Below are 60,948 nucleotides of genomic sequence, written 5' to 3' on the forward strand. Positions count from 1 at the left end.
AAGGCCAAAGCCAAAATCAAGTACAACTTTAATTCCCAATTAAAACAATTACATCAACTGATACTGAACAAACATAACGATACAGTATTATCTGAATCACAGTATACGAGGAACACAACTGCTAACACAACACAACAACTATTACATTCAAAACACATAAAGCGGATCTGGCTATACAAATATCCTGGGGAACATATTAGGTTTAAAATAAAATCATTCGATGATATACGTCATCCCTACAGGTCTGTTGTTGTTATCCACTTGGCAATATTCCAAAATCCTGTTTCATATGATATTTGCTTGTTTTGCAGTTGAACATTCTTTGCAAAAACAACAATCCTTTATAATTATTTCTTCAGTCCCATTGTGTTTGATCTGTTGACGAATCGGCCAAAGTTTGAACCGCTTCAAGTTTAATGGAGTCCTCGGCTTGTATGAAGTGCACAAAAGTCAACATTTACAACAAAAGCCGCCAAAATGTATTGACTTGAGCTCGAAGTATATTGCCTTTGTTTTCGGAGTTGAAAGATTGTTCCGCGCAGGCGTATTAGCTACCCATGACGTCACCCTAGTGCTATATGTAAATTAAAGGGCTACTAGTGTTACACGTTTTGGGAACACGATTTGTATTTAGTGAAAAACGAAGACCAAATGCAGCCGATTTGCAGCCGGAATTCTCTCGTCCAGACACCATGCCGAAGTCTTTCCTGGTCAAAAGCTCGAAGGGGGTCCCTGAGCCGTTCGAAAAGAAGACCTACACGGGTAAGAAATGTCTCAAATACTTCGTTTTGTGGGGTAAAAATTTGGTAGTTTAGGGGGACGAACTTATGACCCGTGTCAGTGTGTGATGTATTGTGAACCACAACAGACACGTGTTGTCGTATCGTAATGTCTACAGAACAGGGTCATAAAATTCGCAATGTCTAACTGTTTACGAATCGATGTTGTTTTGCACTAGCACTAGTACTACTGTTTTCCAGCACTACTGTTTTCCAACAGTGTGTTCATTGTGTGTTGCTGTCTTCAAATGTGCTTAAATCTGAAATATGTTTTGTCCATGGATGAATAATTTCTTGGTCTTTCTTGTTCTATGATCTGATGATTTACATGAAATTAAAAAAGAAGTCGGTTTGTCATATTAACAACTGCAACATGTTCAATAGCTTTTTATATTAGTGCCGAGTGCCGTTTTATTTTTTAAGCCCTAAAGCATTTTGTCATTGAGCGATTCTAACAGGATTGTAAGCTTAATAATTGCTAATTCCCAAGCGAATTACGCACACATTTGCGGTGCACTAATCATTTAAATTCGTATAGATCTGTTTTGACAAACGTAGCCTGATTTCAAATTTCGTTGTCAGCAGTATTAACTTAAGTGGAATCTTTTTGGCTTAAATGTATCCATATCCCTACCCAACTTCTCTTCTTTGTCAATAGTATAAATGCTTCATTTTTATAAGTACTGAAAGTCCGTCTCCAAGTTAACTGGTAACTTTTTGGGTTAAATATTCCCAAAATATTGGGGTAAAACTATTCCAGATGTCACTGACTCAATTGGTCAGTTGATGCAAAGTTTTGGGGAAAATGAATTTCGGACTGAGAATTTTTTTTCCATTTTTGCTAGCAAAAACTTCTGACAAAATTTCACGACCCCTAAATTACTCAACCAGTGAACCACCAAGGCCGGTGGAACATTCTGTGCAAAATTTGAAATGTTTGGACTGCAGGCCTACAGTAAATTGTATGGTTTAGCTGTAATACTGTTCTAACATAAAAAAGAGAACAACCCATACAACATGTACAATGAGAACATTTCCCCACCTGGGGCTGTTTATTTGAAACCCTTGTTCAAATCCGATTGACCATGCACACTTAACAATCAAAAAAAGAAATACTTGCACCACTTCAACAGAAGTCAAAAGCCCGCATTATGCCACCATATCCTTCCCTCAAGCTGTTTATTTAGTCCTTTATTGTCTGGACCAAATTGAGCAGCTAACTGTTGGGTTTTCTAAAAGTGGATTACCCCCATTGAAATGAATAGGTAGCTGGGTGGTTTTTGTGGGGGAACAATGGGGGAGGCTGGTGCGATTTTACAGTTCATGGGATGCAACCATAAACATGATAAAGGGTGTTTGTAGGCCCTTTGTAGGAGAGTTGACTTGGGAGAAATGCTTTCAGATTTTTTATTGATTGTTTGCTTGTCAGGATCTTGTACCGTTTTTGTGTCTTGGTTTAGAGGGGCAGTTTTGGGCAAGAGAGTTTGTCAGTATTTTCTGAAATTAAGGTTAGCGACTACAGAGGCTTGACACTTTGACAGGAACATTTGGAACTTTCGAAAGTTTGGGAATTTATAAATTTTGGAAGGCTTGGATAAAAGAGATGTTAAGATTGGATTCTTGTATCTTCAGAGAGAATTGACCGATCATCAAGTTGCCGCTAAAAGAAGGTGAGTTTTTTGAAGATGCAAACAGTATATCGATGAAAGAAATTTTGCTTACATGTCCAAAAACACGAAACTGATCAGTATCTAAAAAAGTCATACTCATGACTGTTTCTCAGCTGAATTTGTGCTATTTTTCTAATGTTCAGTAACTTATACCGGTATGCTTAGAGCTCCGCCAATAAAAATGTACTACATTGATCACTTGTCAGTTTGGATTTTTACAATTTGTAATACATTCAGTACATGTAGTGGGTGAGCTCCGTGCTCAAGTACCCCCTCAACGGTAAGACAGGGAGAGTTGGGGGTGACCACTGGACGAAACATTCAAAGGCACTGTCGATGTCTGACGCTCACGAATTAGTGGTGCGTACCGGTACTTAGCGCTGTACGTATGCGGACCAATCAGGCACGTGGTGTGCCCCGTCCACTGGCCTCTTGAAAGTGGTTGCAAAGCGCCCTCTGTTGTTCCCACTTGAACTCTTGGGTGGAGAGAGGCAAGTAAGAGTGAAGTGGCCTGCCCAAGGACACACCAAAAGGCCAGCGGCAGGATTCGAACCACTGACCCTCAAATTGAGTTCCAAAAACCTAACCTCTAGTCCGTACTCCAGCCTCCCTTCAGAGTAATTAACAGTGGCTGATCCAAAGGGGTGGGGAGCTCCCTCCCCCCAGGCAGTGGCCAAATTTTTTTCAAAATAAGGCCAGTTTTCACTTGAAAGAGCCCCTCCCCCCTGCAGGGCCCAATTTCATAGAGCTGCTTAAGCACAAAATTTGCTTAAGCACGTAAAAACATTGCTTAGTAAAATCAGGTTACCGGCCAAAACTCCTGCAAGTACATTGCTTGTGACTGGTATTTAGCTGTTGTTTACTTAGCATGATAATTGAGTGGAGTTTTGGCCGGTAACATATTTTATTGAGCAAGACTTTTTTGTGCTTAAGCAAATTTTGTGCTTAAGCAGCTCTATGAAATTGGCCCCAGGTGTTAGCTCTCTGAATCTGCCCTTTTTTAATGAACACATAAATCTCATTTCAACATTATTGTCATTTGTCAAATACTTTTTTTCAGGTTAAAAAATACAGAGACTTAGGTCTGTGTGCTTGTATCAATTTTTCCAAACTTCCCTGCTTAGAAAGTCTCGTACAAAAGACTGAACAACCTTTTACTTTCCTCCAAAGTTGTTTCAATTGAATCCTTTTTTTGTTGGTGTTCTGGAAACACCTAAGAAAATAAAATCCCCCGAGCCGTCCCGGTCCCGCGTAATCAGCAAAGAAAAGTTGCCAGTGACAGGAAATTCAATTAGGCGGCATTTGATCAGTATTTCTTCCTGTTCCAGGACTGCCCAGGCTTCCTATCACCAGATACGTGACATCGAGACAGAGTTTTTCCCGCCAAAAAAAATGAATGTGGAAACAAAACAGAATCAGTGTTCGCAGCATCTATAGTCTGCTTGTAATGATTAACTTCGTTGGGTTTTGTGCAGTGTTAATGTTATTAGTATCCGGTCGGGCTGGTCACGTTTGTGCATTGAAAACGCCATTGTGGGCAGTTTTATATTTTTGAACATAAGTTTAGTGTTTCACGACTGAATTTATGTTTCCTGGGAATTTTTGGTTAAAAATTATACAAAGCAGTAAATTTTTGAAACATAAATAGTAAAGTGTATTTATAAGAGGTTCTATGTAACACTGCAGTTTTAGGATAAATCTGCTGTACCGGGTAGAGGTTCAAAAGGTTTTGGCCAAATTTTGTGCTGTCCCTAAACATTCAGATTTCTGCTAAAACAACCGTTGTCCGTTTGACTAATCGGCAGTACCGTTATCTCGCATCTTTGTGCATCACAAATTTAGGTTTCATTTTTTTCAGATAGATAAAAAAATAATTTGCCCAACAGGCACTGACTCCCGATGTCCTACAAAATCCACCAGGGGTTTTGTAGGATATTGGAGGATATAGGAAGGTAGAGCCCACTGTATTACTGTACATGGGACTTGATTCAACTTGAAACTTGGTAGGTACACAGAGTGTGCCATTGGGTTCCTGCACAGTGGAGGATTTTGGAAGATTCAAGAATATTTTGTGTAAAAGTGGGTGGGCAGTTAAGGTTAAAACATTACCCATTTCAGTTCTCCAAGCAGCACATATGCGCCTACTGCTCACAAGCATGCCCCCACCACCCCCCCCAACTTCCCATCCCACTACCGTACCCTCAGAAACATACTCCAACCCCACCCCAAATCCTTCCAACCAAGATTCCCAAATTGTAAGAGCAACGTCCGTCTGGAAATATGCATCAGACTTTTGTTTCACTTTCAATGCCATTGCTTCTTACCCATTATGAGGACATCCTCCCAATTTGTTACTGACATGTAATTGACCTTGTTGACAGACATTGTTATCTGGTCTGGGCAGACAACTTCTGGTATTTTGTTGTTGTTGTTTTTTTGCCGCCAAAATATTGGACGAAGAACAATGGATAAACCATATAAGACTAGCCTATTAAAGCTGGACCTCGAAGTCCTTGTTTAGGCATGGAGCTATAGTGTTTTATAGCTCAATGGTTTAGGGCATTTATAGGCCTACTCTCGACTTCCACAAAGAATTACTACAGTACCGTCGTCAGATAGCGCTTTCATCCTGTAAATTGCGCCCTCTGTTGATGGAATAGTTTGTAAGTGCGAAATTTTATAGTAACGCCTTGGACGGTTTTTGGACCAAGACTACCTTTTGACTTGTGATTTTAAATTCTGTGTAATAAACATTTCAGTATAAAATTTGAGTACAACTACAAAAGCAAATCTGCTTTATTCTCTCAGGTACTGGTAAAGGATACCGTATGAATGTGTCTAAACATACCTGTATTCCAGGATATTCTGGAGAAGAAAACAAACCAAATGGATTCTTTGTAAACCTTGACAAATTCACATACCAGTACACTGTCGGGATTTTGATTCACAAATTCATAGGCCTACACTTTTTGTTGATCGACAGAAAAATTCATAGAGGCATTTGTTGACACGGCACAAATTGAGGAGATGAAAGGAACACTGTTGTAATAGTGAAACGTAAAATTTGTTACGTCTTATTATCCACGCACACACTGTGGTCTGTTGGATTGGCTGTGGTTGTGTGGTATCCCCTAGCCCCCTTTGTTTACATACACTCTGTACACTATCAACTCTAACCCTTGAACTCTGACCCAGCTCCTCCGAGGTCAGCACAGTGTCTCACCTGACACAGTGCACAATTCCTGGCTGTTTAACCCCGTGATCAATATGTCAATCATCTCGAACGGCAAAACCCACTTGTGTGTGTGTGTACACAACCACTGTATGAAATTGATAAAAATCATCTCCGTTTTCCATGGTAGTCGGTGAGGATATGTAATCAGATAGATCATTTGGGCATGTGGGCCGTCGCTATTATAGACCCTAACACTGCAACGATGGCGCGTTATCGGCCGTTATCGCAGGCCCGTTCACACCAAGTCAGACTTTTTGCCACCTGTATTTGTCGCAGCGTGGATTGATGCCTTTTGTTTAGTTGGGGGGGGGGGGGGGGGGGCAAGAATCATTGTTTTCTTTTTGTTGGGGGGGGGGGAGATTTTGAAAATTTATATGGGTCTTTTATTACCCATTGAGTATTTTATTTACAAAAAAAAGTAGTTAGGAATTTGGTTGTGGGCTACAAACTTATTGCGTTGGCTGTAGGATTTTGTTTTAATTGGTGGTAAGATTTTAAAATCAAATCGTGTGATTCATGAAATATTAGCGTGAATATAAAAAAAACTCTTTGAGCCTTCTGACAGAAGTTTTACAAACAAAAAATCTCATTTTAATAGATTTCAATTTTTTTTTAAAGATTTCTATTAAATCCCCCCAAAAAATATGAGATAGTAAGGGAATAATATGTGCTTGGCTGTACGTTTAAAACCAACTAGAGCCTCGACGAGTAGAATGGCCCTTGCCAAATCGGCAACAAGGCCCCTTGCCGGTTTTACATACTTGTTTAATACCGGCCAAGCACATATTATTCCCATTCATAATTTCGTTCAAAAACTGAGAAACAAGTCAAGAATTCACAGTTTTCCAATGATTTTGTTCAACCATTTTACCTCATGTTTTGTGAACACCCGTTTGGCCATGTCTGTAGGTCTTGTTTAAATGACGTCATTTCCTACAGACCATCATTTTGAGCGTCAACTTGCATAACGCGGATCAGCTAGGGGATCAGCTGCATCGTATTTCGAACACATTTTGAGCAACAGTTGCTGTGTTCGGAACAGTTTCAGCACTGCGCAATGCGTGCTTGACTGCGTAAAATACGCAGTTGCAGCTCTCCTACAGAGATGGCCGTCATTGAGCGAGCCCTATATTATGTTCCTTGCGCGTGTAGTGCAAAAATTGTCCTTTTATGGAGATTGACGCGCGGTGCATGTTATCAGCAGTTTAAAACCACCCACGTTGTAGGCTCTCGACCAATAAGAATGGGTAAACTGTCTTGGGTATTTAAGAATATCATTTTCAATTTGATCATATGAGTGCACCGATTGTGCACCAAAAGTTTTTGAACTTAGAAAAAGTTTATATTGTCGGCAACCCTACCGTACATGTACATTAACAACAATGACTAATCTTCAACTATTAATCACATTGGCCTATCACCTGCAATTTGTGAGCACGATTACTTTCCCTTCCCATTTTACAAACCGATTTAAGATGCGCCTCAAAAGTGCAAGGGCAGGGTTAAGCGCACCGTTGCGGCCATCAATTCTCCAGTGTTTGAATACGTCGTCCCTTGCGTTACGGCAGAAAGAAGACAAGCCCTTGAAAAAAAGCTGGCTCGGTTTTTTGTGCGGTGGGCAGCGTTTGCCGTGAAGTGGTGGTACCAGATTCGAGGCAAACTGCCGGAAACGGTGCACATGCTCCACACATACAGTCACTGAATGGCAGGGTGCTCCACGGTGCTTTGTCCGGCCCTCGACCGTCCCCCCTTCTCCCCCTATTCTTGCTTTGCGCAACGGTCGTCGGGCGTGCGCTCATTACCCCGTGTCGCGGAGTAGGAGTATTACTTGCCCAGGACACGCAACATTTACGTTGAATCCCGAGATCAGATGTCTGCGTGATGTTTGCAACTTCCTATCATGTTTAAATTTGCTTCCTGGATTGACTTGGTAGGAAAAAAAAAAAATACGTACATGGTCGTTAACTGTGACCACAGACTTGCTTTTAACTTGTTCCGTAATGCAAATATAGCAGTTGATATTATTTATTTTACAAAAAAATTCTTTAAGTTGAGTGAAACTTTTTACTGTTTAAACTTTAAACTGAGATCTTGTTGACAATATGAAAATGTATTGAAGAGCTTGGCATCGATTGGAAATTTTGTTTCCAAATTTTGAATATTAAGGACTTCCTTTTGGAAATTTGCTGTTACTGTTAACACTAGTTTACCTCTGGGAGTATTGAAAGCACATTACAGATACTCTTTTTGTATCTAAGGTTTGGTGTCCGTTGTGAAATAGTCTTAACTTTCAACAAATTTAGATCTTCCCTGAAATTGTTGTGTTCAACTTCAGTGATGCTTTTTTTTTCCTTACCGCATCAGCCATTTCAAAATTTACTCACAAGATTAAGCACCTTGAAAAAAAAGCGTGTTCTTTCGCCCAAAATCCCCACCAGTTGCTAGGCAATTTGTCAGTGGCATTTAAAGCAGTGTAGAAGTTGCCGAACTGTTTAAACAAAACTTGTTCAACACTGGCAGAAAAAAAAAAAAAAATTACAACCTGTGAACCAAAAAGAAAAAAAATTGGAGTGGTATTTAGGCCTTAAACAGTCTTTTCTGAAGTGGAGGGTTCCTAACGTTCAATGAGGTGGATCGTAAGACTCGGGATACATCACGTTCGGTGGACGCAGCGTCGTTCAACGGTGTTCCGCTTGAGGTTCGTTGGAGGGTTTTCGGCCGTCGGCGATTGGGGTAGCTAGGTGGCTTTTCAGTGGCGTGCCGGTGAGGAACCAACGCACATCTCAAGTCGGAATCTGTGGAGAGGATTGGTCGGAGACGAATAAACAAGGTTGTCGGGGGAGTACGAGGGTCCCGGCGAGCGTTGTGGTAATGAGCCGAAGCCGAAATGCAGATGCAATTTCCTGGGGAGTGGTTTTGGAGACGCTCTGGAGTTATGCGTATTTGAGACAACAAGTGCAGGCCCACGGATTGCGCTTAACAAGGCTCTCAAATGAGATAAAGAGACCATGATATTTGGTGTTCTTGCAGTTATACACTGGGTACTAGCATCTTTGTGGCAAATAGGTTTTTTTTTAAGTTTATGGAAGTACCCTTTAGTGCGGAGCCAATTGCTGTGGATTTAAGCCATACTGTATCTGTGTTGGGTGGTGTTTTGTGTAAAATTTCACATTTCACATGGAATTTTTCTTAAGAACTAAGGTTTGGTTCCATCAAGTTTGGGGGAATTTAAGTCAATTAGATTTTAGGGTTAGACATTTAAGTTGTTCTTCCAATTATTTACCGACGGCAATGGTTTCATTGTATAAGTAACAGGACCTGGTGTGTCAATTCTGGCAGTATCTAGTGAGCAGAGGGTTTGGGGGGGGGGGGGGGGGTTATCGGGGATGTTGGGTGGGAGATGGGGTACACCCCCCCCCCCCTACCGGTTTTCTAATTTGCAGCACTTGCGGTGGCCTAGAAATTTGGGGGAAGTGTTATTGATGGGTCCACCCTTGGTGCCCCTAATAACATGCTGGTGCCCCTCCCCTTCCCCCAGGCCCCCACTGAAAATATCCTGGCTACCACTGACCCCTGAGATGTTGACTGCACTGTAGTGTCTCCCAAACTCAAGTAAACCCAGTCACTGAGGTTAATACGTGTGCCTAATATTAAGACTAGTCAAATCCTAGTCAAATTAAAGCAGTCTTGCATTGTTTGTCTAGCCTGTGACTAATTGCAAGGATTTCTACTCTCTTGATTTTAGATTGGAATGTGTGATAAGAACCCAGACCATTGAAAGGGAATTATGGTTAAAATATTAATTATACGGTATTAAAATAGCTTGAAAGCTCATTAGCATAATTGCAAATCCGTCCTGACAAGAATTTGTTGCCAGGTGGGTTGATGGAATTTCTGATAAAGTTTGTGATGTCATTTAAGTTCAGCGTGTTCTTTGACATTCCTGAAGTGATTTTTGATGGCTTTTAATACATAAAGGCACATCAAAAAAAGAAAATAAACCTTCAAACTGATATATTTGGAGACCGTACATGTGGTAAGACGTAAGACATGTGGAAATTGCGGTGCCTATTTCTGTCAGACGTGCGCAGTACACATGTGTTTGTTCATTGTAGCCCAATAAATTGTATGGACATGAACATTATGTATGCACCTCTGAACCGAACCGAAGTTCGGAGAAAAATAATCGTACCGCAACGGAACCGAACCGAATGGAACTTTGAGGATCAGTTGCAGCACTAACTGAATATATATATATACTGTGTCAAATTAATGAATGTACATTGGTGAAGAGCACAGTTTTTTTAATTGGTAACAAAGGTTTGATCCTGCGTCGCATAATCTACAGTTGCTTCCAACTTCAGAGCGAGAGAGCATGGAGACATTTCAAGACTCCGGGTGGGCGAAACACCAAGGACAGACGAAAGAAGACCACATGTACCAATCAACACAAACATGACAGGAAACAAAGACAGGACAAGTCTAGAGATGGACAGACAGTACAAAATGTTGCGTAAAGAAAAACAAGACTGTATAATGTAACAAACAAAATACAAATTGAAGAAAAATCAGAAATGGTAAGTGGAGAAGCTACTTAACATAATGGGAAATTAAAGTTCTCTTATAAAACAATATCCATGCAGTAGCAAGAGGAAACGTAAAAATTCTTTGTTTTTCTATGAATGATTCTTGCAGTTAACTTTTTATCAAACAGTGCCCCACCACAGATAGTGGTTTGCCACAAACCCCTCAAAAATCACACTACCGGGTACTAGTGGTTATAAAATGAACAAAGAGTTAAAGGGAATGTACATCATTGGCTTATGCTTTAATTTTCAGAAATGAACTATTTGAGGGGTTAGTATAATAGATCAAATTATTGTTACACTGACATGTTTGAAGTTTTGTTTTCGAAAATGCTGGAAAAACCAAGAAAAACAAAACTTTTCAAGTAGTCTGGTTCCCTGACTCCACTGAAGATGAAATGGATCAATTTACAGATGCCGGAAAATTGTACGCTAAGGGAACCAGTCTAGCTGACCTGCACCCATTCATGAACATAAAACCAATTAGCAAACAAAATTGGACTGAAAAAATGGTAAATTTGGAGCAGTAGTGAAAAATAGTTAGGTTTTTCCTACGGTGGTCGGCCGACCACCGTTGGAAATGTAAACAAAAATACAATTTTCTTGAAAATGACTTCACACCAGGTGCCATAATTTTACAGGATGCTTTAGACTGTCATTTACCAACATCCTGTAAGGTATTTCGTAAAAACTTGGTCATTTTATTTTTCGATGTTTGCAAATGTTGTATTTTCCCTTTAAACAAAAAAAAATCTACCGGTACATCTGCTGTGGTAGCGCTAATCCGCACCATGTTGCTTTGCATTTCTACTAATAGGGATGTTATCAAGATTTGGACACGCTGATCCCGCAGCTGCCACCATAAAGGTGTCAAGGCAAAAATATAAAGTAGCCGCATTATCAGCAAGGCAAACCTACCCGCTTGTTAATTACTGCGCGCCCCTGATAGTAATTTACTGCCCCTTCCATGTGGTAATCTCGGGTTTTATTGCAGCTTCCAGATTCTGCAGCGTTTGAGTTTACCCATTTACCCCCATTAGGGGTGTAATTTTGTCTAAGGTGGTTGTAAACCGTCCTGCTGTTTCCAGGCAGGCCTTTGTTGACTGGCTTGATAGCTAGATAATTTTAACAGTGCCAGATATAGCAGGGGTGATACCTTGCGCATAGTAGCCGGGCTAACAAGTGGCACAGTGAACTTTTAACATTAGACTCCCTAATTGCGCATTCGCTGATGAGATCTTGTCAAAATGCTAAGGAAACTCTTTAAACACACATTGACATATTTAATGATTATCAGTTCTGCTGTATCCAAAAAGATCCAACAACAAAATAATCTGTGCAATTTTGTTCATTGTTAAAGAGACTTTTTGAATTAAACAAGCTTGGAAAAATTAAACATACATTTAATTAACCTTTATCAAGCTGAATATTGCAAGATTTCACAGCAAAATTTTCTGTTGGATTTTGTCGATCCTAGCGAACGAAAGATCTTGTTACTGTTGGAGAGTTGTTAATGTATTCAGCAAATTTGTACCATTGTCAATTAAGCCTTTATCATTGGGTCAGTGAAATTTGAATTCATAAATATTCCTTGGTTTTCCTGTGTGAGAAAATTGCAAAAAATAGTAAAGAAATTTGAATTATTGAGTTTTTGTGGTGATGAACATTTTTTGAGTTGGCTGGTACAAGTACAACTTCCCGTGTTGGCAATTTTTAATCAAGGGACCTTAGAGTCAGAGGACATTAATGCTACTTAAAATCCAGGCTTTCCAATATTCCTACTTTTCCAAATTTTACCTTTTTTTACCGTGCTCCTACTTTCCAAATGTTTTTCTAGAAGTTCCTACATTTTCCTACCTTTTGTCCCACAACTCCGAAAAATGAAATCACATTGAATATTTTTCATAACACTGTCATAAATCACACAATGTACGGCTTGGGCGCAAGAGTACTGCAACTGTTCTTCCAAGAGCTTAGTTGAGGATGGAGCACAAGTGTTGTGAGTACAGAACACGCCAAAAGAGGCTGATGATGCTGTGGACATGGGTGAGCATCAACAGAAATTACTCCTGAAGGCCTGCAAAAGTCCCACTTTTATCCTGATTTTGTCCTACTTTGTCCTTTTTTTTCTCTTATTTTTTCTTGAAAAAGTTTGATCCTAATAATGTTCCCCTACTTTTTCACCCAGCAAGCTTATCATAAAATACCATTGCATGCACGTCTTCAACATCATGTTCCTCATTTTCTTTTTCTCTTTAATACCTTTTTTTGTCTGTTTGGTGTCAAAAACAAACAACTAATTCTTCAGAACCAATTCCATGACAAACAAACAGTACATCTTGTGTACACTGCCAGAATTGCCAATTACTTTGCAAAAGAGAAATGAATCATAAAACTGAGCCGGTAAATTGTAGTGCCACAATCAGACATGTAAAAAAGCTGTAGTTTTATTGTTGCTGTCACCAAGGTTTGTCTTTTTTTTCACCTTAGAATCTGCTTTTGCGAAGCAAGATCGTTTAGAATTAAAGCAGAGTGCACAAAAGAGTCTCCAGGAATTTGCGATATCGACGCAACACTGTGAGGCAATAACCTCGTGGATTCGTTTTTTTCCACAAACAGCTGTGAAAAGGGTGCTACCGTTTGTGGCTCCAATGTCCATTTTGCATCGGTCTGTTCAGAAGCCGCACCAAAGTGTCACCCATCACAATAGTACCTTAGCTATAGGGTCCTTCTTAAGTTGTACAACACATGCAACATGTCATTTGTTCTTCTTTGTTGAGCTGTGCAGTGATTTTGACAGCTTTTTTGGGGGGCAGTAAAATTGAAAGGAGTGCCTTTTGTGCCACATGTAACAGATACCCCTGCCTGTAAACCCTAACAATGACTTCTCACTTGAATGGGCTTCTCCTTTTCATGTTGAGTGTTTGATTAAGGTTCTTTCAGAAGAATTACAGGAGGGGGATATTCTCTGCGGCTTTTTTTTGGAAGGGGGTGAGGCTCTTCTTACTAAATGGGGTTTATGGCATGTTTGTGTTGGAATTTGGGGCACTAGTTTATTGATTTCTTTTTTGTGGGGAAAATGCTGACAAAAGCTTGCGGTTGTAAATACTCTGCTACCGAAGTTGACTTGGGGAAGTATCAAGAAAAAAAGAGGTTGATGACCTTTCAGTCATTGGGCTTTAAGGGGAAATAAGAATTTCTGGAAATTTGTGGGTGAAAAAGAAAACAGTCAAACCCCCCCCTCCCCCCCCCCCCCCAAAAGATTCCATACATTGTAGAAGGGGAAATACAATAGGGGGGGGGGACTTTCACTCTACAAACTTATAAGCAAACACAAAGTCCAACCCTCATCCAAAGTTTGTAACTTTGGACTCAAAAATGCTGTCGGAAACAGTTTGGAAAAGATGCAAAAACTCTGTTTTATTTAATGCAGTCTGGTTAAAGTGTGACGAGTGTAAAAATATCCCCCCTCTATTTTTTGGTTTATCCCTATTGGGTGTATTTAAAAAATAAACCAGTAGATATAAATTTTGATCAAATTATACTAACTGCCATGCCTTTGTGCTTCTTACTTTCCTGTTGCTGCAAGTACTGGCTGTATATCAATTCATATTCATAAAAAAACAGTTTATCTATTCCTATTGGTCGAGAGCCCGTCACGGGCCTTTGGCTCAGTCCAATATCTGTGTCCAGGCCCCTACTTGTTTAAAACAGTCAAGCACATACCGGTTTTTATTCCCTTATTATAGGCCTACTTTCTCAGCAAGCCTTAAAACAGGGGAATTTCAAACTAAGCTTTAAATTTTTTTTTTCATAATTGTTAAAAATAACACCTGTTTCTGAAGTTAACCACAAAGAAACAGACTCCATAGGGCGTTCGTGAAAATTATGCCAGCTGTCAATAAACCAATATTCTGGTCGGGAACCGGTGATTTGTAGCTTGCCGAGTACCGGGACTAATTTCTGGGAGGGAGCCCTGAATGGTGGGCTGTACCGAGTCATAAATCTTATTCTTTGTTCCAATTTTAGCTGCTTTCTTTCTGTCTTTCTGCCTTTTTTTTGTTTCAGAATGGAATGTCTTGGCGGATGTCGGAGGAAATTTATTCCTTTTCAATTTAGAATGAGAATATAAGCGTTCTGTTTCCATCCTTCCCGTGGATTTCGTTGCTGAAGCAGTCGTGACATTGGACAGATCTCTGTCAAAGTGTTTTATTTCAAACACTGCATCCAGATCCGAAAGTGGTAACTGTTAATAAAGAAGGTTTTTTATTCTTTTCTAGTTTTCTAGTTGGACTTTTTGTTCCTCGTTGATGTGTTGAAGATAGCGTCTTTGAACTCGGAACGCCTTGGTTCTTTGGAGTGTTTCACTTTCATGTGTTGTTTTTGAAACACTTGCGTTCCCTTTTAAACACTTCATGATAAGGGAGTCAGAATGTTCTTGTTCCTTTGGAGTGTTCCTATTTCTGTGTTCTTTTTGAAACACCTGTGTTCTTCTTCAAACACTTGTGTTTTTTTAAACACTTGTGTTCTTTTTGAAACACTTGTGTTCTTTTTGAAACACTTGTGTTCTTTTTGAAACACTTGTGTTCTTTTTGAAACACTTGTGTTCTTTTTGAAACACTTGTGTTCTTTTTGAAACACTTTATTCAGGAGTCGGAATGTTCTTGTTCCTTTGGAGTGTTCCTGTTTCAGCGTTCTTTTTAAAACACTTGTGTTCTTGTTTTTAAATACTTTATTTATTATAGACGGAATGTTCTTGTTTCTTTGGAGTGTTCCTATTTCTGTGTCCTGTTTGAGATATTTGTGCTCTTTTTGAAACACTTACATTCCTTTTTCAACAATTTTCATGATAAGGGAGTCAGAAGGTTCTTGCTCCTTTTGGAAATCGGAGTGTTCTGTTCCTTTCATCTGTTCTTTTTCGAATACTCCTGTTTGTTTTGGAACATTCTGTTCCTTTTGGAACATCGCTGTTCCTTTAGGAACACTCCTGTTCATTTCAGGACATCCCGTTTGGAAAACTACACATTTCCAGTTGATATATTGTCGCCAAGCAGTGTTGCTAGCCACTAGCAAATTTCCTTCAACAAGATACTGTTCAAAATATGAAATTTACAAGCATCTTCATTCTATATCCGTATACATGCATATACTGAGATTTTTGTTTTCCAACTTAAAATTGAACGCCAGAATAAAATAAATGAATGCTGAAGCGTAATCCAAACCCCCCCCCCCAAAAAAAAACTGACAGATATTAATCCTCACTGTCAAAAAAGGGTAAATTATCTCTCTCTTCCCCTCATCAAACTGTCATCACTCTCAGAGCTGATGGCAGCTACCACAGATTCTAAAAAAAAAATATCGTGGTGCAACTTTCGGAATCCAATATCTGCCAGTTTGGAATCTGGGCAGGCCTCACACGGCGCTGTAGGAGCCCCAGGAAAGCTTCCAAGTGATCAGAGGCGCTAATTGGTCCCCCTGTCACCCCCCCGGACACCCTTTGGGTCCCCTTTTGCCCCCTAGGGGTGCGCTTCAATTTATCAGGAGGGGCGCCTGGTTCATGGTTTTCTGAAATTTGAGGTGAGGGGTCATTATAAATGATACCCCATACTGGAAAATCTCTGTCTGTCATTAACAAAACTTGGGCAGTTCTTCTCTAAAGCTCGTTCGGTGATATGTTATTATTAAACATTGATTGGTTATCATTTCGTGAGAATTAAAACATAACAAGATTTTCTTTCATTTTCTGAGAAATGTGGATATCATCTTGGGATTGTTATCGCCAGAAAGGCTTAAATTTATATTTTTACATTTATATTTTTACATTTGTATGCATACACTTTTCCCTGGATTAGATGCAGTGGTGGAGCCTCCCCCCCCCCCCCCCCCCGCAGTGACCGTAATTTTCTCAAATAAGGCAACTTTTCACTTGTGAGAGCCCTTCCGCCGCCGCCCCCCACAGCCTCAGCCCCACCCCCCCACACAGCCTCAGCCCCCCCCCCCCCCCCCCCCCCCCCCCCCCCCCCCCCCCCCCCCGTAACCTCTCTGAGTCCACCCTTGAGATGAGTTCCTTGTCATAAACTTTCCTTGTAGGCCTATGCGATACAAATTTGGAAACACCATTTATAAAGAGTTTTGTAAAACTTGGAATTTCCTCTTTCTGCATGTTCTGGTAACTTCCTAGTTGCTTGCATGATTAAGAAAATGGAGAATAAAAGAAAGAAAAAGAAGCAAGTTACATAAAATAAATTCAAAACTTACGCCATCAGCCTTGGTCCAAAATGTTGGCCAACGGTATCAAATGAGGGGAATAATCGTCATAGCTATTTTTGGCAAGGTATACACCTCTAGAATTGGAAAATATGTGATAGCATTGCAGCGCTGGCAGCTTTTTGGGTGTTATCACCCTATTTTTTCAAAATGTCCATCAAAATGCTTGTTACCACTCTAGGGGCGGTATACCTTGCGCATGCTCACTATAATCATTTATGCCCTGATTTGATACTGACCAAACCCCCAGGCTGATGGCCTAACTGACAAAAAAATTACAGTTGTAAAAAACATGACATTATATGAAGAAACTGAACTAAGTGAAAATAATTTACCGTAAAATAAAATGGATTAAAATCATGATTTAAATAAAAGGAATCAAGTGATGAGTTCATAGTTTTACTTCATTACATTTTGCGCATCGAAGAGTGAGCTGCACTCTATCTGCACTGCATTTCTGATGTTAGTCACTTTAACAACGACCCGACCTTTTCCATCTTGAAGATGAAGTAATGTTACACCTTACCAGTGATAGATGGGATCTACCGAAGGAGCTTCCAACCCAAAGAAACTCTTTAAGAGAAATTATCCCCAGAAAAAAATAAAGGTGGAAAATGCCACCTCTGTTTGACACCTCGGAGGTCTCCGGGTGCGAAACCTATGGGCCAGCTGAGTGATGCTAATTGGTGCCCCGTTTGTCACTGGTAACCCGTGTTATTGGTCATTTTGGGGACCTTCTGTGACAACATCGTAAATTCCCTTCCCGGGAGTTCGGGAACTGTGATGATGATTGGTGTTTTATGGGTGATTTCTTAGGGGGTTGGTTCACCCCAAATTGCAGAGGGCTTGCTCTGAAAAGGGCAAGATTGCATGAAGTTTTTCCATCATTTGTGTAAAACACACACATCCCAATAACTTGGATTTTGCAGTGTTCATTCCAAAATTAAAACAAAATTATCAATGTGATCCAAATTGATAATTTTGATAATTGTTTATCCAAGACAGACTTTAAATATTAAGTCAAGAAATATCCCTCCCCCTTCCCCCAAAAGATTCTAAAATGTCCCCCCAAAACCCCAAGTCTTCTATAATTGTCAAAAATCCTCTCCAATTTTTCCATCTGACATTTTAAAAAGCAGTTTCCCACTCCTGACTTGACTCTAAAAGTCACGAAGTCCCGCACGAGTTGGTACTGGGGGACAAACATTGCGAACAATACAACAAACGCCCAGTGTTTGCACACCGCATGCCCTAGTGACCTTCGATTACCGGCTCGCGGACTACCAGGGATCGATTACTGCAGCAGTTTGATTTCAGTGGGTATCGATTATTTGAAGGGGTTCAATTTTTCCCCACGAGTTTCGCTGCCCTGGCGCCAACCTGACGGTGCTATTTTTTTTGTCAGTAAATATCTTCGAATTTCGTTCAAATATCCTCCAAAGTTTGCAGTATTATCCTGTTGGTGTTGGAAAAACTACACTGTGTTTTTGCCTGTTTTCCAGAACGGTTCCTGATTTTTTTATGCCAACTTGCACTTGTCATGTCATTTTGTGTGACCCACTCTGTCAAAATCTGTCATAAACGATAGTTTGGCATTCAAATACAATTTTAGACTACAGACTGTTAATTTATTTTATTGAATTAAACTTCTGCAAACTGCTTACTAGGAGTTATAGTTAGAGGCCTGATGTTTTGATTCTAGTACACTAGAAGTATCTTTCCTTTTTTAAATGCATGTTTCCCCTGAACAGAGGTATAAAACCACAAGAGAAATTAAAAGAGTTAACAGTAGGTACTCAGGAAAACTTCTTTTGTCGTAAAAAAATATCCTGCAATGGTCGAGGTATTATGCACTCTCACTTATTTCATTTACCCATTTTTAAATTTTTGGGGGGGGGGGGAAACATTTACCAGGACCCGTATCTGTTTGCACTTTCAGTTCCAGAAAATCCAATTCTTTGTGCTTGGATAAATGTGTCTGTATATCACCCAGACTTCTAATTCCGACTAGATTGCCAATTGTTACACAGATATACTCTCTACTTGAAATCCTATCCACCACAATAACCACGCACTTTTACCATCAAGATCACCTACATCTCAATCTCTGCATTCTGATTGGCTGTCAGGAAAAGACCCTGTAGCCAATAGGCAGGCACTTTGGGTATTGACTTGGCAGGGTTCCAATTGCTGGGGTGTTTTTTTTTACAAGATGCTCTGGTTCATGGCGCAGTGTGGAAATACTGATGTCACTGGGTGTTTGTTAAATTGTAATAGAAGTAAATCCAGTTGAGTTTTAAAATTCCTTAAATGTTACAACTTTCTGTTATCAAGGTGTAAGAAATACAACAAAGTCTTAACCTAAGCTACAACTTTCTATGATCAAGTTGTAAGAAAAACAACCAAGTCTGAAGTCAATGTACAATTTGTTGTGATCAAATTGTAAGAAATACAACAAAGTCTTAAACTAAGCTACAACTTTCTATGATCAAGTTGTAAGAAAAACAACCAAGTCTGAAGTCAATGTATAACTTGTGATCAAATTGTAAAAATCACAACCAAATCTTAACCCAAGCTGCACTTTTCTGTGATCAAGTTGTAAGAATTGCAACCAAGTCTAAAGTCAATGTACAATTTGCTGTGATCAAATTGTAAAAATGGCAACCAAGTCTTAACCTAAGCTACAACTTTCTGTGGTCAAGTTGTAAGAATTGCAACCAAGGCTGAAGTCAATGTACAATTTGCTGTGATCAAATCGTAAAAATGGCAACCAAGTCTTAACCTAAGCTACAACTTTCTGTGATCAAGTTGTAAGAGTTGCAACCAAGTCTTACGTCAAGCTACATCTTGCTCTGGTGGATTTATAAATATGTGCAACAAAACCAGGAGTGACTAAAAAATTAATTGGAACTAGGGTCCATTGACATCAATATTACTCGATTACTCAATATCAATGTGATATCGATATCGTTGATATCATTTTCTTATTCATATTGAAATATTGATAATAGAAAATGATATCGGGAAAAAACTTGTTCAGCCGATGCGTCTCTGCATGATCAAACGTGGTCGGACCACTGAAAAAAAAAATTTTGTGTCAACAGAAGATAAAATAGTTCCCTTGCAGGTAAAATAGTTCCCTTGAAGTGACAATTAAGCTAAACTTACTAATTACGATAAGTCAAAAAGGTCAAAATACATATGTTTTTATCACGATGTCCACTTATCGGCATCCGAAGGTATGGCAGCATCAACATTTTGGTTGTGTGGACAATTTGGGGGGGGGGGGGGCTTCAAACATTTTGTATGGCTCAAGAGCGTAGTTTAAGCAATTACAAAAATACTATGCGGACATTTAAAAAAGATCTCCGAAAAGGGAAGATACACACTTGAATGCCTAGCAAGAGGTTGCAACATGTCTTGTACATGTAAATAATATTCGATATATTGAATATAATTGATATTAGCATCGATGATCAAAAATGACGATATTGAGGGGCCATAAATGGAACACATGTTCAAAATGTCTGAAAGTAAAAATATATTTGAAGAACTATAAAAAGAACTGAAAAATGTTGAATTCTATCCGTCACTGCCAGGTTTTTCAGATATGAGTGAAATTGAGATCTGTGAGAATGGAGCAAAAATGAAAAATACAAGAGTCCGCTTTTTGTTTCACTGATGACAAAATAAGTTGTTTTCCTAATGACGCAGCTGCGTCTTTTGTTCGCCTTCAAACTCAGATCATCAAAATTCCTGTCTGGTGGTTGACGTGACATTCTGATTTACGACCAAGGCGACGCTTTTCTATTTTCTCCATTTTTTTGGCAGAAAAATAATCATTTGAAACATTGGGAAAAAAAAGAAAATTTAGTTATGATGTTTTTTCCCGCCCTTTTTTTTTTACATTAAAGCAAACAAATTTGAAGCTTCAATTCAATTGGCCATTTTATTTATTTCTAAAACTACATTAGAAGTATTTCAAAAGTACCAATTGCACTAGAATTGTTGGGGGAAAAATCTGGTGTTCCAACCAATTTTTTTTTTTTTTTTTAAGGGGGGGGGGAGGATTACAAATATGTCTTTACCCATGTATGCAAAGTGAAAGAAAATTCTTTCAGAACCAAGTCATCTAAAATTTGTGCAAATCCTTGGTCTCGTTTTCATTCGATCATGCAAAGAATTGAAATCGCACCAAAGCTATTTCTGTTAAACTGAAAATTGCAAGAAAAATATCCGTCTCCTAGATTTCGGTTTAAAGATTGGTATACAAAAGGAAATATTTAAATAAGTTTGAAAATAATTTGTTCACACTGTTAACGCCCAATGCCCATAAAGTGGTTAAACTTACATATTTCTGTGTGTAGGTGTATTTTTTTTTTTTTTATGAAGACACAAAATAAATTGTACAGGCATGCAACTTTTCCCTCGTATCCACTGATTTTCTCGTTTTTCATTTCTCATGAATGCCATTTCAAAGTGAAAAACACTGTACAAAGTCTTGTGTGGTTTGGAATTTCCTCGTTTTTTTTCTTCTAAATTCCAAGTTGCATGTCTGATGTAGTTTTGATATTAAAATGTGCTTCACTCGAAAACCTACAGCTTTTACTACAGGTATGTTTCCCTTGCACAGCTTAATGCAGTACTTTACAAAAACGGGAGAATTTTTTGTAATCCTTTGTGAAGTATGTTTAGAACAACTCCCAAACAATCTACGTTTGGAATTCTCTCTGGTCGCTTATTAACACCAGTAATCCCTTCCCAAAATGCCACAAACTTCAAAGGCTTGGTAAAGTTATATCCCATTCATATTGAAAGTAGCCTAGCTTTTGTTGATGGGTGTTTGTGGGGGTGATTTCTAAAGGATCAAGGGTATTAGAGTTAAAGCAAACATTCATAAAAAAAGGTGTACCCCTGATTGTGATCTTAATTGAAGTGACAAACATTGGGGGTAATTATACACAGAGGGGCGGGCTTATACCCAAACTAAGGTACCAGTACTCTACCCCTATTGGGCACCTGGTGTGCATGCAGTGATGCTGGATATAGTGTGTCATGTGGGTGGTATCATTTGGAATTATGCTCACAGTTAGTGCGGTCGCTCAAACGTTGACAGACAGTGCGGTTTTTCTTTCTTTTATCAGAACACTGATTTCTATCTCTTTGATTGGCTTGCCTTCACTTGCCCTGGACAAATTTGTTTAAGAAACAACAAGATTTTATTTTTTTTAAAGTTGGCAGTTTTCCATTCACCGGTTGGAAGAAAGGGTTGGTTATTTTGGGTGGTTTCTTGTTGTCAAGCACTGAGTGTTGAGCCTTCCGCTGCGGTTTCTCTATACGAAACACAGGCTTTACTGAAAACCTTTCGCATCCATGTTTGAAACGGCTGTCCTGATGCATGTTATCGGTGACTAGGATAGAGTGCTGTCGCAGTAGTAACTGATCCGTATTGGATTTGGAAAGCACAGCTTTTCAGGGCTCGGTTGTTTGTTGGGCATCGCACTGATCACAGACACCAGAAGCTCAATTTGGCTGCTGACCCTGCTTGCTGAAGTCTGCACATCACTGCTCACAGTATCCAGCAGAGGACACAGCTCCTACTCTGGACTACAGCACTGTAGAGACCATCTCCGTACTGCACAGTGCACACAGTTTGCATAGTGTCTATACACCAACAGTGGAGCAACCCGCATCGACGGAGCAACCGTGCCGCCCGTTCTCACCACCGGTCGAGTGATTCAGCGCCCGGTCGCCAGTCAACGGCATCAGCCCCAGCATCCTCGTAGTACACGCACCCGCATGCTGCACACTGCTTACCGTTGTCGTTCATACAGTACAGTCAACGGCACGTTCAGCAAGTGTTGAAGATTTTGATACAATGGAGGCCAACCCAATGTCCATGTACTACAGCTGGCAACTTTACCTCTCGGCCTGCCGGGACCAAAACATTTACCTGTGGCACAAAGGTAGGCCAGATTTTCCCCCCTTTTCTGGAAAAGTCCATCACTCCCTCCCTGAACCCATTTTTGGCAAAAATTGCAAGAATTTCTGCCATGTTTTGTAAATTTTTCAGAGCCATTTTGGTGGTGATGATAGAAAAATTTTCTCTAAAATCCAGAGTTTATATTTCCTCAATGAACTGATGTTTCTAAGGGGAAATGTCTTCATGTTTCGTTTTTGCTCTGAAAACAGTTCATATTTGTCTGTTTTAATCAGTTAGATTTTTATAGGAATTTTATCGATGAAATCTTTTCTGAAACAATGGTGCGGCAGACATCTTGTCCTCATTTTCTTGACCTCTTGCTCCTATTTTCGCCTCCAAATTTCCACCAGATTTTGTCAATTTTACCACAGTTTTGAGAACTTGGGGTAACCTAGGGAAATCAGCACCCGATTTCGTGGAGTGAATTTGGAAGAAAGTAGCCCCCTTTTTCGGAAATTCGTGGAATGGTCTTGCTTGGTTGCTGTCGACGCAACTCATGCAAAAAACATCATGGTGCCATGATGTTATAAGCAGCTAATTTGAGATCAAATATGTCCGCTAAATTAGGATATAATTCCATCAGGAAAATATCGCAGTGATGTTGCTGCAGTACAATAAATTTCATGTCCGTGATGAAACATTTAATATTTCTCTAATTTAGGAGTTTAATTTTTGTGTTTGAATTGGAAGAATGGGCATGATACATTGAATCGTGTACAACTATGTACTTTGTGGGTACCTTATTTCAGAATAGTGAATTGATCAAGGAAATAAAATGTGAACATGTACCTGCAAAAATGAAATGTGTATTTTGGCCTCATTGAGAGATCAGAAACTAAGGAATTGTTCAGTTAATTTCGTTGACCGAACCAACTAAACAAAAGTGGCCGACTCGGTATGAAAAATTGTAAAATTTCGTGCCATCAATTTGCCAGACTTTGCTGATTGGCGTTGCGACGCCGGTACGTACGGTAAACTATGATGAATTCTACAGCAAGAAACAATCTCATTTTTCCCAAGAACCAGGTGAAGACAAAGACATGTTGATGATTTCATTGTCCCTTGATGAAGATTTTGAAGATCTGTTATTTTTGTTTTTTTAATGAACAAGCTCTGTTCAGCACGCCGTCTGTGTTTCAAAAATGAATGTATTCTTTCTCCAAATCTTTTTCTTTCTTCTGTTCCCCCCATTTTTGATGTCAATATTTTAGAGCTGAGATTTCTGAGATTTCCTGACTACTTATAAAAACCTTTTTTTTTCCCTCATTTGAATCTGAGTCTGTTAAGGATGTCTGAATGTTTTTTTGTTGCTGCCCCTATCATGTGTCGTACATGTATATCGTTTTGTGACATTCGATGCTTTTATGCATGTACGTGAATGTTCTTGCAATGGTGTTATCTTGCGGGCTGGCAGGGTTTCGAAACATTGTAAACGCGTTGTTTGAGAGGTGGCTGAAATGTTGTTGAAATAGTTTTCTGGCATTGAAAAATGATGTACCTGCAGTCGAATCGAAATTAATATCTTCCTTTGAGTTCTTCCGAAGTTGAAAAAAAAAAAACGATGACAGCATTGCATTCAGTTGATGTGACAAATTTTTGCTTACTCTGCACAAAACTACATTGCGGATTACAAAATTTAGTCATTTTTCCTCAATTTTCTATTCCAAGACCGTGTTAAATCCTATCTTTTTTTACCTTCAAGGACCAAACCCTTTTTTGATTTGAAACAGTTCACAGACTTCAAAGCTTATTATGTAAAAAAAAAAATGGCCCTGACGACATCTTTTCACTTTTTTGCAGGCTAGCAAATAAATTCCCTTCAAAAATTAATTTTAACAAGGTTTATGAGTTGGTTTTGAAAAAGAAATGGGTTGATTGTGTTTTCTTACTGCCAGATTCTGGAGTAGTCTTTTGGGAGCTGTATCATTTCAAACTCAAGTTTTGAGATCTCCAATTCGATACAGATTCTTACAATGTAAAACATGACTTTCAACTTCTGTCCCGTAGTACCAATTGTGGCTACAAAATAGTAAAAAAAACCTCAATTTTTGCCAAAATTCTTGTGTTTGCAGTGATTTGAAGTATTGGATAGAAACTGCTTCATCCATTTCCGTTGAAACATTTCTTACTTGCCGAAAATATGGGGATAAAAATGGCTACTTTCCCCTCCATATGGAACAGATGTGATTTTGTGTGTGCATGACTTTGTGACTAATTCTTACTCATGCGCTGTCCACTTCTACACATCATACCTTAATTTCCATACAGTTGAAAAACTACATCTGTTGCAGAATTTTATAACAAAATATCGTCTTAGGATTCAGAATTGTGTTAATTTTTTTGTCTGGAACGTGTCCGCTTTTGTTCCATCCATGTTCTAGGTTTCTTGTCAGTTTTGAAACTACAGAATTTGAAACAAATATCATGTTTGTACTCAATTTTTCTGTCAGGAAAATGTCAGCTTTCGCTCCATTCATGTTCTAGGTTTCTTGTTAGTTTTGAAACTACAGAATTTGAAACAAATATCATGTTTGTACTCAATTTTTCTGTCAGGAAAATGTCAGATTTTGTTCCATCCATGTTCTAGGTTTCTTGTCAGTTTTGAAACTACAGAATTTGGAAACAAATATCATGTTTGTACTCAATTTTTCTGTCAAGAAAATGTCAGATCTGTTCCATCCATTTTCTAGGTTTCTTGTCAGTTTTGAAACTAGGGAATTTGAAACAAATATCATGTTTGTACTCAATTTTTCTGTCAGGAAAACGTCAGCTTTCGTTCCATCCATGTACTAGGTTTCTTGTCAGTTTTGATACTACAGAATTTTGAAACAAATATCATGTTTGTACTCATTTTTGTCAGGAAAATGTCAGCTTTTGTTCCATCCATGTTCTTAGTTTCTTGTCAGTTTTGAAACTACAGAATTTGGAAACAAATATCATTTATTTACTCAATTTGTCTGTCAAGAAAGTTTCAGCTTTTTGTTCACGTTTTAGATTTTTTTGTCACTTTTGAAACTGCAGAATTTTGAAACAAATATAATATTTGTACTCAAGTTGTTTGTTTGGAAGTTTCAGATTTCATTCTGTAAATGTTTTAGATTTTTTTTGTGTCAGTTTTGAAACTACAGAATTTTGAAACAAACAACATTATTGCCCTCAATTTGTTCGGAAGGTTTCAACTTTTATTCTGTCCACGTTTTAGATTTTTTTTTCTGGTCAGTTTTGAAATTACAGAATTTTGAAACAAACATCTGTTTCTTGTTAATTTTTTTTCAGTCTGGATAGTTTCATCTTTTGTTTTCTCCATAGTTTAGCTTTCTTGTAAGTTTTGAAATTTGCAGAATTTTGAAAAAGATATCAATCTTTTTTGTTCATTGTTTTGGATAGAATGTTTTGGAAGTACCCGATTTTGTTCAGCACATGTTTTGAGTTTTTCATCATTTTTTGTTCATTCTTTTGATCTGGACAGAGTCGGCTTTAGTTCAGTTCAGTCAGTTTTGTTCACATTCTAGGTTTTGTTGTCAATCTGAAACTGCCGGCCAATGTATGCAGAATTTTGAAACAAATATCAGCTTCTGTAAATTTTTGTACAATTATTCTACATGAATATTTAAGGTTTCATTTCAGTTTTTGAACTGCAAAAATTGAAACAAATACTAGGTTTGCATTCGTTTTTGGATGTTTTAGTTTCTGTTCTGTCTTTGTTTCAGGTTTTTCTTGTTAATTTTGGAACTTCCAAAAATGGCAGCATACACATATGAACAAAACAAACGGTTGATTTTCAAGGAAGAAACAATTTGCGTAACTTATAGGTAATTTTGTTTTAATCGTCTTAAGGATGATTAGAAGAAAAAAAAGGAATTGAAACAGATTTTGTTTCTTGTGGCAATACAAAGCTCTGCCTAATGAGTTTTAATTTCTGGTCATAAAGTGAAAGTATCATATAAGCGAAACAAAAAGTGTCAATTGCGTTACATCTGGAACCGAATGGAACACTTGTCACTTGCATTTCTGACTGGGTTGTGCAGAATTGATCGGTCTACAACACCAGAATGATTGGCGTGACCAAAAGGACAGCAAGATCGCTTGAAAAAACTCTCCGCTTGTGCATTAAAATTGGGCAAAATTTATTGAGTTTCTGGTGTCTATATAGGGCCTATATGCAATACAGAATCATGCTGTATCAAGTTCATTCTTCTGCATGTACATGTTCTTTGTATAGACTAATCTGGCGGTAGCCATTTTTCTGAGGTGGCACCAGGGTCGCTTGAGTCACGCTCACGTAGTACATACGCACTTGGAGATCCTTCGTCCAATAGAGTTACCAAAATGCACTCGCGCCTTGTCTTTAAGAACGCGTACAGCATGCGCTTGAGTGTGATATCGCTGCAGTAACTGCTTCTAATTCTGGTTGCAAGTTTCCGCTATAGACCCCTATACATTTGTACCATCGATCTTTCAGTAGCTTGTAGACATACATTGTATGTGCAGCAGAAAATATTTGAAAGGAAGTATCTTTTTAAAACAGTTTACCCCTAAAATGGTGGAATCGATTTTAAATATGGATAATCGCTGACTCTTTATGAGCATTAACAGAAATAAAACCAATAATTTTCCAGGGGGAAAATGGATAAAATGAAAGGTCACGGGGATAGCATTTTTCCAAATTTTTCCAGATTCTTGATAAAAAAAACCTTGTTAATTAACGATCAGTTTTCATCACTGTGTTTTGTTTTGTTTTCTGTTTTGGTCCAAGGTTTATGTAAAAAAAAAATTGCAGTTTAAGGGAGTGCCTACACTATTATGTTCTGTTCATAGATCTTGTGTTGCTCTGAAACTCGACCAAATTTTTTTCATGGTTTTTTCATTTTCTCCCAATCTCAAAAACCTGAAGAATTTGAAAATACTGAAAAGGAATAATAAAGAATTTAGCACATTTGTAAAGAAAATCATGGGTTAATTTTATTGGGCATAATGAAAGAAAAAAGCGTAGCACCGCAGACACTTGGCAATATTTCAAATATCTGGACACTGGAAAAATTTTCCCCTTCCGTAATGACGGACTGTTTGGCCTGTTGAGAGCCTCGTGTATCAACCGCACACGACAGCATCGCCTCGGACGTACCTTGGACTCGCAACGAAATCCCCAGGAAAATAATCCATCCCATAGAGCTACTCCCGAGATGAACGCGAGACACTGAGTGGTTGGGGAGTAATAAAACACTGCTCGGTTATTTGCATGTGTGGAGGTTCATCACGGCTCATGTTGTCTTCACGGGAAAAGAAATAATAATTTGCATTTGTGTGTGTGTGGAAAATCTGATGATTTCCTATAGTGGTTCAATTAAGTCTTATTTCTTAAGATTGAAAATCCAACTTAAACTAGAACCTTTTACGGCAAATATATTTGTAGGTGATGGGATTGTGCCTTTGATGATACAAGCATGGCATTTGGCACACAGTCAGAGAATGTCATGAGAAAGATATTTGGCTATAGGGCCATCGCAGAATTGTCCTTTGAAAAAACGTTGGTAGAATAACAGTAATGGCAGCCATTTTAAACATTTTGAAAATTGCTTTTTATTCTACCTATATTTTTTCCAAGGACAAATCTGCGATGGCCTCTATAGCCAGATATGTTTCTCTGACTGTATGCCAAATGCCATGCTCGTATCATCAAAGACCCAATTCCCCCAAATATTTCCCCTATCTGCCCCTCTACCGGTACCTTTTGCTCTCTGATTACGTTGCTTGTTCGATAACACTCATCACAAAATTTGTCTTTATGCTTCATACATGTACACAGATCAAGCCCAATAGTCAAAAACAAAAATAACTCCGTGATATTTTGTACGTACCATTTTCAATATACACATAATTTTTGGTGTAAATTGTTTTGGTTTGCAAACTAGCATTTCACTGCTTTAAAGGAAAGGGAAACAAAAATCCAAACATGATTGAGGCAAAACTGTGCCTACTATAGAGAAAGTGAGTTGATATACTCGATGTCAAAGCGTATTGTTTTTATGCTGTCTAATTAGGGTGCTTTTAAAATTGTACTGTATTCTTTCATAGATTCTACACTTTGTTTGTTGAATATTTTGGCACGTTACGCACACTGCGTGTGTTACTAACACTGAAACCCTGTACTTTGTTTCATATCTTCTGTATCCTTGCAGGAGTGTTAGTGGTGCATCTGATGAATTGATACTGTTCGGCAGATTGCGAAAAAATTCACAACTAACAGAAATATTATCTAACCAATTTGATTGAAAACACATCAACAAGGTGTCGTCTGTCGCGCTACTTTTTTTTGAGAAACCTAAACTTGTACACGTGCGAGTTCACGTAACTGTAGATGTCAAAGATTCTATAATAATCAAAAAAAATTAATTGTTGCACATCATTAAGCATGGCAGCTATATTTCTGCACTTGTTTGTACACGATGTGCATGTACATGTACATGTACACTATCTAAAGTGAGAAAATTTTAGTATTTAAGATGAATTTAAAACGCAACAAAGACTCATGCAAATTTATTTGTTCAGTTTTTAATTGTTTTATAATTAGAATCCTAGGTTTAACAATCTAACCCATACCCAAATTGTCATCAAAATTTCAGTGCCTGTTCTGTGCATTTTCTTTTTTTAGAAATCGGTTGTGTTTTAAAATTGGCTTAGATTAATGTTTTGCTCGCGTTCAAGATCTTGCTTAGTATACACATAGAATTGGACATTGCTTAAACTGAACAGTTTTGAATTTGGAGCATATTTTGGAGTTTTTCTTGCCAAAATATGTCATCTTTCCCCCTGATATTCACTTATCTTTGCTACTTCTTTGTTGTAGTGTTCATCAAGTTAACCTCAAAGCCAGCAGTTAATCATTGCAACCAGAATTCACACCTGAAAAAAACCACTGCAATTAAAAAAAAAAAAGAGGAAGAAACCTCAATTTTCAGTTTCATGTTTTATAAATCTCCTTCTGAATTTCTCTGTCCAAAAATAGCGGAACTTCAGTTCAAAAAATCGCAATCGCTTGAATCTACTATCCCGCTTTCTGAGGGTTCGCAACCCCAAAACCAGCAGTCAGGAAGCATTTTAACTACTTATTACTTATATCACTAAAAAAAAAAGAAAAAAAAGTGCAATAGAAAAAGAAAGGAGACGTGCTTTCCATTTTTGGTTATTTCCTCCTGAAGTCCTCCCTCCCTTCCCCCCCCCCCTAAAAAAAGAGGAACTGAAATTCAAAAATTGCAATCACTTAAAACCACTTTGCCTTTTTGAGGAAGGCAGTTGGCCAAAAAAATACCACAGACATCTGGTTACTGTTTCCAAAAACAGGGAAAGAACCACTGGAAAAAAAATCAAGAGGAACAGTAAAACAAATAAATTGAAGAAAAACAACATTGATTTGAGAAAAAAAAAGTGTACAGTGTGCCAACGGAAGATAAAAATGACACTACTCCCATGGCACGCACAGGACGCTGTATTTTTAACAGTTTCCTTCCCTTTTGCAATGTTGTTTTTCACTCCTTTTTTTTCCTGCAGGCCAAAACAATATCCTTTTACCGAATGTTGTTCGAATACATCTCAAGTCCGGGTTCTTGTTTGTAAAAACCTCTAGAAAACATACTTGAGTAAATACCAAAAGTATTTTACCCCTCTTATCAAAATGAGGAATTACGCTAAATGATATTGAAACGTGTGTCCTTATGTTACATACAAAATAAAACTTGAGGCGGTGGAAAATGATTTCCCCAACAGTATGCGACTTGTGCCAGATTTTGTGACCTGTTCCAACAAAACGAAAGTAAATTTGCACTTTGTAGTAAAAGTCCTGTGTTTTTTATGTAAGTGAAAGGTTTGATTAAATGATGTTAATTTTGAAAACATGCTTCTCTGACAATTCTAAATCTCAAAATCACAACAACAAAAAGTATCTTAAAAATGCACCACATTGTGTCAAGCCAGCCCTCATGTGAACAAATTACATCAAAACTAGTTGAAAAATTACATTTAAAGAAATAAGGTGTCAGCATAATTAAGAATTAAACAAAAGACAATTATATTTAACTGACCTTTAGAAATCCATTTATGAATGAAATTTTAAGCTTGAAAGACAAAAGACTTACAAAATACAGAAGAAAATTTCAATGTAGTGACACAATCATCACCTCAGTGTTAGTCCCATAGTAACCTGAAATTGGAAAAATTAGGGGGAAACAAATTTATAAAAATTGAACAAGAAAGATCAACACCTCGTGCGGAGAAATCTAGGCACTCACAGTGAGCAGTCCCCAAAATAATCAAATGAGAAAAACGATGGACTGATTATTCGTCATCAAATTTTATAACAGTTGTTTACTCACGCCCCGGCCGGGCCTCTCCACTTTTCACCCGCACCGCCCAGTCGGGGGCCCGTCACTGTCTATTTTCCCCCGCCGTGACCACACTCCGCTAGGGCCACGACGGTCGCTACTGGATCAGCACCGGCTGTGCCCAGGCCCTGCCGAGGTGGCAAATTCAGGGGAGACTTTGGAGCCGTTTTGCCGAGGGTCACACGCTACGGACGCGGTGCTGCTTGGCCGCTAGAACGTGCATAGAGAACTGTGCAAGGAGTGCTCTGAAAATGGACTACATAACGTGTACAGCAGTTAAAATTATAATCAGACTTAGGCTATTTTCTCACCACATATAATATTTAAAAACTGGATTTTCTTTTTCAGGTTTTGTTCTGAAATTATTTTTTTAAATTTAATTATTGAAAGAATAAGAGTCTGCTTGCAGCTTCCAAGACTTTATGATGCTGGTTCATTTGTCTGAGCAAGTTATTTTTTCTAGTTTTACCCTCGGCATGTGAAATATTTTTCTCATATTTTCCTCAAATTTTTTACTCCTAAAGCCTAGAAGGCTAGATGCAGTTTAATTACTGTGGGAGCAGTGGTTACAGAAACTTGATCAGATAAGATTGGTTCATGTTTAATAATGGGTAATTTGACTCTAATTTCCTGGGCTATTTTTTGTTGTATGCTTCCTCAATCTTCAGAGGTTACATTTTTTTTTGATAGCCATGTGTGCAGCTGTCATCCATGCTGGAAAGCTGTAATTTTGAGTGTAAACGTCATTCTCAAAAATAAAGAAAATCATACTGCACACACACTCAGGCGATCCAATCAGTGGCTTTAAATGAGAACTAGCTAGCGGTCCCCATATTATGGTAGCGGGAACCAGTCTACCCGTTGGCCGGACACACTGTGTGAGCGTACTGATAGCTCGCGTATAGCGCAAAGTACGCACGAAGTATTTTTATTCTGATGTGCATCTTCGCGTGAGCGACAGGCGTCGTTGGCATTGCGTTGGAATGTCTCCCCCAGTGGTCTCCCCCAACTCTCCCTTTCTTACCGTTGAGGGGGTACTTGTGCACAGACCCATGTCCATGACTTTTCCACTTACAAGTGGGCCTTAAAATGCTGTTGTGATGAAAACAGGAAGAAAAAAACATTCAAAAACTCAAAACAAGCTTCTCAGATGAAATAAGGTTATCTGTAGAATCCACACCATAGAAAAATGATGAGGTGTACTTTTAAGTCAACATTTGAGGTGAGCAAATAGAAACACTGAAGGTCGATTTGATCCTTTAAAGTTAAGTAAGGAACAGCAGATCACAGGGTCCTGTGGGCGATTCCGCGGAAAAGTGGACAGGGCTGAAAAATGGAAATTTATTATATCTTCCGAACTACAAGCATCACAACAACAAATGTGGTATCAAATTAAAGGGGACAACAAGATGTAAAAAAAAGTCTGACTGTTAAAACCAATGCATTGAGTTGCGAGACTCTTTTGTGCGTCTCAAAGTGCCTAAAAATGTAACAAAAGTTACCGTGGAATTGCCCCTACGTACAAACCAATTTTTAATAACGTTGACAAAAAATTCTTTGTCACTTTGCCTTGAATAAAAGAGCCCACCAGAAACAAAACGAGGAAAAGTTTCCCAAAACGCTGACTTTCGTGTAACTCCATCCCCCAGGCAATTTCGGGCCCTAATCGGCCCGGCGCTGGGACCCCTATAACTTTATGATGACTTGCCAAATGGAAAAGATACATAGTGCGTATCAGGAGGGCTACCTACAGACCGACCCTATAATGTAATAGTGTTTGTAGGAACGTTCCCCAGGGGGCCAAAATAGCTGTTATGACTGGTGTCTCGTGCTGGGCCCACCCAGAAGTTTTCATCAAACGGAAGGCAAAACAATTTTTCGTAAAGGACTCTGTTGATTTTTTGAATTTGGGCTTGAGGCGGGGTTGGGTTTCCCGAATTTGTTTTGCACTTGGAGCCTCTCTGCGTGAACCAAGTTGGGAGGCCGGAGAAGGAAAAAGCTCAAGCAGAAACTGACAATGTTAGTATCTTCCTTCAAGGAACTCTCAGTAAATTTCATGGCATGCTTGGATTTTTAGATGTAAAAAAAAGTATGCTTTAATAATAAATTCATGATATCGTGTTGACTAAAATTAGCCGACATTTGTTAAGGTTTTTTACTCCTTAAATGAATGTTGTGAAAGTAAATGCAGGATGGTCTGAGAAGCAACTTGACGAAGAAAAAGTCACTTTTTATTCTGTTTGTAAAGGTTGTATTGTGTTCTTTATCATAAACATCCGTAGGCATTTTTTGCTAGGATGTAACTTCAATCCTGAAAAGCCTCCGTTATTTCTTGAATGTGGTCCTTGGAGGGGTGACCACTGCCTCAATCCTGCAAAATCCTCCAGCAATCACTGTCAATATGTTGAGGCAGAGCCAGTGACATCCTGGAGCAGTGCTGAGTATTTCAATTATAATCTAGGCCTAAATTTATGCACGGCTGAGCATAAACAACACAAGGTCCGGCCCAAGACCTTGACACAGTGCTTCCTCCGAACAGCAACACACTTTTGCCATGTAGCCTCAATCCTGCAAAATCCTCCATTTTGCAAAGAGGATTTTGGAGGATTTGGGAAGGTATTAAAGGGTTAACATGTTTGAAGCTTCTTCTACAAAAATATGTATATGGGAGAATCAGCTTGGCGTGGCGGTACTTTCCTCGCCTTCCACAGCTGTGACCCAGGTGGATTGGGTTTTCAGTCGCTGCCTGATTCCGTTGGTTTCCAAGAATGTCATTCTGGGGTTTTCCTCTCACCACTAAAAAACTGTAATTTCCTTCCACATCTTCTACCAAGTCTAATCCATCCAGTTCTAGCGCTTGCGCTGTTGGATGTTGTCGAAATAAATAAAATGAAAAAAAAATTAACAAAAATATAAGCTGGATTATAATTTGTCTAACTTGGGAGTTGGTTGCACTAAAGCAAATTTTTTGAATGAGAAAAAGGTCCTAGAATATCATTCATATAAGGCAGTGATAGAAGTGAACAAAATAAGGACCTATGTGTAACATAAATGTGAGAAAGTTCTCTATTGCAATCCCTCTGATTCTGGCTGGGTTTTTTTTTTTGGAGGGGGTGGGCGACCCGGTGGGGGGGCACAGTTTAGCCCCTTTGTTTTTGCCCCTTTTGATAGCCTCAAATTCGCACCTGACTATTGGAATGATTGACAGGCGCAGTGGGGCCAGCACGTCATGAAGCAATATGCGCCGGGCCACCGAGGGTCAGAAGTAGTTTACTTTGGGAAAGTGGCAGGGTAATTTCTACAAATTTGATAGGTGATGATATTGGCCCCGTAGATTTTGAAACTTGAGGCCGGCCAACTTAGCTGGTGGTTCGAGTTCAAGACCTTGTATTCTTATCAGGTTCTGGTAAAAAAAAAAGGGTTTTTTTTGTGCAATTTCTGGTTTGATTTTTTGCTGTGCATCCTGTTCCGCAAGTTTAGGACTCGCAATACTTTTTGTGACTGGATGCATACATGTATCCTACCTACATGTATGTTCCCAAATACCTTTGTTCCCAATACCGATGTTCCCCGACCCTAATCCTAAGGATATCGGGGAACATAGGTATTTGGGGAACATCGGGTAGGCCCTGTGTAACTATGATGAGAGTCCCAAAACTTAAAAGATGGACATGTACCAATCTAGTCTTAGGCTTTAAATTGAAATCACTTGGCTTCACTCTCAGTGCGAATTGTTGAGAAAAAAAGTCTCCTTTAAAAATTGAATTGAGACCTCAAACTTGGCTGGTGAAATACTGAGGACCTTGTCTTTGCCTCATGAAAATTTTGGAAATTTTTTACAAAGGATGAGTAAAGTTGGCCACATTTTCTGTTTTATGTTTAAATTCTGCACTCAAAGCCCAGTCTGTGTGCAGCTGAAAAGTTTGCATTGAAAGCAGTAGGGCCTATATTTGTGACTAAATCCTAAAAAAAAAAAACTACGTCATTTTTAGTATTTCTTTTCTTCAGTTTTTGTGTTTAAAATCATAATATGCATAAGTTTATAGAAAACACCTACATGTACTGTGCTTTTATTATTGTGAATGTTGTAATGCATTCTCAACAGGGTTGTCATGTAGAAAATTTAATGCAAAAGAACAGAAATTTAAATACTCAAAAAACCCAAATTTACTCTTATTTTATAAGGCTGCACCCCACTTACATGTATTCCCCAACACTTTCTTTACAAGCCATATATGCAGTATGAGCATGACAAAATCTCCCCCTTTTAAAAAAAAAAGACCCTTAAACTTCCCCTCTATAAAAAAAGCAAGACTCTTAAAATTATCCCCTTCCAAAAAAAAAAGACCCTATAAAAACCAACCCCTTTTTTCCTCCTGAGTAGGCAAGTTCTTTCATAATTTGAAGATCAAACACGGAACCCCGTTCCCACAATAGGCATTGTGACCTCTCCAAACTCCCAATTAAACTTGCCAACAAAAAAATTATATACTCTTATTTATTGACTTTTTAACCGCCTGGAAAAAAATATTGCACATGTTCAATCGGTAGTCCAAACAGTAGTGTAAAGTTCAGAAATGGAGTACACTAGATGTAGCGGCAGAATTATTTGGGAAGTTTTTTTTTTTTTGAAAGGCTTTTGTCCAAAAAGCACACAGTTCGTGATCGGTTGTATAGTAGTTGACACTTTAGCTGGCAGTCTGACAATAGATGCATTTGAACCGTCAGGTGTGTGGTTTTAGTGGGTTCGTGTGGACGCGCCGCGAGGCCACTTAAACGTGCCCACCGGCGCGCCAACCTGGAGTTGGACGGACGACAGTTGCGCGCCGGGTTGTGTTGAAACTAGGGCAGTAGAGGTTTAGGGACGGAGACAAATTTTGCTGTTTTTTTTGTGCGGAAAATAAACTTGACATGAAAACTCAGTTATGGGATGACAAATGGTAGGTTTCTGTGCCGCCGTTTTTGTGCGTAAAGAATGATAAACAAAAAGACTTTTTCTTTGTAGTTGATGTGCAATGTCCGTCATGTGTCCGCACTATAGATCATTTGGTGATGCTTTTGTGCCGTCACGTTTTTAGGTTTCGCGAATCTTGGAGAAAAGTTTATAGTATTCAGGTATGGGGTTAATGGGATTTTTGCCATAGTTCCCTGCGGTTTCGGTTTTGACTTTTGAGTTTTTGTTTTGGTCGGGGTTTGTTTTAAGTTTTGGTGGCGTTGTTTGATTGTGCATACAAATCTGGTTCGTAATGTAAAGATGATAAAAATGCATTTTTTCTTTAAAGGGAATATACATCATTTGCAAACATCGAAAAATAAAACTACCAAGTTTTTAAGAAATACCTTACTAGGATGTTGGTAAATGACAGTCTAAAGCATCCTGTAAAATTATGGCACCTGGTGTGAAGTCATTTTCAAGAAAATTGTATTTTTGTATACATTTCCAACAGTGGTCGGCCGACCACCGTTGGAAAAACCTAACTATATTTCAACTGCTGCTCCAAATTTACCCTTTTTCAGTCCAAATTTTGTTTGGTATTGGTTACATGTTCATGAACGGGTGCAGGCCAGCTAGACTGGTTCCCTTACCTTAAAATTTTCTGGCAAATATAAATTGATCCATTTCATCTTTAGTGGAGTCAGGGAACCAGACTACTTGAACAATTTTGTTTTTCTTGGTTTTTCCAGCATTTTCGAACATAAAACTTCAAACATGTCAGTGTAACAATATTTGATATTTTAACCCCTCAAATACTCCATTTCTGAAAATTACAGCAAAAGCCAATGATGTACATTCCCTTTAACTGTAGAGTACTAAATATTTCAAACTTTGTACTAGTGAGTGATGATGAAAAAGAATTCCTTCAGTGAAATATTTCATGTGAAGTGTTATGAAAACGTTTTTGGCAGTCAAAGGTTGTACGAAACTGACGTCATACAATGTATCAAAGAAAACATAAACACCACTTTATTTTGACGATGTTAAGCCTTGTTGACCAATTTCTTGGATTGTGACAGATTTTGAAAAATTGTCGGGAATCAAAACTCATACGTTTTATGTGATGACAGCTAAAAGTTAATATTCTCTCATAAGATAAATGGACTGCACTTTCACAAACTTAAATTTGTATTACTTTTCTTGGACATTCCATGCGTCGTCGCTGTGAAAAGAAGGTGTCAACGTAGTTAGTAGCCAAACCAAGGTGACTGATTGCATTACTGACAAGTTTGACCTCTTACCTTTGACCCTGTACGGGTCACAACTTTTCCACCCTGGCAGTTTTAAGGTGGCTGTTTAAATTGCGTATCACAGCTCAACTCATGCAAAGCCCCCAAAAAAATTGGGAAAAAAATTACAAAGGTGACAATTTGCAGACAAATGTTGACACTTTCTGTAAGAGATTTGAAAGACAGAAAAATATTTTGCCAAATTTGTCAACTTTGAGAGAAATGGATGAGAAAGATTTGGTCTTTCCAAGCAGGTCAGGCCGCCCACTTGAACTGACAGAAATTTGTTCCTGACTGACTCGGCAATTCTTTGACAAATCTCAGACTTTTTATCCGCTGGCTTTTACATTTGTGACGTGTCATCACAAAATGGGCTTAAAGTCAGACTTTTCAAAGAATTGAGATATTCATATATCTGGATTCTGCAGGACAAGAGTTTTCCAATGTTATTAAGGGGTACTGAGTTTAGTAACAGAAAATAAATAAAGAACCACCAACTCACAAATTCATTCATTGTCTGGGGATTTTAATGTACAAGTATCATGTAAATTTGGCATAAAACTTGCAGAGGTTTTTATTCCAACACTTTTTATTCTTTGGAACAAAATGAAACTCAAGTTCATTTTTTTTTTAGTGAAACACCCCCCCCCAAGCCCAACGATAACTCTCTGCGTATTGTATTGATGCCCCTTCGTTGAGTGATAAACAATCTGTTGTGGAGCTCATCGTCCGCCCGCGTGAAACGCCATTTGAGGCAAGACAGCCTCGGCCTCGCGGGACACGTCGTTTGTCGGTTTCCGAGGGTCGTATTTTGATTAACGCCGCGGACGTTCTTCACACCTACCGACTATTAACTGTTGCAAGATGTGTCGGTTGAGAAAGAAAGGGTATCCTTTTTTTTTTTTCTTCTTTTCTTTTTGGATGATGTAGAAGGAACGTTCGTCGTAAATCACGGAGGCCCGATTTTTTTTCTTTTGTCGGGATGGGATGTTTCAGTCCAGATATTTGCCATTGACTTTGATTCGATGATTTGTGTGGTGTAATTTGTCCGCCATTCCGGGTTTTTTATTTATCATCTTCGGCAGTCTGTGTTATGTCTTCTACAGGTTTGTGGACGAAAATCACCGCTGTTCATGATAAATTTAAGTGAAAATGATTGATTTTCTTTTCCGATTACAGAAGAAAAAAAATTGTTTGCATAGAATGTGACAAAAATGAAATTTGCACTGAACCAAGTTTTGGAAACGCCCCGTTTGGGAAATAGGTGAAGTTAGTGACCTTATATTTGCTTTGTAATCTGAGAGGGAAAGGTTTATCTAAATATGGGACTGGGAGTGACTTTGTCAACAACAAAAAAAGAAAGATACATATTGGCCAATTTTGTTGCAGAATGAAAAATGATAAATTTGAAACATCTATTGTTTGCTCTCGCACGCATATATGTTTGCAGGCCCGTTGGGGGGGGGGGGTGGTCAGGCCCCTCCAAATTGGCCGCAGCTCCACTTTTTCGTCGCTATTGACATTTGAGGCTTACTGAAATTTCCATGCATAATCAACTGTTTATTAAACATAATAAGGTCCACTTCACGGTACAAGCGACCGTCCCTGTCCTCTAGGCTATACCTACAGGCTTGCTACAGCCCTGGTACAGTACATGTGTGTAAGCCTAGTTTATTATTTGGTATTAAATGTTGACAATTTATCCCTTTTTCCAAATTCCCAATTGAAAATGCACAATCATCCTTTTTCAAACAAATCCCTTTATTGTCCTAGTTAATCCCCATTAAGTACTTACCAGCTACCCTGCTGGTGTTCCATACCTTTAATCCCACACTCCTTATCCCCCATGACACCCTCTAATTGATTAATGAAGGGATTAATTGTCCCTAACAGTTAATCCTTTAATCAAGTGTCAAAGGGATTAGGTTGAGCTTTTTGTGGGGCCATTTAAGGAGAGAAATCCTCCAACTATGAGGAGAAAAATTGTAAATGACTTTTCAGAACATATTTTGATAATAAAGAAGATGTAATATGTTGTCAACATGTACTTCAGTTCAATGTAACCTTTTACACATGTGCCAGGGTCTTAGGAGAGTGGTTGAGTGTACCATGGAGCTATGAAACAGCTCCATGATTGTTACAATTAACAGCAGCAAATTTTGAAATTTTCTAAGATAAATTGCATCTAGTAGCGGGAGAAATCAGAGAATTCAAAATCCGGTTAGGCCAACAAAAAAAAATAGTCGGTCTCTGGTCAGACCGAAGTTCCGGAATTGATGTGGCTACGCGTTTTTTTGTTTTTGTTTTTTTTTGGGTGGTTTTTTTTTTGTTTTCAAGCTTGTATTGTACAGACAAGGTGGGTATTATTTTGCTTTTTTGTGTCCTCATTATACATTGGTGTCCTCCGTAATTTGCCTTGGTGCTCTTTATCATTTGCCTTGGTGCAATTTCCCCATTCCTTGGTGCTCCTTGGTACAAATATTTGAGGAGGCGCGGCAATAGAGGGCGCTGTTGTAGTTTCCGTGTTAATTTGAAGAAAAAAAAGGTTGACGCGCATGATTAAAATCGACGCGCGCGCTGACCAGAGACCGAGTATTTTTTTTTTTTGGCCTTATCCTAAATGTTTTACAACCTAAAAACGAATCTGATTTCACTGGAAGCTCCCATCCAGCTCACAGTCGTGCCAACAAAAAGTGACGAGTGAGCTACCGCATGAAATGCCCTCCCAATGACTGGGTATAGTGTGCAGGATTCAGTGACCACTGGGCCTTTGCAAAAACATTTCAGAGCTGTATTTGAAGGGGAAAAAATGGATGGGAACTCTCTTGATAAGTCGAATTGGCAGGCTATTCATATACCAAGAAGACCACTAGTGAGTGAATGCAGTTACAATCAGAGACCATGGAGCAAAATTTGGGATGTTCCAGTAGTTTCCTTTAACCTGTGTCACAAAAAATGGAATGCTTAGTTTTTTAAGGGTGATTCGAATATCCAGTTTCCGAAATTGAAACCAAATAGTGGAATTCAAACCGAATTTTTTTAAATCCCAGCACTAAATATTACCCTCCTTTTTCTGCAGAATTGATACTCCCCATAATTCTGATATTCTTCTGTATAATTATTACACTTTCCAGCCCTGGGTCCCTTACAAAATTGCAACCTTCCAAAAAATATGAAAGCCTGCCCTTTTATTTATTTTTTTCAATTAAAAAAATGCCTGGAAATATAGTATCTTGTTCACTTGGTCTTGAAAAATGTGTTGCTTACCAAAAATCTGTTTTAGCCCTCTTTTCAATTTTGCTGTCCATTAAAATTTATTTGGGTCCGGAAATATTGGCAACCTTTAAAAATAAATCTATTAAATCTCCACCTCTTTTGTTATTTCAATTTTTGTCTTTCAATTAAAATTAGTTGGAAATATTGTCTCCAGTTGACTCTTTAAAGCCTCCCATCTGACAGTGATTAGGAAGAAGTGGTTAGCGATCTTCACGGCTCGGCCTAGTCCATAATTCAGCAGCAATCAGTACGGTAGTGGTTTGTTTCCTCCCCAGGGGGTGAGTCAAGATGGTTGGAGGGGGGAGGGGGGGGGGGGTAGCATGGGGGAGCTGTTCAGAGGGGAGCATGATGTGGTTTGTGGGTGTCAGTTGATGGGTTTCGTTGTGTCAGTGGGGAGGGGGGGGTGGGGGTGCAGGGGGTAGGGGAGACACGCGGTTCGTGGGTGTAAGATGATGGCACTACGTTGTGACCATGGGTAGAAGGGGGGGGTGGCCACATTGGAGAGCAAGACTCGTCAGATGGAGGGGGGACAGAGAGCCAGTGTGAAGGTGATGGATCGCGGCCTCAACGTGACAGTGTCCATGCTTGTCACCTAGTCACGCATCGGTGTGTCAAAGGTCAAGGGGTAGGGAAAGATGCACAGGGAGCAAGACGTGGCTCATAGGGGATGAAGGGAAAATGAGGAGGCTGGTGTGAAGATGAATCGCGGACGTGACATGACAGTGTCCATACTTGTCACCTCGTCATGCATCGGTGTGTCGGAGGTCAAAGGGCAGGTAAGGGAGGATACACAGGGGATCGAGACAAGTGGTTAGTGGGTGTCGGTTGATGTGCCCGTTGTATCAGTGCGGTAGGGGATTAGGAGGCTTACGAATCACGGCCGTGACGTCCATGCTGTCACCTTGTCACTTAATGTGACCTCATCATGCATGGGTAATCGTGTCAAAGGTCACTTGTCATGACTTGTGTGGATTTTGAAGAGTTCGAAGTTCAAACCAAATACTTCATAGTAACAAAACCATCCACTTCACTACAATGATGAAAACAAAATATTTGTCAAAATTTCAGTTTGAAATACATGTTGACCTGGTTCTACATTTCTAAATTCTGCAAAAAATCCGATGATTTTTTTTTTAAAGATCCGGACGGGCAAAAATTACCTTTATGCTTCATATATCAAGCCATCCCAATGTAATGGAACGGACTTTTAAAAAGTGTGAAAGCTTAGCTTCAACTGGAGATAGACACCAGATGTTGTCGTTGGACTCGTTATTTGCCGACCGGCTGAAACGGAAAAAAAAAATCGCACAAAGGTAACGAGAGTAGTGGAAGCTATAGCGCGGCGAGCGCTCGTGCGTGGAGCTATCACGTTACCGTGGCAATAATGGAAACAGACGAAGCCGAGAAAGAAAGAAAAAAAACTTGGAATGGAGAATCTGTATAAATATTACATGATCCAATAGACTTTGTAAAATTAAACAAATGGTGGTATTTCGCGAGTGTCCTTTTTCTTTTTGGTTTTGTCTTTTTGTGTGTGTGTAATTAGGGGAAGTGCAACTGCTTCTTGTTTGAGCGGTAGGTTTTGGTTAATTAATACATGAATTATAAAGAGGCTGTTTATTTACTTGTCAAGCGAGGAGAGGTAACAGACAGGTGGGAACTCATCCATCAGCGAGTCGTTAGTTAAGTTGAGGTCCTGTGGTTAAGTAGGAGCTGTAATTCAGAAAAAAATGTTCGGTGTTAAAAGGAAAAAGGCTTCTAATTTTATTTTAAAGAATATTCAATTCCATACAAAGACAAAGTGCAAAATCTAGTTGTTGTTTGTTGCAAGAGGTTGAGAATATGGTTTGGGATTTTCTAAATGATTAAAGTGCAATAAAAACTAATTGAGAGTTTCACACTGCAGTTTTCATGGGGAGAATTTCTTTGTTTCTTTCTTTGAAAGTTAATTATAAACATGTTGAATTAAAGGCAATTAATATACATTTGCAAACGTTAAAACACAAAACTACTAAATTATTATGAAGAACCTTACTTTATAAAAGTCTCAAACATCCTGCGAAATCATGGCACTTGGTTTGCTATCATTTTCAAGAAAAGTGGAATTTTTTTTATCAATTTCCAATGATGGTCGTCCAACCATCTTTGGAAGAAAACTGACTTTTTTTTTTCAAAAACCTTCCCCAATTTACCAAATTAAGTTACATTGTAGTCCACATTTTGTTTGCAATCGGTTACACACCCCTGACAGGTGCAAGCCAGCTAGTCTGGTTCCCTGACCTGACAATTTCTCGACAAATATAAATTGCTGTGTTTCATATGAAGTAGGTTCAGGGAACCAGACTACATTTTTCAGCATCTGCGAACACAAAACTTTAAACAGGTCAGTGTAACAATATTTGCTATAATTTCTAAAAATTACAGCAAAAGCAAATGTTGTATATTGCCTTTAAGTTAAGTCTGACCTTTTAAGAATAAAATTCTGCTATTTTCAGAAAATCTACCATATAGTTGTTGAAAAATTGTTTCAACTTCTGGTGAAATTAAGACATTTACAAAAACAAAGAGTTATTGATTCGGATCAATTTTTAGAACAAGTTTTATATAATTATTCAAAGTAAATGTGAAAAATCCTAAATATCAGAGGTTATTTAATTTTCTTCATTTCATAACACTCTCAGAAGAAGTGAAAAGCATTTTTGAAAATCCCAATTTTGGATCTGAAATTTCTGTCTTGGACAGTTTGGTATTTCACACATGCAAACTCTGTTTTCTGCATTCATTAGGTTTCTGCCTTTGTATTGTATTCAGCAATGCACATCTGTCGTATAGGGCTATTTCAATTCTGTGCTGAAATTATCTATAAACTGATTTCCACTCAAATTCTCCAAAGTTTCACACCCGTTTTGTGAGTATTTTGATAGCATTTGATGTCCCAATTTTGTTTTTGAGCATTAAAAAAGGTGTCATTGGTTTCAGATGTGTTGGAAATTTGGTTGATGGGAACTATTGTGCAAAATAACGACCTGGATTTTAAGATTAACGAATATTTCAAAACGATCAGTTTTGTACTACTTTTTATTGCATCCAATTCAGCAGTGACAATGCAACTAGACTTGAAGAACATTAAAAGTCATATTTTCTTAAGCGTTTGGTTGAAAAAAATTGGAGAAAAGAGGACAGATTTTGGTAAAAAGAGCCTTGCAACAACCAACAGTAAGCAGTATTGCCATCAATGTGGGTGCATTGTATGCCCAACCCGTTCTGCACGTACATGCATAGTACATGTACATGTGTGGTCCTATGCAGTGTATTGTGTTCATGTACATTAGCTGAGGCTGTTGCATTTATCATGTTTATGTGACGTTTTTGATAAGGCTGTTTTTTGGTTATATGCATCTTCCTCCCCCAATGATTCTTTAGCCCCTCCCTCATTCCACGCACTGGAAAATTGAGCCTGTAGAAAAAGGTCATCTTATAAATTCATGCATAATTCATGTAATTTGCACTTTTTTTCTACATATTCCTGCAAAATTTATTTAAAAAAAATTAAAATTATATGCAGATTCTTCTAAAAATGTGTCAAATATCAGTGACAAATTGATGTCGTTTAAAGCTTGTCATAGGGCCTATCTTGTGATTTTTCGCAAATGATTTTCCTTTTTTCTTTTTTTCTTTTTTAAAAATATGTCTGCGTCATTTCTTAAGGAACTCAAATTTAATGGGGCTTTAATTTTTTCTTTTGGTAAGCCATTAAGTTTGTTTGCCAAGACTTATATGCTTGTAATTACTCTAATCTCAAGTAATTTACTAGTTCATTCCTTCTTTTTGTAAATATTTTCTTATTTTATGGATTTATTGAAAGGCAAATACAGATTTTTCCAGATTGGTTGTCCAAACAATTTCTGATACCATTAGGCTGAATGTCCATTACCACAAATGCACATATGTAACGTTTTTATAACAGTGGAGATACATTTATTTTTTTAATCGCCATCTCTGTACACTACCAATTAAATTTGTGTGCAGAGGTATGGCTGCTTGTGACCTCGCATACAGCGAGGGCAGTGTTGACCGCATGTACGCAGTCAGCCATCGAACCGGAGGTCGTGATTTGTCAGATCCCCCTTGCATCATCAACATTCTGATGCAAATGATCGGCGTCCTTTGAAAGAATTACCGCCGACCCTCTTAACCCGAGCACCTTCACCGCGTCGGCAGCATCAATAAGATTCCAGCCCAGCGCCGCCGTTGTCGCCGGTCGCCCCCTGCGGTAAACCGCACTCCCCCTTCCATGCGACTGTTTGCTCCCCGCGCAAAGCGTCAGTCGGTCGGTGAGGAAAAAAAGCCAGAGTACCTGGCCGTGTTTGTGATACCGGCCTGAGCTGTTTACCAAGCGTACATTTCTCCTGTTTGAAAATCCTCCAGGATTTCTAAACCCGGGCGGCACTTTTTCCCCCTTCATCAACTGAAAGGGTGTGTTTAACATTTAGCATGTGTGTATTTGTCGTTATATTTATGTACACGCAAAGTAAAGGGAGCTGGTTCGTGTTGTTTAATAAAAACGGTCAGACAATGGGTTATTACACATAAAGAGGGCTTGACAAATTAATGTGGGTAGCGGCACTGTGTCAGTAAGGCGCGGGGTCAAATGATCTGTGGGCTTTTTAGCTTTGCATCGACTGGTCCCACACGGACTACCAGTCTCACCGGTTCCAGCCTCATGTTTGTCAATAATTGAGCTTCTTATTTCTGTGGTCTGGTGAGCCTTGAGCCTTCGGAAGAAGTGGACGTCACTTGAGAAAGTTGTCGGAGGTGTAAGCAGTTGGGTTGACTGTTCAGTGAAGTTATATTCGAGAGACGTTTGTCATTTATATGAAGATGTGTTCCTTTTGTGTTGGAAGTTCTGTCTGCCGGTTGGTGCACAATTGCGAATGTTGTTTGAATGGTAAGGTCTGGGTTTGCGTGTTCTTCTAAAAATATTTTTTGTTGTGATCAAACTTATTGTTATTTCCAGAAGGAACTTTAGCATCCATTTCAGTTTGATTTATTGGGAATTGTTTCTCAAAGATAGTAGTGATTATGACGACCAGAAGTTTAGCAATTTTCCTAAGACCATTATGGAAATGTCTGACATGGATTGGTCAACTTCAACAGCAGAAAAATCGTCTTATAAAATAATTAAAAAATAATGTTATGGGTAAGATTGTGCATGAAGTGTTACACAAATTTGATGCCTCTTAATTCTGTCTGATTTCCTAGTGAACCTTTCCCAATTGTAGCAGAATTAGAGAATCATTTTGATTAAGAAAAACAATGGAGAAATGCTCAAAATCTGATCTTTGTCATGTTTTTTAACATTTCTTGATTTCAGTGGAACACCCTTTTTGTCTGATTCCATGTTCAACCTGATGTTGCCTCGGGATTACAAATTTCTTTTTCTGTTTCAATGAATTTCTTTTTGCTTTATTTTTCTTCAGAGCTGAAGAAGGTTCGGGCCAGCACCGGCCCACCCACCCCACCCCTAACGCCAACCAGCCAACACCAACTCCAATCCTTCATTCCCGCCGGACCCGTCTCCGCTCACGCCGCGTTCGCCCTTCACGGCAACATCCAGTACACAGGCCTGCAGAAAAACGGCGAACCGATGCCCCTCCTACCCCTGAACACGATCAGTCCGGTTTGGGGCGGGCATCACCAAGGGTACCCATCCCCGTGGCATCTGTTGCCTGGTGCCTTGCAAACCGGCGCCCTGCCTGCCAGCGAGCTGGTCCACCGAGCACTCAGTCTTGACTACAGTAAGGACACGGCACGGATGTCGCAACAACCGCAACGGGCGCCGAAATTTGACTTTGCCCACTTGGCGCTCGCCGCCACCCAGCCCTGCAGCGCCGACGAGAATCTTGCCAAGGGTTTGGTTTCCCTACCCCACCCGCATCCCCACCCGCATCACCACCCCCACCCAGAGGAACGACGGAGGGGGCGGGGCCCGACGCGCGCCAAGAAGGAGTTCATCTGTAAGTTCTGCGGCCGGCATTTCACCAAGTCGTACAACTTGTTGATCCATGAGCGTACCCACACGGATGAGCGACCATTCTCTTGCGACATCTGCCAGAAAGCGTTCCGACGACAAGATCATCTTAGAGATCATAGGTGGGTTGCTTATTTTTCTAAATTGTATTTACCGTCTTGAGTTTCTGCATAACTGCTTTTAGTCCTTTCATTCGTGGACATCATGCTTTGCCCTTCAGGGGGTTTCCCAACTGAGTGACATTTTTCATTTGACAAGTACCATTCTGTTTTGGTCACCTTTTTATCACATGATCATTTTTTATCAAACAGTTTATCAGAAAAAGTACCAATAGCTGTTTCTTTTAAACTAAGGTTTAAACCTCAAATGAAAACCTTTTTGCAGTAGAACTGTGAGCAAATCCTGTGCAGCACAAAATAATAGTGAGTTAGTTAGGTAGATTTTGTTTAAAAGGATATGCTGAATTTGTCAGCAAATCATTACCTGCGGGAATATTAAGCTTTTCTGACAAGGTTTCATGCAACTCATCCTTCAAAATGTTCCCAGGTCACCCCACAAATAGCTATCCCAGACCCTAACAGTGTTTTGCCTGCTGATGCAGTTTGTCGATATAGTGCCGAAGCCCACGGTAACGTGTCGGCACTAGCTGACATCTGCATAACCAATGCACCCCCCAAACTGACCAATCAGCATCCGGCATGAGTCTTTCTGAACCGGCTGCTGCCATGGCAACCAGCCCTGTCAGGTGATCAGTCAAGTACGATCGAAGCCTCCCTCTGATAACAGTACAAAACGTTTGGGGTTTCAAGTAGTCCGGCTGGCGTAGCACGCTACTTTTTTTTTTGCCGTCCCAGAGAGTCAATATTGGATACATGCACATGCCCCGGTGTTGAGGCCTGGCGGTTGGGTCTCTCGCAACACGCTCGCAAGAGCTTTGCCCTGGCCACGACCCCGCAAACCCGCGCCTAGTCTTCGAAAAGAATCACTCGGCTCTTTGTCGTTACGTGCTCTCGCGCGGGAGACAAATTTGACTGTCTTGCGTCGGAGACATCTCGGGTGATAACTTCCGACCTCGCCGTCACTGGCGAGGGCGACAAACACGGACCGGGCAACGGAACAGGTTGAATTAAAAGGCATGCCTTGCCCCCCCCCCCTTCCCCCGAATAAGCTGATGTAATCTTTGATGCGATGTGCAATGCAGACAGACCAGTCAAATTGTGCAATAAATTGTGTTTAATCTTGATGATGTTTTAACAAGCGTGGCGGCAAGGTCTAGACCGGAAGAATCTTGAGTTGTCTCAGTGCTCATCAAGAGCAAACTAAACCTTTCTTTTTAATTTTGGGGTTGGAAAAAATTATCACCTACCAAAATCAATGACACGTACCAGTAATCCTTATACAATTTGAAACTTCAATTTACTGCAAGGGGAGATGTATTTAGCACAAAAAAAACTGCTGCAACCTTTTGCTTCAAATACTAAATCAAAAACTAAAACTGAAAAGTGCCAGAAATCCTCATAGAAGTTGCAATTTTTATCTCAGCGGAAAATATATATGAACCAAGTTCGTTTCAAAAAAAAAATTCTTTCTCTCAAGCTACATACACATGTACAATATTATTGTTTCGTGTTTTGTTTTTGTTTTTTTTTTTTTTTTTTAGATTCATAGGTATTTGATTTCCTATTTTGAAAAAAAAAAAAATCCAACCTTTTTTCATCTAATTTGGGAACTCCTCATTTATTATTTATTTCAAAGGAAGTCATTGGCCTGAATTGGCCCTGAAGTACAAGTTTCACCACTCCAAAGTGTCAATTAAATATTTTTATGAGGCTCCTTATCTCACACTTTTGACCCACGGTCAACAATCCTCAAAAATATCAGATAAAAGCCCTCCCTTCCGTCCTAACACCTCCGACCCCAAAACTACTCCCGGGCCGGCCGGCGTGCACACGCGCCCGCGCACGCTACCCCAGAAAAGACAACAAAACCTGGTAGCATTGCGATATCAGTGAGCGGGAACTGGCGTGGTCAGTTTCTGATTGTTCGGCCGACACGTTCCGGTTGTCCAAACTGTTGCCAAAACCCCTGATCAACGGGAAGCCTCGCGATAAGAGATGTCAATCATAATCTTTTAATCAACCGTCAATCTCATCGGAGCAGGAAACAGGGAAAGATAAGGATACAGATTGACAGCTTAATTTTTGCTTTTGGGATTTAAAATTTAATAAAATACAATATTTTCATTTGATTTAAGACAAGTTTGTTGCAAATTTCAGCACTCCAAGTTTTGGAAATTTATATTCCTGAATTTGTAATGGAGTTCATTAAATTGTGAGTAGAAATTTTTTTAAAATTACTAATTTGTCTTTAAGCAGCTTGTTGGCTGACACCATACTCACTCAAATGAAAAAGTCAGCTTAAAATTGCTCCGGGGAGAAGTATTAATGTCTAGCTTATTGTTTAGTATACATGCACATGTACTGGTGTTTCTTTTAAGAAACTAATATTGGAGATATTTGTCTAAACAAAATGTTTGATTTGATTTGAGATGGCTGCTTGATGAATAATTCATCAGAAGGAATGTCATCTGGGACGTCTGATTGGAGGACAGGATGCCACATATTCAATGAATAATTCATGGTTTGAAATTGACTTTAACCAATCATGCAGCTTCTTGGTCAGCTTGGCAATTATTTGAGTGGTCGGATGTTAATGACTTGCCTGACTGATACCCCTAATTGACACCCCCCCCCCTTCCCTGGACAAAACCAAAACAAACATCATCACGATATCTCAAAGGTGTGGCAAGCGTACGTGCGCGGGCTAGCTGTCCATCAACACCCCGCATACATCGCTCACAAACCCTTCGCCAAACAGTCCCAAGCAATCGGCGAGTCCGCTGACGAGATCGAGCATCAACGATCGACCCACGAGATACGCCGCTCACTTCGTTGAAGTCCACCGCTAATTTTTCTCCCTTCGGCACGCGGCTCTTGTGTTGTTCGGGGTAGATGGTTTCTGAAGTTACTGCCGTCCTTTCCTCTTGTGCTGTGGGTCCGAAAATAAATCTGTTTTTTTTATAAGAGGATATTTCTCGAGTATGGTTAAGATACCTTGACGATTCAATGGGTGTCCTTATCTGTGGCAATGTTTTCTCTTTTTAGTTTTCAGAAATTGGTAAAACCATTTTGTGGTATTTACATGTACGAAAAAGTTTAACAAATCATCAATCATGTGTTCGTTGTCTGTCAGATTGAGTCTCATTGTGGGTGTGTGTTTTTGGCCGTGCGATGTACCATGTTCATAATTTTTTTTATCGGTTTAATACCACACGTAGATGTGGGTGGCAGCCAGGTTGGGTGGTACTCGGCTGTTTGGCTGGTTCCCTGCCTGCTTATTCAGTGCCTTTCTGCCTGCCTACCGTAACCCACCTGTCTCACTAGCAACTTCAAACATGCCAATTTTCTTACGTCCGACCGACACACTAATGTTCCCCAATCACCCGCAACCCCACATACAGCATAATTTGTACTTTCCCAGTCAAACATGATTTGTGAACGAGGGCTGCCCTAATAAGGGTTAATTTGAAATTAAAAATAGGTTCCCTAGAACAACTCCATTGTTCAGGGTCTTGTGAGAAGGATGTTCGACGGTTTCGTAGAGACCCTACCTGAGTTATTGTCTAAGATGTTTGCATTGCCCCCGTTTAGTCGTAATTTAATTTTTTTTTTTACTGAAACCGAACCCGACAGACCATTAATTTTGTATCACATTGTGGGCCATACTTTTATTTAATGATATCCTACATGTAGAATCCCTTTGAATGGAGGGTTAGGTTTGCTCCCCTCGGACAAAAAAAATTTAATTGATGGGGCACACTTGATGGATGAGAAGGGTAATTTTTGGGGAAAACGAGAATTTACGGCGGTTGTTGCCGGGCCGGGAGTGAGTTGATTTGTGGTGGATTTTCCCTTCTGTTATTTTTTCTTTGTCCTTTCTTTTTTGTTTCATGACCCTGTTGAAAAGGGAGGCAAAGTGGGAGAAAAGCGAATAGAATAATGTTTCATGTTCAAATGCAGACAGGAAATTTTGGAATGTAAATGCCAGACATTTGAGTTGTGCTTTTGAAGGACCGTTTGTGTGGCTGGGAATTTCTGATGACTTTCAACTCTGCAAAATGCACACCAGATTTCTCCTGTTTAAAAAAAAGTTGATTTTACAAAGTGGTGAATACAGCCAGAACATAAAGAATGAAAGAGAAAATTTTGACCAAGGATTTTTTACTAAAATTCAGTTTTTTGGGTTTCAGCTTTTCAGTCTCCTGTGAAAAAAAAACAGAAAAGAGAGTTTGATAGGATTTCTTCTGAACAAAAGTGCTACTTTTGGATGAATGCGAATTTTATCAACGTATTTGAAATTGTGTGCAAATTATCCTGACTCTTGTTTGTTTTCAGCATTATCAAACTAGGATTCAAATTGAAATTCCGTCCTCATTTTAAAGTTCAGATCTTTATTAGATTTAACAGTAAAATATAGAATAGTGCACAGTGCATGTTTGTGCCAAACCAACGAAATTTGTGTCCACAGAATCAATATTTATTTGGGGTACAGTTGAAATTTGTAGTGAATGGTTTTCTGTAATTACAAAGCAGACCAATAAAGGGTTTTTATCTTATCAAAAAAAGGGGCCACAAATCTATTTCAGATAAAAAGATGAGAAATTGATAATTTGTATTCAAGACAAGCTCAATTGAAATTTTGAAAATAGCTTTTTCTGAATGTTCTGGCCCTTAAAAGTACACACGTTTTCTAACAAATTCTGTCCTTTATTATCACAAATTTAATTCAATCATAAGTTTGGCTTGTTCTTTTGGACACACACAAGTCAAATTGTGCAATTTTTTATCTAACAATACAGGAAGAAAAAATCCTGACAAATGGTTGCTTTTAACTTGCACTTTTTTGATTCGGATAAAAAGTCCGCCACGACACAAATGTTTGCCAAGTCAGTCAACTTTTCAGCACTCCCTCATTAAGGCTTGACAAGTGATGAATGAATATGGCTGGAAATTGAACAACGGACCGAACATTTTCCTTCTTTTTTTAGGCAAAGTGTCAGACGGTCCGGCCTGAACGATTATTCTCCGTTTCTTTGCTTGCGCTGGACACACACCACGCAGTTTTCAACCTCGACAGGAAATCAATGGCACTTTTTCTTTCTTGCAGTGACACGAGCGCACCTTAGCAGTCGCGATCATTTTCTTCAACTCGATACTTCTGGAGTAATCTGGACAGATCGGGTTTGAAGATGCTTTGAACCCTAACCCCTTAGGGTTTTTTTTACTAGGAACAATCCTTCAAAATCCTCCAAAATTTGCACTTGCACATGTATGTGTCAATCCTTCAAAATCGTCAGACAGTCCTGCCTCAAAACATGCATTCATCCTCAATCCTCCAAAAACCTCTTCTTCAAACACCAATCATCCTCAATCCTCCAAAATCCTCATGTGCTAAAACACCATTCATCCTCAATCCTTCAAAATCCTCATGTTTCTCCAACACCATTCCCCCGAAATCCCCCGAAATCCCCAATCACAGTAACTACATTACATCTTATATTGAAAACATTTCTGGGACGATATATGAATGGTAGAATTTACTTACATCATCGTTTATAATACTCACTTTATTTTTATTTTATTTGTTTTTGGCTGGGGGTATTGTTTTTTTTTCATTTTGTTTTACTCTGTGTTTTGAACCTGGATTCATCCTTTTCAGGTTTTAAATTACACTAGATGTCAACACATTTTGGACGATAACAATTTCACAATCTAGGAGTACATTTTCCAGAAACCCACGCAGTCAAAAAAAAAAGAGTCAACACCGACTTGTCTATCACTCCGAGTAATTTTTTCCATTCTCATGTTTTGAAATTTGTCTGCCTGCCCTCCCCACTCATTAAGCCACATGCGCTGCGGTGTACTCGATCGACAGCTAACGCACACATGCACCACGGCCTGCAAATAGAGCCGGGCCAAATTGAGAGGGTTCTGCCGAGCGTACGCCGCGCCGCGGATCCATTTGTCGTGGCCCCTTCATCGCATTGCTCCCACGCTCTTGCCGTAGTGTGGTGAGTCTCTCTCTCCCTTCGCTTGCTCACCGTAGTTCGGCTCCCCGTGGCATGGCCGTCCGGCGACAGCCTGGCGTCACCAGTGTACCTTTGATTGGTATCGGCCCGAGGTCGTGTTTGGCCAAGCGACCTGGGCAGCACTCTATATGGTGTTTGCTTTTCACTTGTTTTTCCTTTGCTCAGACTTCTGCTGACGATATTTTTTTTTAGTCAACTCCATCACTGTAAGCTTGTCAAGGTTTCTGTTCTTGCCTTGACCTTGTCTCAACATATTTCTGTTCCTACATGATAACAGAATTGCTCAATATTTTACATAATAGTACCGGTAGGACGGTACCAAAGAATTATTTTGTCCAATAAATGGTTTTTTTTAAGTCTAACAAAAAGTTGCTGATGCAGCTCTCTCTAGATGTTTGTGTCAAACAAGATCAGTACATGCCTATCGAAAAGTGTAACAACACTCACGAATATTCCTCACTTTCCTAAATATCTCATGACTATTCATCACTTCCCTCCTAGTTCATCTCTTTGACAGCTGATAGTGGTTGGTCATTCCTTTAATTATTCATGAATATCTTATGAATATTCATCACTTTCCTGCTGGTTCATCTTGCCAACTGATGTATGGTTGGTCATTCCTTAAATGTTATGAATATCTCATGAATATTCATCACTTTCCTCCTTGTTCATTTTCTTGACAACTGATGCATGGTTGGTCATTCCTTAAATACTCATGAACATTCTCATGAATATTCATCAGGTTTCTTCCTTGTTCAGTTGTTTGACAGCTGATTCATGATTGGTCATTCCATACTAACAAAATTGATACAGTGAGCCTCAAAGCGGGGTGCATAATTTCCACCAATCGGCCGAACCCCGTCACGGCAAACGCCTAAATTCACAACTTAATCATCGGACAGGTAGAGCCATGCCATCTTAAGTTAATACTAAAAGAATAGTCACCCCAACTTGGCCAAAAAAACCTCTCGGCCACGGACGTGCATGCTCATACAAATCTCACCATCATTCAAAATGGTTTTGATAATTACGCATCCATAATATTTGGAGGAAACATATATGGTACACGTACCTTCCTCGTTTGTTTTCTTTTCTTTTTTTCTTTTTAATAGCGCGTCAGCGCTGAATGCTGGGTAAATTTATTCAGTGAGTAGGCGCGGCGACTCGGCGACAGAACAGAAAATAACTGGCAGAACTTTTGGGTTGACACAGACTAACAATATGAAGCAGTAGGCCTACTTCCTGTTTTGGTTACCGACGGACGGCCGTTTTGATTGAGAAGAAAAAAATCAGTGAGTTTTGGAGATTTTGGATGGATGAATTTTTCCTCCATCAAATCTCCGCCTCTTGAAGATCTACTCTGGATATCATGTTCTGATGCAAGATGTTTGATTGTTTGGTACAAGTTAAACATAAGGAACTAAAAAAAAATTTAAAACCCTCTTTTATGCATGAAATATGAACCTTTCTCTCTGCTTTGGAAACAAAAACTCACAATAACACTTCCATTTTGCATGTAAAAACAATGTGCCAAAATGACTACATAAAATCCATAATTTTACCCCAAAAAACTAATTTCTTTTTAACAAAAAAAGACACTTATCCTTTCCAATCACACTGCCACATCACTCAAATGTAAGGTCTTGTTTTCGCTTTTAATCTGATACCACGTTTGAGGTTGTGATGTTTGCAGTTTTGAAGATTTCATAAATTTTTCAATTTCTCAGCCATGTCCACATTCTCATGGCATATTGCCCATTGATTTTGACATGTTTGAGGGCAAAAGTTTCAAAGTTTTTGGCTGAACCCTCACGGACCACCTACTGTCCTCTGACTGACCGAGTCCGTACAGACTGACTGACTGATTGATTGACTGAGTCACTAACCCAGGCATTTGTGGTATAACAATGGGACAGCTTATGCAGAGTCTAGAGTATACACTGTTTGAAAATCTTCTAAAAGGACGCCAAAAAGTCATGCAGCTTTTCAGCACTTCGATCTACGAATCTGTCACTTAAATATTATGATATCTGATCGACAAGATGAATGGCGTGAGCCTCTCTCCGTTAATGACAGCTTTGATAGACGAAAACTCACTGATCACGGTGACGACAACAAAAGGCGGAAGATAAAAAAAAATATAAAAAATTGATGAGTTAAAGTTCAAAATACTTGGCGCCTGCTGTCTGAATTGGCTACCGTTTGCCACCGATGCTTGTTGGACAATATCTTAACGAGCTCTCGAAACTGTCAGTCAATCTGACTCGTACCAACCAACGAATAACGGCCCAATCTTTCCCTTATCACAATTTTTCCCCCCATATTGGGGCCTGTACGACACCAGATAACCTTCGTTATTGTCCCGAGTCGTCTGCTCTGGAGTGTTATTTAGTGCACAGTCGTTCTCGCCGTCTGATATTTTTTTTTCTTTTCTCCTTGTGGGCCTTTTTCGGAAGTGAGATGGTATCGCGAGTTTGTGGAGTATGAAGTGCCGTTGAATGGCGCGGCGATAAGATTAGGAAAGAAAAGCCAGTGATCGCAGTCGTTTGCCACCGATTCCGTGGGGGTTGTTGGGTAAGGGTCTCGAGTATTTCATATGATTGGCAGGCTGGCTGGACGGTGCATGTGGAATGGGATCGTTTTCATTTGTGTTGATAAACAAATTTTCTGACGACTGGTCGCACAATTTTTCACTATAATGTGTAGAGTCACAGTGAAGGCAAAGGCATATTTCACATACTATGAAACCTCATTTGCTGGGCTTAATTTTTTTTTTTTTTCCGTTTCTTGAATAATATTACAAAAATCAGTCAAATTCCCTCAGACTTTGTCTGTTGTCACATCATTATTTTAGTAATTTATATAGATTCAAAAGGCTGAATTAAGTTGAAACATACTACGAGTAATAAAAGGATATTTGATACATAAAAAATGCTGGTACATGTACAATCATTGCTGAAAAACCTCTTGAAACATGTTTCAATACGGCCAAGTTAAACTATTTTCTTTTTGTATACATTTCATTCCTCACCATTTTTTGTGAACTTTTCAAATTCTCCTTTTATCCTGGTACCTTCATACCAACCCAACCGCCAGCAACAGTGGCAGTCGAGACTTTTTGCACCTCCACTTCCCCTTCTGAAAACTCGAGAGCCAACACGAACGGAAAGATTTTTATCTCTGTGTTTCATTCTTTCCCCGCACGCCGCGACGGTTAGGGCCTTGTGCCAACAAAAGCAGGCTGTTTATGATGCTACCAGGGCTGCCTAGTTGCAGCGAAGGGCGTTGGCGGGTCAGCAAAAACTAACCGACAGCCGGCCAAATGTTGGGGCTCTGCTCAGCACATGATTCCGTGCTTACAATTTCCGTGCTTGCAAGTTCTGTGCTTACAAGTTCCGTGCTTACAATTCTGTGCTTACATACATGTAATCCGCGCTTACATACAACTGCACCATTACCATTGTTCAGCTTACTGCGCTAGCCTGCACCAAAATTTTGTGCTAACCTTGTTAGCACAGAATTTTTAGTCACAGTATTTGCGAAAGCTAAAATTCATTGCAAAGTCATGAATAAATATGCTGAAACATTTACTCAAATTTTCATTGAGTATTGGTGCTTATTAAGGGTTTTAACAGTTTTCCAACAAACATGTCAGTTTTTGTAAAATGTCAGTTATTTGTATGAATGTTGTCAGTGGTATTTAAAATATCTTGAAATGACAGTTTTCATCTGTGAATATTGATTCAGTTCTGTTTGACTGGTACGAACCAATTGTCGCTCAACGACAGATGTTCTGGTAGCTTTTCAGTTCCTAGTAATTTCGTTACCGTGTCACTCAGTGTTTTTTTTTATGTGTTGTCTCTTCATTTGTTGATTTATGTTAATTTATTTATTTTTTTTTTTTTTGGTGACTAAATGATAGTGTGATGTTTGTCATCTATTTGTCACTGTCTTTTCATTGTCATTTTGACATTTCTATTCGAATTGAGTAGAGACACTGCCATTCCTTAATTGTCATTGGTGTGTAAAGATTGTCATTTCATTGTTGGGACCATGATGTCATTGTCCGCAATATTGTAACCAGTGACAATGATCAAAGTTGTTTGTCATCGTCATTAATAAATGACATTCTCACAGACATCATTTGTGATCCTCAGTATACAGACATTGTTTTTATCGTTTGAAAAGAAAAGTGTCATTTTTTACGTTTTTTTGTGTCCCAGATTAATGAGCCACTGTCTTTTTTTTGTTTTGGTCATTATTTTTTACTTTGTCATGGTCATTTTGTCCTTGACATCATTAGGGGTGTGCATTTACGGGAAGAACGGGAACCGGGTACCCCCCCCCCCCAAAAAAAAGGGGTATCCAGGTACCATTAAAAGAAACCTTACCCCAAAATTCAAATCTCAGAAGTTGCTGTTCAGATTGTTCAGGTCCACACAATAATAATATAATACTAAGATGATACTAATAATAATTTATTCTTACAGCATTTTACATTAAAATATCAAAACGCTTTACAAAACATCAAAACCACATAAAAAGTAAACCAGTTAGCAATACTACTACATCAGTGTGTCAATACAGCAAGCTACAAGTGTGTACACTGTACAGCTTTCTAGGTTTACGATGTAAACTGCAACTTTCGAGAGCGTCACAAACATGAAATATGTTTTGTTTTCCCATGTAGCGTGGTTTTCATTTTGAAAAATCCCCCACAAATGACATCCAAAACCTTTCTTTTTCATGGTCTGAGAAGTTACTTAGTAATTTGTTAAGTTGGTTACGGGTACCTGGTTGCAATTGTTAGTCAATTACTCCCCAGTGACCTCATTTTCAGTAGTAAATAGAGTTTTCTGGATTTTGCAGGTACATATGTTTAGATTGTGCGTGAAGTACTTTTTTTCCCAATCAAATGACAAAAATTGAATCTTTGTAAAAATGCACTGACAAAATTGTTGTAGGCGGTAAGTTTTAATTATATGGGGAGTCATCCCATTTTTGTCAATTTATCTTTCATAACCTTATGTACACGTACACTGACACTTGTTCAAAATGCTGGTTGGTAGAATTGCAAGTGTTGAGCATTTTATTATTTTTTTTTAAAGGGTTTTTGTTCTGTCTATTTTGTTGACCGTTTATTGAATTATCGTTGTTGATTTTGCATGGTGGAGCCCCCACACGAGTTGAGTTGTACATGTAGCTTTGTTTGCGGAAACAAATAATGTATCCCTAAACGTGTGAAATCATGTTGTTGGGGGGGGGGGGGGCTCTGAAAGCGACTAAAAAGCTAAGACGAATATTGCTAGAAAACATCTGTCTGTGTGAAGATGTTCTAACACCCCTATGTTCTACCAACCTGCACATTAGATTGTGTTCCTCCCGGTTAGGGTTAGAGTTATAGGGTTAGGGGCTAAGGGTTAAAGTTTTAGGGTTTGGGTTAGGAATATGAGCAGTCAGGACAGAGGGGTGTCAGAACATAGGTGTGTCGGAACATAGGTGTGTCGGAACATAGGTGTGTTGGAACATAGGTGCGTGACCAGTATTTCATGGCTGCTACTACAGCCAAAACGTTAGCCATCTTTACAGGGGCAACTGGATTTTTTTTTTTCAAATAACTAGAGGCAAACAAATATGAGAACAAAACAAATAAAAAGGGGACGCCCTATTGTAAACTTGGACCAATTATTGCAAAAAAAGATGTACTGAAAAGAAAACTCAAATTCCAATTCAAAAAAGTACCTCGAGATATGCAGGTCCCCTCAACCATGCCCAATTGTTTTTTCAGCAACCTGTTTTTCTTTTAGTTCTACAGGGTGAATCAAAAAGAAAGTGACAGAATTTGAAGAAAAAAAATTAAACAAAAATACAGTATGTGGCTTGCTGCATTTCATAAAAATAACACAGCGTCGTGAAAAGTGAAATCCTGAAAAGTACAGGTACAGAAGTGAAGGCCACATTACCCGACTACTGCACTTCTTTGTTTGGACCTGCCAACAGATTGAACAAAAACACCATCTCAATTTATTTTGAAAATACTGAAAACAACTCCTGCTTCTGTACTTTTCTTGTTTGAAATAACTGACGACTCCGTGGAAAACAACTTGAATGAAAATCAACATAATCCTGTCACATCTAGGTTTTGTTTCTCAGAAATTAGACGCAGTATCAGATGTTTGGATCTTTTTGTTTTTTAATAATGAATCCCTGGATGAGTTGACTGGAGATTAACAGAACACAATTGAAATTTCCCAGGTTTTATTAAACTGTTCCACTACACGACTGTTTTATATTGTGCAACATTGTTGAAAAGGGGACTTCTTTTGGCATCTTCCCAATCAGGCAAGGTCTCGGATGAAACAATGGGCATTAACTTTTAATAATAATAATAATAATAATACCGGAGTCTTATCTAGCGTAGGTATCTACCAACATTTAGATAAAAGGTGCTGGAAATTATATTATTAAAGACAGGTAAATGAAGTCTATGAGAAATATGAGACCCATTGTGTAGTAAATATAAGGGTTTACAAGGTGCTGCGACACATATTGCAGCCACTGCCAAAAACACCCGGGCAAACCCCTTCTTTTAGAAGTTTTGAATACTTTCACATTTAGAACTGATGAAATTATTGTTGAAATGCATACTTGGTTTAAAGATAGTAATGGCACTAAAATCCCTGAGAACTTATTCTTTCTGGCATGCTGTCATTTTGAAGAAAACATTAAAAGAAGGTAAATTTCCTTTAGTAGTCCGTGTTTAATTGGGCGAAGCCGTGAACGGGTGCGAACAAGCATCGACACAATGCACAGTTGCTGTAATTCGTCGGCGCAGTGCGTGACATTGCGTAGCTGCAATCGCCTGAATGAGAACGTGTCCCGGTTGCTGATTTTTGGCGCAATTCCAAACATGACTCGACAGCTTTTGAATTGAAAGAGAGATCCTAGAATATTGTTTTCTCGAAATATATATCATTTACTGAGCTACAACTTCATCATGTTGTTAAGCACCTTTCTCTAGATTTTGAGCACTATCATTGCTTCAAATGGGGAAAACTGCAGAAATGACATGTATACTCTACTAATAAGGATATTGACACTAACTGATGTAGTATTCATTTCACAGATTAAAATATTGCAAAACAAGGTACCATGAAAATAAAAATGGAGATAATTAAAAGTCTCTCCCCCCCCCTTTTTTTTTTGCATCTTAGGTATATCCATTCTAAGGAGAAGCCCTTCAAGTGTCCAGAGTGCGGTAAGGGGTTCTGCCAGGCACGCACCCTAGCAGTCCACAAGACCCTACACCTCCAGGAATCGCCCCATAAATGCTCCACCTGCGGACGCACCTTCAACCAGCGTAGCAATCTCAAGACCCACCTCCTAACGCACACGGACATCAAGCCGTACAACTGCGAGCACTGCGGGAAAGTGTTCCGGCGTAACTGCGACCTGCGGCGGCACAGCCTGACCCACGGGGAAGGGGGCGAGGGGCTCATCGTGTCGGGGGGCGAGGAGGCGTCCGGCCTGGAGGAAGGGGAACTGGAAGTCGAAGTCAGCGTACAGGAGAACACCCTTAGTGACAAAATCCCACAGGTCGCCATAGCAACAGTACAATAATTTAGTCTGGTTCCGGTGATGAGGTCTGGCTCCGGACTCGAAAATAATTTGTGACGCGACCATACAAAATGTGTCTAAGTACGAACAGGTCGCATAAAAAACAACAGTACAGTTAATGTTAGTCTGGGTCCAGTGACAGTGGTCCGGTTCCGGACCTCTGAAATTAAAAGTCGGGTCACATTAATGAACAACGGTCATAACCAGTTTGATGGTTTATACATGTACTTGTATGTAAATGATACATATACTCTGTAAATGATAATGTACATGTATATTTGCAACTTGTCTCTGAAGAAAATGTTGAGCATTAAAACTAATCAGAACCAAATATGGTTTTTACAAGTTTGGTTACGGAACCAATTTGGAGAAAATGTTATTATTTTTTTCTTGGTCTTTTGGAGAGAGTATGTTGAAAAGAGAAAGAAAGTTTGAGATTCAACTCATATTTATTATTTTCTGTGTTGATATTCTGTTAGAAATATGTATTATTGGTTTAAATATGTAAATGTGCGGCATAATTATTTATTGTTCATTTTTGTAGAGTTTTAGGCCTCCATAATTATGGAGACGCAACTATGGTCGGTCGTATCGGTAGATCCTTTTTTTTTCTTTTTTTTTGGATCTTAGTTTCTCTTTTTTCATTGATGAAAATGAAAACCTTTTTTCTTTTGCAGTCAGTATTAAATCTTTCAGTACAAACATACCTCTGAAAAAGTGGACCCGCCCACTGTTGATATGTAAATAATGTGA

The 60,948-nt window shown here is 39.1% G+C and overlaps 1 protein-coding gene across 2 annotated transcripts; it reads left to right on the forward strand.

The window, feature by feature from the left end:
* Positions 1–21,574: 21,574 nt before the first annotated feature.
* On the forward strand, positions 21,575–60,292 carry LOC119724850 (zinc finger protein 567-like). 2 transcript variants are annotated; one of them, XM_038196121.1, is made up of 3 exons: positions 21,575–22,503; positions 45,880–46,552; positions 59,793–60,292. In XM_038196121.1, the coding sequence occupies exons 1-3, from the start codon at positions 22,416–22,418 to the stop codon at positions 60,196–60,198; spliced, it is 1,167 nt and encodes a 388-aa protein (XP_038052049.1). In that variant the 5' UTR covers positions 21,575–22,415; the 3' UTR covers positions 60,199–60,292. The 2 variants fall into 2 exon arrangements, with proteins under 2 accessions (XP_038052049.1, XP_038052050.1); XM_038196122.1 differs by lacking the exon at positions 21,575–22,503 and adding an exon at positions 44,880–45,347.
* Positions 60,293–60,948: the final 656 nt, after the last annotated feature.

This window comes from Patiria miniata, unplaced genomic scaffold (genome assembly GCF_015706575.1).
Source record: "Patiria miniata isolate m_02_andy unplaced genomic scaffold, ASM1570657v1 HiC_scaffold_18, whole genome shotgun sequence".
Taxonomy (NCBI): Eukaryota; Metazoa; Echinodermata; class Asteroidea; order Valvatida; family Asterinidae; genus Patiria; species Patiria miniata.

Bases quoted from the DNA above. Each gene is read 5' to 3' on its own strand.
- LOC119724850 (XM_038196121.1), top strand. From the start codon at position 22,416: ATGGAGGCCAACCCAATGTCCATGTACTACAGCTGGCAACTTTACCTC. The intron at 22,504-45,879 runs GTAGGCCAGATT...ATTTTTCTTCAG, and splicing joins CATTTACCTGTGGCACAAAG to AGCTGAAGAAGGTTCGGGCC. The intron at 46,553-59,792 runs GTGGGTTGCTTA...TTTGCATCTTAG, and splicing joins GATCATCTTAGAGATCATAG to GTATATCCATTCTAAGGAGA.